The sequence below is a fragment of the Physeter macrocephalus genome, chromosome 2, assembly GCF_002837175.3.
Source record: "Physeter macrocephalus isolate SW-GA chromosome 2, ASM283717v5, whole genome shotgun sequence".
Lineage (NCBI taxonomy): Eukaryota > Metazoa > Chordata > Mammalia > Artiodactyla > Physeteridae > Physeter > Physeter macrocephalus.
In genome coordinates this window covers 45,766,767-45,838,855 of record NC_041215.1, presented here as the reverse complement: position 1 = coordinate 45,838,855, position 72,089 = coordinate 45,766,767, and positions in this window count along the sequence as shown.

The following is a 72,089-nucleotide window of genomic DNA, read 5'->3' as shown; positions in this document are numbered from 1 at the left end:
CCAATGTCTATTCAAGTTTAAATCTAAGTACTGAGTAAAAATGCTGAAACCCAGAAGACCTAACAAAAGGTTTGTTCTAGGCTTCAAGTCCTAGGAATTATTTTGAGCTCATTCTTTTGATGGAACCATAACCCACTTAGCTGGATTTTAAGCATCACCTATTTTTCCAATTAAGTTTCTAATGTTAATGATATTTCCAGAACACCCCAGGTCACATACAGCAAAGGATTTAAAAAAAAAAAAAAAAAGAAAGAAAGAAGTAAGAGGAACACTTCCACATTGCAAGATGGTGGCATGGACCCCTGCTTAATCAAATTCCAAGCTAGGGACTTCCCTGGTGGCGCAGTGGTTAAGAATCCACCTGCCAGTGCAGGGGACACGGGTTCAAGCCCTGGTCTGGGAAGATCCCACATGCCGCGGAGCAACTAAGCCTGTGTGCCACAACTACTGAGCCTGCGCTCTAGAGCCTGCAAGCCACAACTACTGAGCCTGCGTGCCACAACTACTGAAGCCCGCGCACCTAGAGCCCGTGCTCCACAACAAGAGAAGCCACTGCAATGAGAAGCATGCACACTGCAATGAAGAGTAGCCCCCACTCGCCGCAACTAGAGAAAGCCTGTGTGCAGCAATGAAGACCCAACACAGCCAAAGATAAATAAATAAATAAATTTATTAAAAAAAAAAAAATTCCCAGCTAATCATAAATACCAAGGTCATCTGAGCAAATTATTTGCTTTTGCATACCGAAACTGGTTTAAATTCCCAAGCCTCCATAACTTTAAAATCAATAAACATTTATTATTGTTCCTATTTGTACCTCTGAATAAATCACTGTGTAATTTTACCTCTTAATTCTCAAAGGTATAATATAAAAATATTGATTTTAATAGGTTTTTGTGCTACTAAAAGGATATGTGATTTATACATACACGACCCTTTGGCACGATGCCTAAGGCATTGATATCATGGCTACAAGTAATGCTTGAAAACTTTTCTTTTTAAAAATCTTTTATTGAAGTACAGCAGTCATACAGAAATGTGCACACAAATTATAAGTTTACAACTTGATGGATTTGTGCAAAGTGAACACATCTGTATATTCAGTCTCTGGATTAAGAAATAATAGAATATACCAGCCCCCTGAAAGCTTCCCTCTTCTCCTCTCCCAGTCAGTATCCCCTGAAAAAGATAACCACAATTTGTTTTCTAACACCATAAATTAATTTGGCCTGGGATTGAACTTTACATAAGTTGAATCCCACAATTGGAAAATTTCTGTGCCTGCTTTTAAATAAAAATGAGCAAGAAAACCATCAATGTTATCTTTAAGCAATTCATTCACATTTTTGCATTTAGTAATAATTTTTTCATTGCTGTGTAATATGCCTTTGTATGAATGTCACAATGACTTTATTTTCTCTTGATGACATTTGTTTCCAGGTTTTAGCTTTTATGAATAGTGGTTATGAACATTCTTAGGCATGACTTTTTGATGATGCATGCATGACACATGCATGCTTTCATAACTGTGAATTGCTGCTAGGTCAGAGTATGCCCGTGTCCAGCTTTAGCTGATACAGCCAAACTCTTTTCTAAAGTCAGTATCAGTTTATACTCCTAGTAGCATCTTGTTTACTACCTTAAGCACTTTGTCAACACTTGTTTTTTGCCATCTTTGTAGGTTTAGCCATTCTGGTGTACCTGGTCAAGGCTTCTTCTCATTTTTTCTATTAGGATGTTTGTCTTTTTTTATTTTTTTTGGCTGTGCTGTGCGGCTTGAGGGATCTTAGTTCCCTGACCAGGGATTGAATCTGTGCCCCCTGCAGTGGAAGCTTAGAGTCTTAACCACTGGACCGCCAGGGAAGTCCCAGGATGTTTGTCTTTTTAAAAAAATTGATTTGTACGTTTTTTTTAAAAATGTCTAGGTTTGAGTCTTTTATATATCTTACAAATATTTTCTCCAACTCTATGGCTTACCTTTTCTCTCTTTTAATGATTTTTTTGATGAACAGAAATTCTTAATTTTAATATACTGTAATATATCCACTTTTCCTTTACTAGTGGTTTTTTTGTTGTCCTGTTTAAGACATCTTTGCTTGACCCAAGGTGATGAAGATATTCTCTAATATTTTCTTTTAGGTGTGAGATAGATTTACTTCTTAAAAATAATTTTCTTGGGGGCTTCCCTGGTGGCGCAGTGGTTGAGAGTCTGCCTGCTGATGCAGGGGACACGGTTTCGTGCCCCGGTCCAGGAAGATCCCACATGCCGCGGAGCGGCTAGGACTGTGAGCCATGGTCGCTGAGCCTGCGTGTCCGGAGCCTGTGCTCCGCAACAGGAGAGGCCACAACAGTGAGAGGCCCACGTACCGCAAAAAAAAATAATAATAATAATTTTCTTATTAAGTACAGTAAAATAATACAGTTAACTGTCATTGCTATCTTTCATTTCTGTCCTTCTTAAGCAGTTGCAATTAACTTATGTATTTGCATTGTTATGCAATGCAGTGTTTCTTGAAACGTTTCTTGAAATGCTGCCTACAGGAGAACAGGGAAGCTGATCTCAAGTAGCTTCACATCTAAGAGGGAGACAATATGTGTAAGTAAATGACTATATAAAGATAGAAAGGGATAAAAGGAATGAAAGATACAGATAAGAAAACATGGGAGATATATATATATATATATATATATCCCGTGGGATAAGAATATATACATATTCTTTTTTTTAGGTGGGTGGCAAGGAAAGCTGTATGGAGGGATGGCATTTAAACCAAACCTGGCAGTATGGTTGGTATTTGGACATGATGAGATAGAGTAAAGGTATTTCAGAGAGCAAGCACAGAATGAACAAATAACTAGAATTAAAAAGATGTGGTTTATTTGTATATATGTGAAAAGGTAGGGGTAATTTAACCAGATAGTTTATATAAACTATGACTAAAAAAATTACCGACCTTGACTATTAAAAAGCAAATACAACAGAAACGATACATGTAAATGAATGTCATGTCTTACAAAGTAGTTGTATTAATTAGCACATTAAAGTTATGTTAACAGAAACCAAATCTAACCAGTTTAAGCTCAAAGAGCAATAGGGTTAAGTGGGCATTTCATGGAATCTAAGGGTAGGGGAGCAGCTAGGCTTTGGGAACCAGTACGAGCTAAAGGCTAGAGCACCATAGTAACCCAGGTAATTTTTTCTCTCCTGATTTATCAGTTCGGCCCCTCAGAGCCTACCGGTTTCATTTTGTCCTCTTGCTAAAGAATGGTGTCTTGGTTGGCTCGGACTGCTACAACAAATATACCGTAGACTGGGTGGCTTATAAACAACAGAAGTTTATTTCTCACAGTTCTGGAGGCTGGAATTCCAGATATGGGTGCTGGCATGGTTGAGTTCTGATGAGGACCCTCTTTCGGTTTTAGACTGCTGACTTCTCATTGTGTCCTCACTTGGCAGAAAGAGAAATGAGAAAGCTCTCTGGGGTGTTTTTTTTTTAATAAGGACACTAATCTCATTCATGGGGGCTAAACCCTTATGATCTAATTACCTCCCAAAGGCTCCACCTCCTAATATCATCACATACTGTATTGGGTTAGGATTTCAACATGTGAATTTGGTGGGGGGGGACAAACATTCTGTCCATAATAAATGACTTCCCTGCTTCGCAAGACAGATATTAGAAAATAGATTCTAAGAGGTCTGAAGTAGATCTCCTCCATTCAAGAAATCAGACAGAAGTACCTGGAATCTCAATTTCCCTAAAAAGAAGGGCTCATTGGCTCAGTTTAGGTCAAATGCCTGTTCCTGGTCCAATCAGTTATGACCAGGCAGGGCATAGGAGCCATGTGGTAGGAAGCATCGCATTGGCTACTGTGATTCCCTGGGGTCTTCCCATTATAACTAAAGGGATTTGAGGCCGGGGAGGGAGTTCACAGAAAAATGGAAAGTGGATTGTTTAATTAGTTCAGGAGGTGTCACCCCAGAAGACTGTGGTGATAGCTAGCAAGAGGGTAGAATACTGAGGATGATTTATTGAGCATGTATAGCAGGCCAAGTCCTTGTTTTGTTTTTTAACTTTTCTATTTTGCAATGATTATAGATTTACAGAATAGTTGTACAGATAGTACACAGAACTCCTGAATAATGTTCATCCAGCTTCTCCTAATAGTAACATCTTACATGACTATGGCACATTTACTAAAACTAAGAATGAACATTGTACACTATTATCTAAACTGTAGGCTTTACTCAGATTTCACCAGTGTTCCACTAATGTCCTTTTTCTGTTCTAGGATCCAATCCAGATACTAGACATTGCACTTAGTCGTCACGTTGTCATAGTCTTTTCCAGCCGATGACAGATTCTTAGTCTTCCCTTATTCTTTGTTATCTTGACACTTTTAAAGTGTACTGGTCAGGTATTTTTAGAATGTCCTTCAATTTGGGTTTAATCTGATGTTTTCTCATGATTAGATTGGGGTTATGGGTGGGAAGAATACTACAGAGCTGATATGTCCTTCTTTTTCACTTCATGTCATGTTATCAGGGGTACATGATATCAGCATAACTTACAACTGGGGTGTAAACCTTAATCACTTGGTTAAGGCAGTGTCTGCTAGGTTTCTTCACTGAAAAGTTACTATACATTTGTAAACAAATGTTAAAATCACCCTTGTAATTCATAAATATTTGGGGGGCAATACTTTGAGGGTAAGGAAATATCCGCTTACTCCATAAAGTTTCCCCCATCAGTTTGAGCATTCATCTACAGATCTTGCCTGCAGCAGGTGTTGCTGTGTCTAGTGGTGATGTTATATTCCCCTCATTCCTTCTCTATTTATCCGTTGGAATTCTTTTGTAAAGAACATTTCTTCTCCCAAATTTATTTACGGATTCAATCATTTGTGTAAATCATTTTGGGCTCATGGATATTTACTTTATTTTGGGGGGTCATAATCTAATACTAACTTTTTTGTTGTGCTGTTCCAGCTCTGGCCATTTAGAGCTCTTTCATGTTGGCTTTCGTGTCCTTTTGCCATGTAGCCATCCTTTATTATTTTTTTAAAAAGCACTTTCAGATGGTCAGATTTATCTGTATTTTCCCTGCTCCCATTCTAGTATCTTCCATTTCTTCAGGGAATCTTAGTTCCTTTTATTAGAAAATGGTATTTAGAAACTCAGATCTGAACGTTAGGTGTGCTGATGGCTACTAGGAAATATCTGTATGTATGTTAAATTATGTATACACATATTTCTATAGTTATTCTCATATCTATCTGCAAATATGTTAAAATAAACATGAATTCATACTGATATCTCTGACTCCAGTCCAGTAACACAAGGTTAGTTTTTGCCTTCCCCTCTTACGTATTTGTAATTTCATTCTCCAACAGTGAGGAAAGACCCACCAGGTGCTTTTTCTGTGATGTTGTATTAAATTGCTCAGCTATGCTATGAGGGTTATCTCAATCTGCAGACAAGTGATTGTCTGCAGGCACAAAGAAAGCAAATGGTGGAGCCAGTGGATTCAAAGTTATCTAAGTGTCATGCTTATGTATTGACTTATGGTTAAGCCTATATGCTTAATATGATAAAACTATCCTTGCACAAAGTATTTTTAAAGCTAGTCTTTTTTAATGTAGCAGCTTTTTTGAGATAAAATTCAAATCCTATAAAACTCACCAATTTAAACTGTACAATTCATTGCTTTTTAGTAAATTCACAGAATTCTGCAACCATCAACACTATCTAATTTTAGAACATTTTCATCACTCTCCCCCCAGAAAAATCCATAGCCATTCACACTAACTGTCCGTTACACCTTAACCTCCAGGCCATGGCAAACACTAATCTACTTTATGCCTCTATAGATTTACCATTTGGGGACATTTCAAATAAATGGAATCATACAATATGTGGTCTTTTGTGACTGGCTTTTTAACTTAGCATAACGTTTTCAATGTTCATACACATCATAGCAAGTGTCAGTACTTAATTTCTTTTTAAAAAATGTATTTTCTATTTTTAGGTTCACAGAAAGGTTGAATAGAAACTACAGAGAATTCTCATATGCCTCCTGCTGCGACACATGCACAACCTCTGTCACTATCAACATCCTACATCAGAGTGTTACATTTGTTACAATTTATGAAACTACATTGACATCATTATCATCCAAAGTCTATAGTTTACATTTGGGTTCACTCTTGGTGCTGTATACTTTACAGGTTTTGACAAATATATAATGACATGTATCCACCATCATAGTATTATACAGATAGTTTTACTGCCCTAAAAATCCTCTGTGCTCTGCCTATTCACCTCTCGTTCCCCCATATCTTGGCAACCACTGATCTTTTTACTGTCTCCTTAGTTTTGTCTTTTCCAGAATGTCTTATAGTTGGAATTAGGTAACATGAAGCCTTCTCAGATTGGTTTCTTTCATTCAGTAGTGTGTATTTGAGTTTCCTCCATATGTTTTCATGGCCTGATAGCTTATTGCTTTTTTGTGCTGAATAATATTTCATGTCTGGATGTACCACTCACCTTCTGAAGGACATTCTGGTTGCTTTCAAGCTTTATCAATTAAGAATAAAGCTGCCATAGAGCACCTAAATATATAAACCAAATATTAGTGAACATAAGGGGAGAAATTGACAATAATGCAATAATAGTAGGGAACTTTAACCTCCCACTTACATCTATGAACACATAATCCAGACATAAAATCAATAAGGAAACAGTGGCCTTAATGACATATTAGACCAGTTGGACAATAGATGTCTACAGGACATTCTATCCAAAAAGAGCAGAATATACATTCTTTTCAAGTGTACATAGAAAGTTCTCCAGGATAGATTACATTATGGGCCACAAAACAAGTCTCAACAAATTTAAGAGGGTAGAAATTATAATAAGCATTTTTTCCAACCACAAGGGTATGAAACCAGAAATCAATTACAGGAAGAAAAAGTGGGAAAAACACAAACATGTAGAGACTAAACAACACACTACTAAAAAACCAATGGATCAATGAAGAAACAAAAGAGGAAATCAGAAAGAACCTTGAGACAAATGAAAATAAAAACACAACTTTCCAAAATCTATGGAACACAGCAAAAGCAGTTCTATGAGGGAAGTTTATAGTGATACAGGCCCCCCTCACAAAACAGAAAATATCTCAAATAAGCAACCTAACCCACCATTTAAAGGAATTAGAAAAAGAACAACCAAAGCCCAAAGTCAGCAGAAGAAAGGAAATAATAAAGATCAGAGAGGAAATAAAATAGAGAACAACAACAACAAAAACCCAGTAGAGGGACTTCCCTGGCAGTCCAGAGGTTAAGACTTCATGCTTCCATGTCAGGGGACGCAGGTTTGATCCCTGGTCAGGGAACTAAGATTCCACGTGCCTCATGGTGCGGCCAAAGAAAAAAAAAAGAAAAGAAAAGAATAGAAAAGATCAATGAAACCAAGAGCTGGTTTTTTATTATTATTATTATTTTATAGTTGATTTACAATGTGTTAATTTCTGCCATACAGCAAAGTGATTCAGTTATACATATATATACATTCTTTTTCATATTCTTTTCCATTATGGTTTATCACAGGATATTGGATATAGTTCCCTGTGCTATAGAGTAGGACCTTGTTCTGTATCCATTCTATACATTATAGCTTGCATCTGCTAATCCCAAACTCCCAATCCATCCCTCCCCCACCCCCCTTCCCCTTGGCAACCACAAGTCTATTCTCTGTGTCTGTGAGTCTGTTTCTGTTTCTCAGATAAGTTCATTTGTGTCATATTTTAGATTCCACATATAAGTGATATCATATGGTATTTGTCTTTTGCTCTCTGACTTATTCACTTAGTATGATAATCTCTAGGTCTATTCACATTGCTGCAAATGGCATTATTTCATTCTTTTCCATGGCTCAGTAGTATTCTATTGTATATATATACCACATCTTCTTTATCAATTCATTTGTTGATGGACATTTAGGTTGTTTCCATGTCTTGGCTGTTGTGAATAGTGCTGCTATGAACATAGGGGTGCATGTATCTTTTTGAATTATAGTTTTGTCCAGATATATGCCCAGGAGTGGGATTGCTGGATCATATGGCAACTCTATTTTTAGTTTTTTGAGGAACCTCCATACTGTTTTCATAGTGGCTGCACCAATTTACATTTCCACCAACAATGTAGGAGGGTTCCCTTTTCTCCCCACCCTCTAAGAGCAGGTTTTTTGGAAAGATAAACAAAACTGATAAGCTGTTAGCTAAGCTCATTAAGAAAAAAGTGAAAGGACCCAATAAACAAAATAAAGAGCAGAAATTATAACCAATATTACAGAGATTCAAAAAACCATAAGAGAAAACTACAGACAGTTATATGCCAACAAGTTAGACAACCTAGAAGAAACAGATAAATTTCTAGAAACATACAATCTTCTATGACTGAATGAAAAAGAAATAGATAACCTGAACAGACTGATCACTAGTAGTGAAATTGAATTATTAATCAAAAACTCCCAGCAAACAAAAGTCCAGGACCCAACTGCTTCACAGGGGAATTCTAACAAACATATAAAGAAGACCTAATACTTATCCTTCTCAAACTGTTCCAAAAAGCTAATGAGGAGGGAACACACACAAATTCATTTTACAAGGCCACCATTACCCTGATACTAAAAGCAGACAAAGACCTACAAAAAAAGAGAACTACAAGCCAATATCACTGATGAACATAGATCAAAGCAGGGTAATAGCTCACATGGAACATCCACCAAGAAACCACATTCTGGGCCGTAACACACATAGAAATCATGCAATGTCTGCCAGTACCATACTGCTTTGATTACTGTAGCTTTGTAGGAGAGTGTGAAGTCAGGGAGCATGATACCTCCAGCTTTGTTCTTTTTTCTCAAGATTGCTTTGGCTGTTCGGAGTCTTATGTATTTCTATATAAATTTCAGCATTATTTGCAAGGAACACAACAATGACAAAGAGAGCCAGAATTCTGCCTTCATGGAGCATATACACTAATGGAAGAGACCACTGTATAAACAAGGAAATAAAAATAATTTTGGTGAGTGTTAAGTGCTCAGAAGAAAATCATAGAGCAGTGTAGGGGCATAGGGAATGGTGAGGCCTGGGAACTCAGTTTCAGGTAGGATGGTCAGCAAAGTACTCTCTGGGAGAGATATTAAGCAGAGATTGAAAGAGGGAAGGAATGCCCTCAGGAAGAGTTGGGGAAAGACAAGTCCATATAGAAATGCCCAAGTGGGTCGACTTGGCTTTCCTGAGGTACCATTAGAAAGTTGAAGCTGCTAGAGAATAGAGAATAAGAGGAAGAGCTGTGGGAGATGGGGTCAGAGAGGTGATTAGTATCTGTAATTACTTAGGGGGTTTCACCTAAATTTTATACATTCTCACAGTAATCTATATGAGTAACTGAAATCGCTGAACAATTGCATATTTTTGTTTGAGATTAGAGACTCATTTTGAAATCAACATATCCTTTCTATTCTTCATAAACCTGTGTGCCAGTCTCAACTTATTCTTTGCCTTGGGTACCTCACTTATTCTCCTGGAGTCTCAGAGGCAATTTTCTTTACCTTTATGCAGAACTTGATACTATTTGCTCCAAGTTCAAAATTCGTTGTAACCCACACATGAAAAAAAGTCTATTTCTAATCCCATAGTTGCTTACACAAAACTGACTGATAGAACTGGAAAGGTCCTCTATGTAGATTGATACATGTTGTGACTTCTTTCTTACACGATCATCTGCTGTTAAAATTAGTCTCATTACTTTAAATTTATACATAATAAAAGTGACACACTTTGCTCTCCCCAAAATAGCACCACATTGGGAATTGGAAGATAGGAGTTCCAGTTTACCCACCACCACAGACTAACTCTGTGGTCTTGAGTATCTCTTAATCTTCTTAGGACTAATTTCTAATAATCGATTAAAAGAAAATGTCAGGAATGATTTTAAAAGGATTAAATTGTCATTATCATACCCAGCACCAATTATAATATTTGGCACATGGTAGATAATCAATATTTTAATGAAAGAATGTATTCAATAATATTGCTTCTCAAGGGTGCAGTTAAATGCCTCATTAGACAATGTACTGAGTGATCATGACATTTTCTTCCCTAGAGTGTTTGAAGGAGGAAGGAAGGACCAAAATGGTGTGGTTGACTCAGCAAACATTAATTAAGCCTTCATATGTGCCAAGCTCTATACTAGGTACTGGAATTCCAGGAAGAGGTAAGAAGAATCTTTGCTCACAGGTATTTGTGTTTGGACCCATATACAGAAACCAACTACCTATTTATTGGTAAGTTTTCTGTTCTTCTTATATTCTGTAAAATGTTAGGACTATTCAGAATGATCTGAATTACTGGCCTTTGAATTCAGATAAACCGAATAACTCTATGATAAGTTGGGTTTAGTTTAAAGTATTTCTTTTTTTTTTCTTTTTTTTTTTTTAGTATTTCTCTTCTTAATTCAGTAAAGCTAGATTTGCAATGCATGAAGATCAGGATCTTCATTGGAATTATCTGAGATTTTTTTCTTTTAATAAATTTATTTATTTATTTATTTATTGGCTGCATTGGGTCTTCGTTGCTGTGCGTGGGCTTTCTCTATTTGCAGCAAGCAGGGGCTACTCTACGTTGTGGCACGCGGTTGTGGTGACTTCTCTTATTGCGGAGCACAGACTCTAGGTGCGTCAGCTTCAGTAGTTCTGCCACATGGGCTCACTAGTTGTCGCTCGCAGGCTCTGGAGCGCAGGCTCAGTAGTTGTGTTGCATGGGCTTAGTTGCTCCGCGACATGTGGGATCTTCCTGGACCAAGGCTTGAACCCGTGTCCCCTGCATTGGCAGGTGGATTCTTAACCACAGTGCCACCAGATAAGTCCCTATCTGAGATTTTAAACATCACCAATTCCTGAACCTCATCCTGAGAGATTCTGATTTAATTGATCTGATATAGGCCTGAGTCTCCAGTAGGATGATCATTGATGATCCTCAACGAGCCCCCGATGTTAAATGCAGCATATTCTACGTAGGTACTTGTGGGTTTTTTGGGGAGGGAAGGTCTCTATTTTAAATCAGATATTCAAAGGGGGCCGTGAAATCCTCTAGGAACGTTACAAGAACCACTGCCCAATAGTGAAAAAACACATGGAACACTGTATTTGGATAAGAAAGTGCCGGGTGCTTGGGAAGAAAGTGCTTGATGTCTCTCTAAAAACCAGTCTGATAAGAGTTTGGAGGGTGGTTCTTGACACTCCAGAAGAAATTTGAGAGTGCCTCCTACTTCTTCCCACTATGTTTCTAAGAATGACTCACGGCAGAGGAAGGTGAATATGAAAGGCTGCAATATATCCAAGCATCTTTCTTTTCTGGAAGTGAGTCATTACAGTTTCTTCTTACTGCACTTTCTGTTCCTTCAGAATTTAAAACTTTTTTTCACTTCCTGTGTTTTGAACGTTTGCCATACACTTATCGTTGTTTGACATTATAGTTACATGTATTTGTTTCTTTGCTTATTGTCTGTTTTACTCAGTAGACAAGCACCATGTAGCCTAGGCCGCTATCTTATTACACTTATTTTAGTTTTCACCGATGCTGCTTAGGACAGTGCCTGACATGTATTAGATGCTCATGAAATGTTTACCAAATGAACTGTGAATCCTTGTTCAGTGTCATTTGCTGCTCTCCACTTCCTCACTTGGCTCTGGGGAAATTATTGCAATGTCCTGTTACTGTTCCCACTCATGGATATTTCTGGCTGAGACAATTCCAACAGAAGGGATATTTCAGAATATGGAATAAGCAGATAAATATATATAGCAGCACAACTGGCATATAGTCATGGTTGATTCCAAGGCATATATAGTTAGGTCTGGCATGCTTCCTAAATGATTGATTGCTTGGTTAACTGAATGACAGAGAATGCTTGACTTTTTTCCCGGGAGTTTATGTATAATGGCTGGTGGGAAGCACAGGGAAGTTCAGTAGGAAAACCCAAAAATCATTGACATGGGAGTCCACATACCTGAGATCTAGATTTTGGTCTGCTGCTGTGAAACCTGGGAGCCGTCTATCTCTGAGTGAGTGAGTTGAACCAGCTGATTTATAAGATCCTTTCCATATTTAATTTTTTTGTGATTCCAGCCATGTTTGCTTCCCAAAGCAAGGAAAGATATAATAAATACTGGGGATTGACATAGAATTCACGTCTTTCGGAAACCTTTATAATAGTAACAAAGAGCAAAGGAATTTAGCTTACTGTGATTGGGCTCATTTATAAGCGGTGTATGAGAGTCTTTTATGATTTAGTCTTTAAACTACACAGTCCTTTTGATAGACTGAGTTTCTATTTTCTTATAATTCCTAAACTATGTCCAGCCCTCTCTGGGATGTTGTGCAAATTAACTCTTTTGTCTTGATACAGTTTGATTCATCCTCCTTGAAAGAGTGGAGCTAGGTGTTCTTTTGCCCTTTCATAGGTTGCCATGCTGCTCTGAGCTTACCCGTATTCTAACACGACCCACAGCACTTTCCGCAATATACTGTTTCCCACTGGAGAGACTAGGAGTGCCTAGGGGAATGCATAGTAAGTACTCAGCCCACAGTAGCTGTTCCTTCAATTTTGGTTAAATGAATGAATAACTGAATGGAGCATTTTTCTATGGTTACAGTTAAATAAATTAATAAATCAAAATTTCCCCTAATTTATTGATATTGGAATAAAGGTTGATTTTGTAATAACACTATTAACAGTGGGATTATTCTTTTATTTTTGAAACCTCACTCCCCATGATGATCAAAACTTGACACTGAGGTTCAAATGGCAGCTGAACCACATGGTACGATTTTATACTTCCACGTAAAAGCACATTACAGTGTCAGGTAAACATCTCACCAAATATCAAATAGAAGAAACCTTGAATATAACTTGGTAATTTTGGTGGTAAGGAAACATAAGCCCAATAATTACGGTAATTTGCCCAAAGTTCCTGATAGGGAATCCACAAATCTGAGACCATAACCCAGGCTTTCTCATTTCTGTCTTGTCTTTTTTTGTTTGTTTGTTTTTGCGGTACGCGGGCCTCTCACTGTTGTGGCCTCTCACATTGCGGAGCACAGGCTCCAGACGCGCAGGCTCAGCGGCCATGGCTCACGGGCCCAGCCGCTTTGCGGCATGTGAGATCTTCCCGGACCGGGGCACGAACCCGTGTCCCCTGCATCGGCAGGTGGATTCTCAACCACTGCGCCACCAGGGAAGCCCCCGTCTTGTCTTTTAACCCTACTGCACGCACAGTATCTACTGCCTGTGCTTGGATTCCAAACGAAATAGGAAATTCCTGTTGCTTTTCCTTGTTCTCTACAGACTGGCCGCATGTGGGGAATTTAACACGTTCAAGAGTGTCCTCTCCTTTATGTGCCTCACAGTATTTCAGTGCAGTTCCCTTGCTGCTCTAGGCTTCCCCCCTCACCACTTGCCCTCTTTGTACAGTCTCTGAATGGACCTGTAATTCAGGAACTGACAGGGAGTGTGAAAGGAGTGGAAAGGCAGCTGATGGAGTGGAGGAAGGAGGGGAGCAGGGGGTCTGCAAACCGGCTGGAGGCAGCCACAAGCTGGTGTCCTAAGCCCGCAGGTGTATATTCTCATGCACATGCTCAGATGACAATCATATTGTACAGTTGCAGAGCCCTCTGCAGTCATCTCATGAGAGACGTATTATAGGGTGCGAGGTAGCCTGGGTCTAAGTGTTGGAATTACTAGTGTAATGATTTATTGTAAGTAATCTACTGTAAAACAGTTGTGGCTTTTGACAGGCTATTTAACCTCTCTAAAGTTCAGTTTCTTGGTCTATAAAATGAAGTGGATGGGTTTCCTAGAGCTGCTGTAAAAAAGTACCAGAGACTGGGTGCGTTAAACAACAGACCTTTATTTTCTCGCAGTTCTGGGAGCTGGAAGTCCAAGATCAATGTGTTGGAAGGGTTGGTTTCTTCTTATGAGACCGCTCTCTTTAGCGTGCAGATGGCCGTCTTTTCCCCCTGCCCAGAGATAATTTTTCTGATGTGTGTGCGTGTCTGTGTCCAAATTTCTTCTTCCTACAGGGACACCAGCCATATTAGATTATAAACCACTCTAAAGACCTCATTTTAACTTAATTACCACTTTAAAGACCTTATAACTAAATATTACATTGTGAGGACTTCAACATATAAAATTTAGAGGGACCCAGTTCTGTCTGTAACAGAGAGGATATCTTATAACCTTCTTAAGGTTGAAGAGCCAATGAGTTTTTATATGCAGAGTGCTTTTCAAAATATAATTTTCTATATAAATGAAGAGCCTGGCATTTGGCAAAAGGAATGTTTAAATCCTTATTTTTAGAACTCACAAGCTGGATGGTTCTAGTGGCCATGTAAATGTTCACTTTCATGGATTTGTAACAGGGTGGTGATGTTTAAATATCTATATTAACACGCTTCTATATATTATGACATTTATTTTTTCTTTCTCAGTATTTTATACACCTCCTTTTTTTCCCCATCTTTCACCAGTCCAACCTGTCCCCTGATGTGGGTTGCATAAGGTTGACAGAGTAGGAGTGGGAAGTGTGTAGACACAGATGGGATCTCCCTGCATTTTGCAACCCTAGATGCAGAGAGTGAGTGAGTACACACAAGGTCTAGGCAGACAGCACCTTGACAACCCCACAGACATCTCTGTCCCCAGTGCGGCATGGAAACAGCCGCAGAGAGAGTTACACGACCTTCAGGGTGAAGTGGACAAACATGAGGGATGTTGCTGCGGAAACCTTGTGGTCTGAATACCAGGAACCAGACAGAATGAAAGGTCTCAGAATTGCTATGTGGACAGTGGACATCTAGGACTGTATCACAGCAGGAAACAGCTGGCACTCTCACAATAGGATAATTTGAGGAGGGATTGTTTACAAGAGGAGTGATTACAAAGGTGTGGGCACAGGGTAGAGTGCAGGAACCCGGGGCTCAGAGCTACGGAGCTGTTATCACTGCTGGGCCCGATGGGATGAAGAGAGGGCAGGATTCTAGAAACTAGAAGAAAAAAGAGCACAGAAAGAAGCCTGATTCCTTCTGGAAGCCAGAGGGAAGGAAACCTTGTTCATGTACTCCATTCAGTTTAGGCTCCACGACAGAGTAGAGTGGAGATGGGTCGAGAATGAATCTGGAGGGGGCAGATGGAAGATTTTGGGGAGTGCAACTCCAATTTCTTGGCACTACATGTGGCTCTAGAACTTTGCCATAATCCTGGGGAAAGGGAGGAGTGTGGACACAAACTGGTTAATGTTGAATTTCCACCGCTATGGCAGGATGGAAGCTCGAAATAGAAAGTAAGCTGAATTACAGAAAAAGACATATGTTACACTTCTTGTAAAACATAAGTTTTGGGGCTTCCCTGGTGGCGCAGTTGTTGAGAGTCCGCCTGCCGATGCAGGGGACGCGGTTTCGTGCCCCGGTCCGGGAGGATCCCACATGCCGCGGAGTGGCTGGGCCCGTGAGCCATGGCCGCTGGGCCTGTGCGTCCGGAGCCTGTGCTCCGCAATGTGAGAGGCCACAACAGTGAGAGGCCCGCATACCGCAAACAAACAAACAAAAAAACATAAGTTTTGGACCGAGAATTGTATTCATCACATATAATCCATAAGTCCAGTGTTATATATACCATATATATGTGTACGCACACACACACACAGAATACATGGGTTTTATCTCCACCAAATGACAATGGAAATAACATTTACATTGGGGTATAAAATAGACGAAAAAGTGCTGGCAAAGAGAAAGGAAGACTGAAATGAGTAAGAAATCAGTAGGAGTGCATTAAGTCAGAAATGTCAAGCAAGGAACGAGGAAATGGAATCTGACATGGCAGGAGCCACTGGTATTATGAGCAGGAGACTTCTTGATTGACAGCAGGCCTTTCCAGGCAGCAGCGGAGCAGCTCTTCATCCTTGTGCAGGAGGAGGCCAGGAGAGGGAACAGCACTCAGCCACCCAAGGAGAAGATGAGAAGGAGGGTCTGCGTCTGTCTGAGACAGAGAGAAGCCTCATTTTCCAATTTCTCGTTCTCCCTTCCAGTGTGCTTGTAGGCTGGCTGTGCCCTTATTGCTCACAGTAATCTCCTCTTTTAACCAAATTTGAGTGGGGCTCAGTTCCACGAGTGTCTATCATAAATTTTACAGTTGTTTTTTTGTAGCTTATTTAAGTTTTTGAAACTTAACCCCCGTTCTTCATCATACAGAAAATGAAATCTAAAAATTGAGACAGATTTATCTGACTGATTATTCAGTCACTTCATGTTGGAAACTGTCATAATCAGGATTCTTTTACCTTCTTCTTTCACCTGGGTTGAGGCTCTCAGGGCCTTAAGCTTTGATCACTGGTGGCATTAGTAAAGAGGGAACATCCACTGTTAGTATTCTGTTTCACATTGAACTTGCATCCTTTAAGTTATAACTAGTATTATCTGGTCCTAATGTTGTCCTCATTAACCCTGGTGATCTGTTGAGATGTCACATCCTCATCTAACCTGTTGTGGGACAGTCCCACCCTTTGTTTCAGGGTTCCCTCATCTCAGCCATGAGAGTGTTTCCTCCTCATCACTTCAACTTCACGTGCACTTTTATTCTTGAAAAGTATAAAAGCTCCAAATTATAGTCTATGCTATATGCAGTCTGCGATTATGAAAATAATATTATTCCGGGAAAGGAATGATCAAGAGAGAGAGGGAGAGAGAGAAAGAGAGAGAGATTGATTCTTTCCAACTAAGGGTATTTTTCAACAAACATGATTTTTGATTCAGAGTGACCTAGGTTCAAATTCTATCTGTGTTGGCTACTTATCGATTGTACAGTGGTGGGCAGTTTAGTTAAAATTGCCCAACGTGTTTCCATAATTGCAAAGTTAGGAGAGAATGTCTATCTCATGGGGTTTTGAGAGGATAAAAGGACCTGGAACACTGTAAGCCCTTGGTAAATGTTACCTCTCTTCTACCTCATTCCATTAGTGATGTAGGTTTATTGTGGGCAAAGTGAGAGGAAGGGACTGATGGTGAATTAAAATGTGGAAATTTTTTTTTCTGTTACTCTCTATCCTCCTTTGTGCATCCTTCTTTCTTGTCTTGGAAATCTCCACAGCCCAGTAGGTAAGGGAGACAATCTGGGGAGGGTTGCAGAGGGATCTTTGTGACTCTTCTTCCAAAAGCAGACCAGGTACAATGGATAATATCTTTGATAAATTTTAGTGCTTTGTAAAATTAAACTTTATTATGTATAAAAGTTTTATACATCATAAAGGAGACATTGTGAGTCGATGAGAAAGAGAACGATCATTTTATAAATCTTATTTGGGCAATCGTTTAGCTACTTGGAGAAAAATTCAACTTGGATTCTCATTGAACAGCATAAACCAAAATATCAGGATTAATAAGGTAACTGAACAATGTCAAACTTAATAGACTTAAAAGAAATAAAAGGTAATTATTTTCCAATTTCTAGATAAGGGAGGAATAATTCATAAAGAAAAGGAATAATAGTTTTTTTTTTTTTTTTTTCGGTATGCAGGCCTCTCACTGTTGTGGCCTCTCCCGTTGCGGAGCACAGGCTCCGGACGCACAGGCACAGCGGCCATGGCTCACGGGCCCAGCCGCTCCGCGACCTGTGGGATCCTCGCGGACCGGGGCACGAACCCGTGTCCCCTGCATCGGCAGGCGGACTCTCAACCACTGCGCCACCAGGGAAGCCCAGAATAATAGTTTTGACTATAGAAAAATATAAAATTTCTCAAAATCAGTATTATGAACAAGTTTAAAACTAGAGAAACTAAGTTATTTAACTAGGTATATGACAAATTATTAATAACTTTAATATTTAAAGCAGTTATATAAATTGATAGGACTCCAACATGTACGAAAGACATGGGCAGATAATTTATTTAAAAGGTACAAATGATTAATATATGCTTAAAAATGTATAATGTTACTAAATGCTCAAAAATTAAAGGTAAAATGAGGTAACATTTTCATCTATTGAGTCATAAAATATGAGAACACCCAGTGTTGCTGAGGGTCACTTCTCGTATAACACTGGTGAAAGCTTCCATTGGTATGCCACTTTGGAGAGTAATTTGACAATATTATGAAAAACCTTATAAATGCTTAGATTGTTTAACCAAGAAACCCAATCCCAGGGCATATATGATAACACAATATTTTGCAATTTAAAAAAGCTTTATTATAATAATAGCTTTAATTCATTAATTGCTTACCATGTGACAGGCTTTTCTTACATCGTGTAATTCACTTTTCAGCAAAGCTCCTAAGGAGCTGAGCCAGGATTTGAACTTACATCTGTCTGCTTCAAATTCTGCTTGGACTCTTCGTTACTCTTTTATTCTACTCATAGATATCTTTCATGATATAATTGGAAATACTTTAAATCTATTAATAATGTAATATTGTTAATTTTCTTATTAATTAATTCTAATTAATTTTCATAGTAAAATAAACTATGGTGGGCCCACTCTATATATTGCCATGCAGCTAGAGATGGCATGGAAACTGCATTTTCGTATAGTTGATGTACAATATCGTGTAAGTTTCAGGTGTACAGCACAGCAATTCAGCTATACATATATACTATATATATATATAACATATGTGTGTATACATATATATATATATATATATTCTTTTTCAGATTCTTTTCCCTTATAGGTGGAAAGTGCTTATTCTTAATCATTTCAAGTGAAAATAGTGTAAAACAGATTTGTATATTTCTAAGATTGTAACTATTTAAAGAAGATAGATACAAGGATTGTAACTATTTAAAGAAGATAGATACAAGGAAGGAATGAATACAAGTTAATAGTAGTTGCTTCGATTTGTGAGACTGTACTGGTCCATTTTGTCTCTGAACTTTTGGGGCTTTTCACATTTTTGCAGTCAGAATCGATTATCTTATGCTCAGGAAAAAGTCAATTTGAGTTAAAAAGTTTGTGGAAGCTTTTATGCTCTCAGGACATAATTGGGAATGTATTGTCTTCATTAGGTTAAATTCTTAGCTGTTCACCAACAGAAAAATGCTATAAAGATTGACAAATCCAATGAGAAGAGGCAATGGTTCTGAGGTTAGGTTATTATTAAAATGTGTAATTAGACAAAATTTGTTAGTGTCATGTAAATAAACAAGAATATCTGTATCAGTATTATAGAATGAAAACATATGACTTAGCTCTTGAAAATACAGGTAAGGGATTGAGAACCAAGTTATAAATCTAACAGTTAAGTTTCCAACGTAATCAGAAAACAGTTTGTCTTAGTAATTACTTGCCCTCTGAGTATATATGATGTCTAGGAAATTAAATATCTCAACAAATTGATTGAGAGTTTCCTTTGTAGACTTACACGGCAAAACAAGGATAAATATTTTTTAGGTGCTATCATTAAAACCTGCTTAACCTGATTTTTTTTGAAAAAAAAAGTAGAGTAAAGTTCTGTCTTTTTTGAGCTCCATGTATTAGCTTTGGAAAATAGCTTTACCATAACACATGTAGAACAAAAAGAGTGATTTTATAATTATTTTTAACCCGTATCCCCTGCACTGGCAGGCTTATTCTTAACCACTGCGCCACCAGGGAAGTCCCAACAATATGTATTATATACCAAAGACTCAGAAATATATGTGCACTAAAGTAATCTATTAACTTAATCATTTAAAGCATATTATAAAGCATATTTTGTTTTATTCTTACATCTTTCTTTCCTTTTGTTTATTTGAGGGTTTTTTGTTTGTTTTCTTTTTGCTTCTTGAGTTAAGCACTTGATGCATATATTTTATTTTTTAATATTTATTTACTTTTAGACTGCGTCAGGTCTTAGTTGCAGCACGTGGTATCTTTCATTGCTGCACCCCGGCTCTTCTTCGCGGTGCGTGGGCTTCTCTCTAGTTGTGGTGTGAGGGCTCCAGAGCAGGTGGGCTCAGTAGTTGCAGCACATGGGTTTAGTTGCCCTGCAGCATGGGGGAATCTTAGTTCCCTGGCCAGGGGTTGAACTGGTATCCCCTGCATTGCAAGACCAATTCTTAACTGCTGGACCGCCAGGGAAGTCCTGATGCATATATTTTAAATCTTTATTGTTTTTCAATAAATGCCTTAAGGTTATAAATTTCCTTCTAAAAAACTCTTGAGTTGTATCCCACAAGCTCTAAAATGATGTGATTCATTACCACATAGTTCTAAATATTTTGACTTTTGCATTGGGATTTCATGCTTAATCCAGAAATTGCTGAAGATATTTTAAGAAGTATCGTATGACACTGTGTGTTCCCAAAGGACCATAGCTAATTCATCTCTTAGATATAACATGGCATGGCATACAATGGTTATTCCATAAAATCTGGTTTATTAAGTGAATTGAATTTTTTTTCAAAATCACTCAGACTGTGGCAGAAATGAAGCTAAAACATGTATCTCTTAACTTTCTTAGGTTTATTGAGGTATGATTTATATACAGTAATATTCATCCTGTTTATGAACTTGATGAGTGTATACAGACGTGTAACCACCACTACAATTAAGATTTAGAAGAGTTACATCCCCCCAAAATTCCTTTGCGCCTTCTTCCACCTCAAGGCAACCAGTGAACTCTCTTCTTGTCACTATAATTTTGCCCTTCTAGAATATCGTATGAATAGAAGCATATAGTATATAGCCTTTTGTGTGTGCCTTCTTTCACTTACTGCATTTGTGATCCCTTCATGTTGTGGTGCTTAATAGTAGATTATTCCTTTTTATTGGTGAGTAGTATTCCTCTGAATGGCTATCTTATAGTTTGTCATCCATTCACCAGTTGATGGACGTTTAGCTTATTTCCCTTTAGGTTGTTAGCAATTTTATGAACTGCTAGGTTATTTTAGCAAGTTTATGAGTTGCTTAATTATGAACAAGGCTGCTATAAACATTTGTGTATAAGTTTTGTGAGGACGTAAGCTTTCATTTCTCTTAGACACATACCTAGGAGTGATATTGCTGGCTGTTCTGATAATTGTATGTTGTTGGTGGCGGTTAGAGGAGGTAGAGGAGGACAATGTAGTTTCTCTGCTGTCCTGGTGCAAAAGAGAGTTTCCTGGCCCTTCCCAGCAGAGACAGCACACATCTAATGGCATTAATATAGGATTCTGGGGCTGGCTGTCCTCCAGGGGTAGAGGATTTTTTCTTCTACATTCTTCTGTCAGGCATGGGTCTTCACCTCCGCTTTTCTCACAGCAGCTTCAGGATTTTGCTATTTGTGAGAGGATGGTCTGGGCCAGGTGCCTGGGGTTCATGCTTTCCCCGTAGCAGCAGCTGTTCCCCTCCTGCTGGCCTGCACCCCCCAGGGGGACTCTCTCAGGGTGTCCACTGTGCCCTCATATTTGTCCTGAGCACCTGCTGGAGTTTATGGGAAAGAACCTGGAGTAAGTATTAACTCCTCTTGTGTCTGGGGCTGCCAGGATGCTTCTATCCTGTCATACTACCCACACTTAGCCCTTTACTGGTTCTTTAAAGGGTCAGTTGATTTTTTCTTACTCAATTGCATGGCGGCCAGTGCCTTTTCTCCCATGTTCTGTTACCTGTGAGCTAGTCCACTGGTGCTTGATTTAATTCAATTTCTTTCAAATATAAAATTCAATTAAAAGCAATTCCACACCGTTTAATTTCCTGTACAATAATTACTGTGGATTTCCTATTGGGGCATACATGGAAGAGAAGTTAGATGATAGAAGAGGAGCAAAGTCTGAATCCAAAGCAATGTGCTTCTCAAACTAGTCTCCCACATGCCCATAAAACAATGGGGTTTTGCTACAAAATTTCACTAGGTTGATATGTTCCCAAATACTCAGAAGATAGTTAAGTTTGTGAGTAGAATTTTCTGAATTCTAAGTTTTTACCTCATAATTTGTTATTATGGTAAAACTTTGGCAACTGCTGCTGATTGTTTGCTCAGTGGCTCATGCAGCTGGGTAAACAATGAGCATGAAAATGGCAAATTGGACAGCCAATCAAGCTCTTTCATCACATCATAAAGTAATTGGGTTCATCTTATATGGTTTTAACTTAATAAAATGTTTTCCTGAAAATTTTTGTGTGTTTTGGGAATGTGGAGACCTGTATCATTTTAGAGATTAAAAAAATTTGCATTGCCTACAGGAACTCAGAATAGTCTTGTGGAGAAATACTGCAAAGCAAAGGAGAGGATGTAGCCAAAAATTAGGGTCAGCAAAAGATCTTTGATTCCAATTGCATGTTATTTCTGTTACTGTGCAAATTTTTACTGCATGTTATTTCAAGTCATTTGAAAAGCCAAGATTTCAACCAAATCTATTTGAAGACCTACAGGGAAGACATGTCGATCCTAAATTACAAACCTTGTACCTAATTGTGAGGGGGTGGGGTGTCACATTTTAATTCATGCTAACTTTTATCTTGGAGAGGGTGTGGGAAGGCTTCCAGACTGATTTGAAAACAGCTGAAACATATCCAGAAGAATTTTCAACTTCTGTAAAATTCAGTGAGTGAAATACATAATTCTGCAAGACATCGGGTCTGTACGTATTAGAGTTGAAGGCATTCTGGGACATAAGATCCCTCTCCAAATCTGGAGTTGATTTATATATTACTTTTATGTTTAAACATATACAATATAAATATAAATTTGTTGGTACCCATATTATTTTATAATAATATTTTCTGCTAGAAAATGTGTTTCTAGTTTATAAAATGGAGCTAAATATATCAATTTTGTGGCATTCCATGAAGAGTGCTATGATTTCCAAGCAATTCCTCACCTGTCTAATGACCTCTAATGACCTCACCTGTTTGAGTTGGCTTTAGGGAGTTTTCACATGACTTACTTTGGATGTTGGGGTATAGTCTTGAATTTGGCCCTGAGAAGTGATCCTGCTTAATTTCTTCGTCTGTGAAATGGGAGTGATAATAGTGCCTCGTTCATAGGATTATTATGAGGATTAAACTTAACTTGTATACTTCTTGTTTCAATGCCTGACCATAGTAAGCCTTCATTTAGAGTTTAGCTGTTATTAATATCTGAAGCACAGAAGTGGTCATGGGCTTGTTTTGCAGGCCCTGTAAAAAAAGCTATGCATCATTGTAGATATACCTCCATTTAAACTGGAGGAAACAAGAGTTATAATATTCCATGGCTTATTAACTTACAGCATCTATCGTGAGGACCAACTGAGATAATGCTCATTTTTCTATGTTGCAACTTTAAAATACCTTACACACATATTATTTTTGGGTTGCAAAATTAACATCCATTCACACCAAGAAAGAAACTGACTTTGTTATTTTATACACTCATTACTGTAAGAGAAACTGTCAAGTTTTATTTTATATATATATTTTTTACTGTTTTATTCTTCTAGGTTTCATTTTTTTTTAAATAATAGCTTTTCTAACCTTGAATAAGGTTAGTAAGAGATCTCTTTTCATAATGTCTTTCACATCTGACAAGAATGTGTAGTAATGCGGGGTTTTAGGTCAGTTAAGATTGTATAGCAAACTCGGTCATTATGTAGCATCCCACACCCCAGAATTCCAAAATGGTCCTTCAGGGAGGCAAGCCTCCCTGCCCAGGGTGTGAGCCTGACTCTGCCGAGGGTTTTCTGTTATCATCTTTCTCTGTAGAACCAGAAGAGGGAGCACTGGTCTCTTTCTCTCTCTAAACAATCACAGTAGCTTTTAAACATATGGGGGGCCTTTCATGATTAAAGTTTTTTTTTAAAGATAGAGTTTGAATAAAGATGTAAAATTCAAAGTATGAATGTCCATTAATTATCTTAATAATTCTGGCAAGTTTAACCGGATTCAAAGTGGAAATGTTCTTTTAAAGACTACACATTTTCATGGAGTGAATCTAGGTGCTACTGAATAACTTTACCACAACATAATTTAGAATATATTAGTTGTTGGAAGTAGAGGGGAGGAGGAGGCTGACAATGAATGAAATCATTTAATAAATATTTATTGAGTACTTGCTATGTTTTGGATCATGAGCTAAATTATGATGCTACTTAGATGAATCAGACTCAGTCTGAAGAGGCAGGCAGAGAGGAGGAGTTTGGGAAAAGTCACTTGAAGAAAATATTGTCTAATTTCTAAGTAAGAGGCTTAAAATAGAATGTTTGTTGAATGAATAAAAGAGAGACAATAGTAAATATATTAATAATACAAAATTTAACATTTTAACATGGTACTCTAGAGTTATGGTGCTTCCACATGCATTACTGATTTAATTAGACTTAGTAGAGGTTTAAAGTTTCACAAAGTAAGTTGCAAGCTAGGTCTCTGATTGCAAACTGTAGACCTTTACCATTGCTTTATTCTTACTATATAAGGTTTTTACAATTTGTCTTTTAAAAGTAAAAAATAGGGACTTCCCTGGTGGCACAGTGGTTAAAAATCCACCTGCCAATGCAGGGGACACAGGTTTGAGCCCTGGTCCAGGAAGATCCCACAGACCACGGAGCAACTAAGCCCATCCGCCACAACTACTGAGCCTGTGCTCTAGAGCCCACGAGCCACAACTACTGAGCCCATGCACCGCAACTACTGAAGCTCGCACGCCTAGAGTCCGTGCTCTGCAACAAGAGAAGCCACCACAATGAGAAGCTCGCACGCCGCAATGAAGGATAGCCCACGCTCGCCGCAACTAGAGAAAGCCCACATACAGCAACGAAGACCCAATGCAGCCAAAAATAAATAAATTTATAATAAATAAATAAATAAATAAAAGTAAGGAGTATCTGCTTGCAAATTCATTCTTATAAAATGAACATATTGCTTTAGTGTTGGACAGTAATCTCTTTCAGAAGTTATTTTCCCAATTAGTGGAAACTATTAAGTACTTATGTTTAGAAGATCGTGAAGGTTGACCAGGGGAAATATATCATTTCCTATAATAAAAAAGCCTAACAAGTTTCCTTGAGGTCATTAGACAGATCTTAGTTGAAGGGAGTACAGGGTCATAACATTCAGAAAATTTCATATACTGAGAAGAAATGGTCCAAGAAATTTTAGTAGTAAGTCTGATAGTTCATATGGGATAATATACCATGTATATCTGTGTTCAAAAATTTTTTTTAAATTGGTTAGATTAGGAAGTTTACCTAATATGCAGATCTAAGTTCTGGACCAGAAGAAAGTTACCTAAACAGTTAACTTTGAATTCATTAAACTTTCTGAATAAAGCAAGCTTTGGGATATTAAAGAAGTAAAGTAAATTGATATTATGATGCATTTTGGAGACAATAAATAGGCACCTGGGTCTTTCAGACTTACTCTTACCAAGGATGGATAAGAACTCAAGATGGATCAAATGCAACTAAAGCGTGTGAGGTTATGAGAATTTGTTGTTGGACTAGAAAAACTACAGCTGACCCAGCTTTATGTTATTTTTTTTAATGCTTTAGTGAATAATATATTATTTATTTATTTATTTATTTATTATTTTTGGCTGCGTTGGGTCTTTGTTGCTGCGCATGGGCTTTCTCTAGTTGCAGCAAGCAGGGGCTACCCTTTATTGCTGTGCATGGGCTTCTCACTGCGGTGGGTTCTCTTGTTGTGGAGCACGGACTCTAGGTTAGTGGGCTTCAATAGTTGTGGCATACGAGCTCAGTCGTTGTGGCTCGTGGGCTCTAGAGCACAGGCTCAGTAGTTGTGGCGCACGGGCTTAGTTGCTCCGCGGCATGACCCAGCTTTATGTTAGATACAGGTTATTTCAATTTTACTTGAGACAGGACATGGACTTTCTTTTTCTTTTTTTTTTTTTTTGGTGTAAAACAACCATTTTATTATCTCTCTCAGTTCTGTTGGCTGCCTGGGCTCAGTTGGGAGGTTCTTACTCAGGGTTTCCTTTTATTTTCTTAACATCTTCACCCATTTGTCCCACCCCCCGCCCCACCTCTGGCCACCTCTGGCAACCACCAATCTGTTCTGTGTCTGTGAATTTGGTCTTTTTAGATTCTGCATAATGAGATCATACAGTATTTGTCTTTTACTGTCTGACTTATTTCACCTGGTATAATGCCCTCAAGGGCCATCTGTCTTGTCATAAATAGCAGGAGTTCCTTCCTTTTTATGGCTAAATTTTATATCTCTGTGTGTGTATCTATCTATCTATCTATCTCACATCTTCTTTATCCATTCAACTATCGACAGACACTTACATTGTTTCCATGTCTCAGCTATTGTAAATAGTGCTGCGGTGAACACGGGTACACAGATATCTCTTTGAGACAGTGATTTTCATTTCCCTCCAATATATGCCCAGAAGTGGAATTGCTGGATCATATGGTAATTCTGTTTTTAATTTTTGAGAAATACTCATACTGTTTTCCATAGGGGCTGTACTCATTTACATTTCCAGACCCTACCAATTTTTAACATACTTCAAACAATTAAAGATTTTCTAAATGGGTATGGGTTATAACATACATGTGTATAATCACATAAGCTAATGTTCAGTAATCCCTGGGTTTCTGGATTATGGCCTTCTCATATGCTTCTGCCCCTCTCCAAGGGGTAATATAATTCTTGCTTTATTTTTCTGTCCTGTCCCCCAGCTGCAATGGGTTTTCACCAGGACCCTAACATTATGGTTTTTATGCTCTTCCTCCTGCAGATTAGGCTTTTGTTTTGTAGGGAGATGGAGGTGATGGGTAGAGCCAGGATTCTGGCAGCAGCTACTGTTTCCTCGTATAGCCAGCCTCCTAAGGAAAATTTTCTCAGGATTCTCCCTGATCTTCCCTGTGAGTGCCTGGTGGGGTTCATGGAGTCAAATCCTCCAAGAGGGTATGAAGGCCCCTGTAGCTGAGATCCTTAGGGACTTGACATTACTCATGCTAGCTCACCCTTATCCTCTAGCAATTTGTTAAAAAATTAGCTGCATCTTCTTTCCAGCTAAGACGGTATCTAGTGTTGTCTGCCCCAGGTAAGCAAATACTTGGTCCTATTTCTCCCCAAAAGCACCCATGTCTCCCCAGACTTAAGGTTATTTGGTGGCCCTGCAACCTCAGTTCTTTAATGGGTTCAAGAAAAGTCATCAATTGACAGTTTGTACAGCTTTATCCTTGCTACAAAGTTGAAGCAACACACTTCCGCTCTCTTTCCATCTCTGAGCTGAAAATCCTTATCTGGATTTTAATCATCATCTGTGCTGTTTTCTTGTCTTTATTCCCCACTACCATGTTTCTCAGAATTTACTCTGCATAAAAATCAGCTGAGAAGCACATTAATAATACATATTTCTGTGTCCCATCTCTAGAAATTGTGATTCAGTAGTCTGAGGTAGACAAAAGGAACTTGAATGTTGAAAATGTTCCTCAGGGGGTCCCCATGCTAATAAAGACTTTGAAAGGCAGTATCCTCTCAAAGATAAACTTTCTCTGATTGTGTCCAGGTTGATGCCTTATATATGTTAGCCTCTCAATAAATATGTAAAATATGCATTGAATGTAAACTAGTTAGATAGGAGCAGAGGTGGGAAGAAACTTGTCTTGAATATCCTATCTTTTTCACATGTTTATGAAACCTAGCCGTAATTCAAGGTTCAATTGAAGTTCCAAATCTTACCACCATCTTCTTGGAGTATATATAACATTGGAGGAGTTTGGGGGCAGTGAATCAATAAAACTGCTCTTAGCTCCAAGTTTTGTCAGTAACTAGTTGTGTGATTTGGCTAAGGCACTTAAGCTTTTCTGCAATTCATTTTTGTTTTTGTTTTTTTTTTTTAATTTGATTAACAAGATACAAGAATGAAGATGACTTGGATCATAAACATGAGCAATATAAAAATCCCTTGGAGAGGTGTTTATTTTTACCCATAATGTATGAATACTTGTATATACACACATACACACATTATACATATATACCTACCTGTATATATATATACATATAAACCTGTATATATACACATACCTGCGTACACGTATGCACATACAGCACCTATGTATATATATATATAAATTGCAGATCCCAGTCCCTCCAACCTTGGAGATGTTGAATCAGTAATCTGAGGTATTGTTTTGTAACCTTCCCTAGATGATTCTAGTGACCAGTCATGACTGGAAACCACTGGACTAGATGCGTTCTAAATTCTCAAGTCCAAACAGCTATCTCCCCCTCAATGGGACTTCCTCTGACGGTCATATACCACCAGAGAGTTGTGACTAAAAATATAATGTATTACATTTCAGTTTTTATTTGTATTATCAAATTTAAAACTCCTGATACATTAGAATATACTTGATGATAGATACTGTGTGTTATCCTTTTCTCTTGAATAGACTTTCTAGTACAGTTTATAGAATCCTGCAAGCAAATTAGTAAATTTTTGTTGATTGATTGATTGAAAGTAGCCAGAAGTCTGAAGTCAGAGAGGAAAGGGTGGGAGACACAGAGAGATGGGTAGGAAGACACAGCTGTCTTGGGCTTAGCTGTGTGAATAGAATATCTTGGCAGAAGGGTTTTAAATAGATTGGATAGGTGACAAAGGAGAACTGGCAGAGAAGAAGATGGCGGTAGTCAGGGTAACTAAGCAGTTGATGACACCTTGGTTGGGAGTTTGCAAAATGTGGAGGAGGAAATGACGCGTGAGCATGTGAGGGAAGAGCATACAAGAGGAAGGGAGAACTAATGAGGGGAGGCAGCTGCATGTCTAAGGGCTAAGGATAGTTTTCAGACAGAGAGAAAGTCTAAAGTTGAGGAAGGGACAAATATGTGCAACACAATGGCTTCAGAAAGCTTTAATTCTTGGAGATAAAAAGTCGAGTTTTACACGGAGGGCAGCTGCCCTGGAGATCAGCAGCCATCTTCGTGAAAGTGAGAGATGAACTCCTGTGATTTGGGAATCAATGGCATAGCCCAATCCTATCCTATTCTCACTGATAAAAAACCTTAATAGAATTTATATGGGATGTTATTTGATTAATCCTGATGCATGTCAATTTCAGTTAATAGTAAAATATAACCCCAGATGTCTAAATGGATTTACCTGTTGAGTGAATTTGTATAATTCTTTGATTGTTAATTATGAAGAACACTTGCTCAGAATGAAAAGGTGAAGTTTTAAATTTTGACTTAGTTATGAGAAGTAAATTCTGTTCTCATTAGGATAGTAAATGTTTACTATCAAGGAAGAAGGTGGGATTTTGATTTACTTCATTGATTCTGTTAGTGGAATAACTTCCAGGAAAGAAGTGTATCCCATTAGATATTTAAAAATATTTGTGACCTAATCCTGAGGTCTCACTGCAAGGACGGGAGTGAGCAAAGATCAATGATTTTGACTGTTCTTGTCCAGAAACTATCATTGTGTCCATGTTTCCTTGCAAAGGAGAATCAGTGTTCAATTGTTATGCCAAAGAAGTGATCCCCCTTTTGAAAGGTATATTGTGTCATATACTTGCAGCCCAAAGATGACTGATCCTCTGAAGAGAAGGTAGTCATCAAAGAAAACACAGCCACAGACTTAGAGAGTACCTGTCTGAGAGGCAGAGCGCTGCAGTATTACAAAGCTGAGTGCAACAAAATACTCAAGGGAAGGCAAACCTTAGCAACCATCCACTGATAAAGGTGGTGACTTTATTTTTTAAAATTTTTTCTTTTGTAAAATTAATTAATGATATTATTATTATTTTTTGTCTGTGTTGAGTCTTCAGTGTTGCGCACGGGCTTTTCTCTAGTTGCATCAAGCGGGGGCTACTCTTCGTTGTGGTGCGCAGGCTTCTCATTGCAGTGGCTTCTCTTGTTGCGGAGCACGGGCTCTAGGTGTGCGGGCTTCAGTAGTTGTGGCACGCGGTCTCAGTAGTTGTGGCTCGTGGGCTCTAGAGCGCAGGCTCAGTAGTTGTGGCTCATGGGCTTAGTTGCTCCGCAGCATGTGAGATCTTCCCGGACCAGGGGATCGAACCTGTGTCCCCTGCATTGGCAGGCGGATTCTGAGCCGCTGCGCCACCAGGGAAGCCCCAAAGGTGGTGACTTTAAATAGGTGCAGGAGCAGAGTTGTGGGACCCTTAAGACAGAAGTACATGTCCCAGCATAGAAAATATGGAGCCTGGAGAGAGATGCTGTTCGGGCCAGACCACTCCCTTAGCCTCCCGGTTCCAGGTTTATCACGAGTTCTATGTGAGATAAATAGGTTGTCAGAACCTCCTACGTATCCTTTCTAGTTTGTTGTATTTTAACATATATCTAGGTAGCATTACCAAGTATGGAATTATTTGATCTCAGTAAATCCTTTTGTCATCTTCACAAAGTTCTGAATAAAAGCGCCTCTCCAGGTGCCATTATATGTAGATACTGAAACTGGGAATAACATACCGAATACTCATGGTCAAGGATGTAGTGCTGAAGTCAGTACTGTAGAATAGACCTTGCTGTGTTGTTTGGCTGCCTAACAACCATCAACCACTCTTAATTTTCCTGTGACTTTTGGGGGAATTTCTTCTTTCTATTTGTGGGCAATTTAAGTATGTCAGTCATGTGTCCTGCCCTGTCCTAACTGAAAGCCAGACTAGCTGATTGCTCTTACCTAGAACTTTTGGCTGACTGAGTCAAGAAATAGGTTATTTGGAACTCCTTCATTCCAGCATTTGGGCCCAGGAGTCGGTTGAGTCACTGAGCTGTCTTGGTTTGTGATTCTGCCTGTTCTGTCTCGGAGGCTAGTTTCCTTTCCTTCCTCCCTCCCTTCCTTCCTTCCTTTTCAAATAAAACTGTAATATATTTAAGTGTACAGTGTGATTTGATATACGTGTGCATTGTGAAATGATTCCCGCAGTTGAGTTAATTAGCACATCCATCACCTCACATAGTGACTTTTTTTTTTTTTGGTGAGAATGCATAAGATCTACTCTCTTAGAAAATTTCAAGTATACTGTACAGTATTACTAACTATAGCCACCTATAGTCACCATGCTATATAACAGATCCTCAGAACTTACTCATCTTGTAACTTAAAGTTTGTATCCTTTTATCAACCTCAAAGCCTTTTTCAGTTTCCAGTTTCAACACCTGGTATCCCTTCAATAAATTATATTTTTATCAAAATTTATCTTTGATGTTTGAACTCTCTGCAAATATAGTGCAAATTCTTTTAGTAAACACAGTGAGGAAAACCAGATAACTAGCCCCAGAATTCTCAAGAGGAGAATAATTTATCTTAGGTGGTACTTCATATTATAAAAGGTTAACAGGTTAAAAAAAAAAAGGAGGTAAATATTAGAGACAGTTTTGTTACTTGTGGGTCCTCTGGGTACTCCCTGCTGGTAATGTTAGTTCGTTCAGGGTCAGCTTGTGTTTGGCCCATCCTTCTACTGTCAGCTTGTGGGATCAAGTGCTGCAAATATTATCTGGGCAGATTCAATGAGCATTAGTTTACCTTTAGTCGCATAGGTCATATAGACAAAGATGGAGCCAAGGTAGGTAAAACAAGAAGGAGCAGTCAGGCCCCATAGGCACACAGGCTGCAGAGCTCATGCAACAGGAAATATAGACTCAAGATATGAGAGTGGCTATTAAAAAGGGCAGGCACCCAGGTGCACAGGTGATATAGAATGTACTCAAGAGTCTAAGGCAGAGCATCCGAGCACCATGTGTTACACATCTAGGGAAAGGTACAGAGGCTGGAGTGTCATTTCCTCCATGTGAATCCACATTCCTCTACTTATTAGTGCTGTGACCAGGCAGGTTATATCAATATAACCTCTCATCTCTCTGTGCCTCTGTTTCTTCATGCATAAAATAGGGACAATTGTAATACCTACCTTACAAGTGTTTACTAGGATTAAATGAGTTAATACAGATACAGTGCTTAGAATAGTGCTTGGTGCATATTAAGTGTTTAATAAGTATCAGCTGTTAAAAGGCATTGGTAAATATGATTGGGGTGCAACTGTGATCTTCTCTTCAGGCACTTGACCCTGAGTGCAGGTAGAAGGAGCAAAGAGCACATAGGTGAAATCAGCAGTGAGTGGGTGAGGATCCAGGAATGCTCGCCTCCCAAATTCAAGACTGAATTTGGAGACAAATAAATGTGGCATAGTATACCCAGAAGGAAAACTTGCTTAAGCCCACTTCAAAAAGACCTAGATATAATTCTCATTCTTTCCCTCCCCTTTTTCTATTAAAAAAATTCTGCTCCGCTATAGAGGCAGGCAAATCTTTAACCTTTGTTCCCTCATCCATAAAATAGGCACTTTCTCTGTGCAAAATGAAATTATCTGTATGAAAGCATTCTGCACAGTTATAGAAAGTTTGTATTATTCAGGATCCTTTCAGTTTCAAGTGATGGAAACTCAACTCAAACTAGCTAAGAAGTTAAGTGGAGTTAATTAGCTGATGAAACTGGACAGGATATTGGGTATTTCATGGACTGAAGGACAAGCTGTAGGAACCTGGTCCTTAGAGACTGGAACTAGGTATTCAAAGTGACCGGGATTTTTTTTTTTTTTTTTTTTTCTCTTAGACTACTTTGTGGCACAACTCTAGAGGGCACTGTTCACATGGTATTGCAGGGGAGTGGCACTCCATCAGGAAGAAGGGCAAGTGAGGGGTGAATGGTTCCCTTTGGAGATGTGACATGCTCTCTTCTCTCCTTGACTTTGCTTCTCTTTGCACCTTATTCTCTTCCGCACCAGGTAGGTTTCCTGCCAAAGGCTGGGAAATATGGCCACATGCAACTGTAGCTTGTATCCTTCCAACACTGTAACAGAAAGAAAACAAAATCTTCCCTTCAGTTTCAGTAGAAAGTTGCCAAGGAGGACTCTGATTGGCCTGGACTGGGTCACGTGCCTATTCTTGATCCACTGTGGCCTCGAGGATGGAGTCTTCTGATCGTAGGAGCACAGGTCAGGTGCTCACACTTACGAGTATGCACGGAGGCGGATGGGTGTGTGGAGGGAAGGTTTGTGATTGAAAGCCCAAAGAAGGGAAATATGAAAGGCAAGCTAGAGTTACCACAGTCCAACATAAACAAAAGCTTTATTATTTTATGATGTGTGAGGTTCTTCCCCACCCTTCCACCCTGCATTAATGTGAAGAGTGTGTTGAGCAGTAGTAGTAGTTATATGCCTATGTGATACATATTAAGCCTAGATTTTCCTGTTGGGAAAACAGACTTCTTGCTGAATTAAGATATCTCACTACAGCTGTACTATATTTCTTCACCATTACCCTTTTGGAGCACTCTGATACTGACATGAATGAGAAATTATTTTCCATATACTATCATTGTGTGAAAATGATTTTTACCAGTTCTGAAAAGAGCTGGTAACTACCTCTGTTACTATAAGGGCAGTAGGTGAAAGCAGGAATTCAACGGGCTCATTCACATAGTTAAGTCTCCTGAGTGTGCTCACAAGTACCAAGAAGTCAGCATGACTTCGGGAAGACAGCGTGTGTTTATCAGATATTCTTGCCCAGGCGCATAAACAAATTGTACTGGGACTATGGAAATGATATGTAGATATGTTTCTGGAAATTTAAACAGGAGTAGTATTCAGTAAGCAAAAGACTTGGGTTGGGAATTGGTAACCCTTTGAGGGTCACTACAAAGATGAATAATAATGTATATAAAAACCAAAGGTGAACTTTGGTAGTCAATTCAAGTTTAATATAACAATAGAGAGTGCCTCCTCTTTTCCCCCAAGTTTCTTTACTCATTCTTTCTAAATTTCTGTCTATTTTAAAGACCATTCTTTCCAGTCTATATACAACCTTATTTATTGATAGAGTTTTAGTCTTCATTTTCTTCACATCCAGAATTTTTGTTGCTAATATGATCCCCGCCTTATACAGAATAAGGAAGCTAATGCACAGAGAGGTTAAGTAACTTGACCAAGCTTGCAAACCTCCTTAGTGGTAGAGCCAGAATATGGACCAAGACAGGCTGGCTCTAGAGCACATGCTGTTTATTATTCCACTTTGGTGCATTTTCACTAAATTTAAGGTAAATGTTTGAAATCTGGTGTATTGTTAGATTCTCTTGCAGGAGAGTTTTTGTGTCATCAGGATCATTGTATTCAGCCATTTGTTAAACATAGCAACGAGATTATAATTTTTTTGAACATAGATGTGCTCTGAATACAGGGATAATCTGAGTGCTAGAACCGTCTCATCTTCTTACTAGCTGTGTGAATACAGGTACACTCAGATTCTTCACTTTCAACAAAGGGAACATACTAACTGCTTGACACTCTTCGAAAATTATTGGGAGAAAATGAGACAGGAAGTGTGAATCGAGGAAGCATGAAGAAAATTGCCACCATGAAAATGAAGCAAACTGAAACCAACACCTCTTTATACAGAGTACTAAGGCTGGTGTTACTATTTAATAAAAATACAAGAAGCAGCAGCAAAAGTTTGAAATTAAATCCACAGACCTAAGGTGAAAATTATATTGAGTTCCAACTTTAGTTCGTTATGGCAAAGTTAAGGGCATGCATTTATTTCCTTAATTTTCCTATAACTAGTGTAATGTAGCAATTAAGAGAATGTGGTCCAGAGTCAGATTTCCTGGGTAACAATTCTGGCTTGGCCTCTTAACAATTATACACTGTTTTGAACACACTATATTTTATAGATTCCAAGAAACTCAATACTGTACATTTTCACATCTCAGAAATTGAGATGACTCATACAAAGAACAGTATTTTATGGTCACCATTGGCCTCGTGGCAGCTGAGACATAGCTGGCATTGCCTGAGCACAGACACATACTTGGTCATTGCTGTTCACGTTGTCGTCTCTTCACCAGAGTTATGGGCACTGGTGTTATTGCACATGCTGAGTTAATTTGCCGTTTAAGTTGTTTTCAGAAAGATTACACAATGCACTTGGCTTTAAGACAAAAAGTTACTGTATACACGAAAAGAGAGCAGGGGGCTTACATTTGGTAGTTGTGAAGCAAATATTCATCATTAAAGGAATGATCATCTTGCCAGGTTTTCTTCCAAAGAAAAAAATCAAGTGCTTTATGATATACAAAAGAGGAAGGTACCCACATGTAGCTGAAACTGTGTTTATTTGTTGCTGAGGTGCAGCCAAAGGATTACCTGTCACACACCAAGTCATGCAGCTGAACTGCACACAGGAGAGATTCCAAATATCTTGGAATACTGGGAAAAAACTGCAAAGCGGTTTTTGGTGGTATGATACAAGAGTGCTTTCAACAAGTATAAAAGACACATTCCAAGTGACAAGAAAACATTACATCATAGTTTATTTGGCAGCATTTTCCCTATTTTTTATTTGCATATTAAAAAAGTCGTAATGGGCTGATGGCCTCCTTGAGATGATGAAATATAGAATCTATCTCATAGGCCGTGTGAGGATTCAGTGAAATAACATAGGCAAAGGGTTATTGCTGTGTTTGACACACGATGTGTGTGATACACAGTGGCCATTTTATTAGCATCATCAAATGACAAAGGTCTTCCATTTTCACATCTGCTCTCTAATAGATTAATGGGGATTGGAAACAATTCAAGAGGGATACATTCCATTCGAAAATAAAATGTGGTTTTGTGATCTTGGGAAGACTGGGGAAAATTTAAAAGGTGATGTTGGGAATCCTGCCAGGTGCTTCGCAAGTCAAAATGATGAGTGAAGCAGAAGACTTTACAGCATGCCTGGCACCGGATGGCTTTTCTTGTCTTTGGAGGTTACTCCAGTGCTACCTAAAGAAATTGCTACCCAGCATCCTGATAGACACAGCTTCAGCTGTGTTTTCTGAGCCAAGAAAATTGGAGACATTTCTATGTACCACCTTGGTGTTTTTATTCAAAAAGTGTAGTGTTAATTTCAGTGTACCATTTCACACAAAAAATATTCATAGCTTTAGAATTTGTGATTTTAGCAGCTCTTTGGAACTGCAAGCACATTATAAGACTTTTATTGAAAAGTCCTCAAGTAAACGAATGTGGGCCTCAGCTCGGTGAATTTACACAATGTTCAAGTACACAGCTGAATTCAACCTCTGAATTATAATTTTCATCTCACTCAAGCTCTTGCATTCCTCAAAACATAAAAGGAAGACTTTATAAAGTCATGAGTGACACTAATTGGGCTGTGATTTTTTTTCAGGATCCATTTCCTGGTTAGAAAAATCAACATTTTGAGAGACTTTTTCCCAAAGTGTCTCTTAGATTGTGTTCAGGCATCTTTTTTAAAAGTTAATGCTTTTTTTTTTTAACATTAACTTCTGAAGTCTGAAATATTTATTTGAATATATTTGACTTTTATTAATCAAGATAACTAAATATAGAAAAAAGGATTAAGTACAAACACACCAACTTTCTCTCACACACATGTTTAAGTTACTTTTTGTGAAAGACAAGCAAAGATGATGTGTACTTGATCTTTACAACTTATATTATTTTGAGAGTGCAAGATGATAACATATGATATTTGAGGTCTTAGGAGTGAAAATATCTCTTATGGCCAGGGAATTATTGACAATTCAGTTCAAAAATAATTCTGGGCTTATTCATTTGGCCAAATTATTTTGTCTTGTTTTTGCATTCTAATTGTGATTGCTGCACTCCAGTTTCTTGTTTTGGCCCTGAAAACTATCTAGAAATGCTTTGGCTATTGAGTACCATAATAACTGTGTCATGAGATAATTGCTCTAGCAGTCAAGTTACCAATCATGATACAGTGCCTCTGGACAAGTGGACTTTGTGCATGTGATTGAAAGTTAATTTGGTGTGTTCATTTATTGATATTTTTTTTTTAAAGAAGATGTTGGGGATAGGAGTTTATTAATTTATTAATTTATTTTTGCTGTGTTGGGTCTTCATTTCTGTGTGAGGGCTTTCTCTAGTTGTGGCTAGCGGGGGTCACTCTTCATCACGGTGTGCGGGCCTCTCACTATCGCGGCCTCTCTTGTTGCGGAGCACAGGCTCCAGATGCGCAGGCTCAGTAGTTGTGGCTCACGGGCCTAGTTGCTCCGCGGCATGTGGGATCCTCCCAGACCAGGGCTCGAACCCGTGTCCCCTGCATTAGCAGGCAGACTCCCAACCACTGCGCCACCAGGGAAGCCCCATTTATTGATATTTTTAACAAAGTTATCCTTTAAAGTGGGAGGAGAGAAAAATGCTGCTCTGAGACTTCTTTGCTGGCTTAAATTTGTTTCTCCATGTCCAAGTAAGAACAGCCTTTTTTAGTAACGTATGTACTCAGGAAGAATCTTCCACTTTTCACATTCAGCTTGTTTTCCCCAAAGGGTCAGATAGATGAAAGAGGAATGGACATGATCGCTGAATATGGTTTAGATCTTCGAATTTATAGGGTTGACCAAGATGGAAGAACTTACTTTTTTTTTCATTTTTTACTTTTTCTGTATTTCGTTTAAGCAAAAAAATGGTACAAAACTCTAATCCATGATGGTAAAACTTTCTCCAAAATGTTGCCTTTCACTAATAAATATTTGATATGAAGTACTTTGACTAGTGTTAGCTAAATCACAGAATGGAAGGGAATTTTAAGAAAACAACAATTCAAGTGTTTTATGGTCTCTCTGTGTTTGATAGTCTACTCTATTTTTGGAAGTCCCTTTTAAGCTCTGGGAACGTAAAACAATTACCTTTCAAACCACTGAAGTGCAATCTGAATATAGTTAACACCTCATCTGGCTTCCAGGGTGTAAATCAACCTTGTCTACAGGCCATCAGGAACATTTAATTATCTTTATTTGTGAATCATCAACTTTCCAAAATTTGACTAACTGTGATAAAAGCAATGTAATAAAAATTCTTGAATGCAATTAGGAAGCAAGGTATTATTTTCATGATTTTATTATAATATGCAATATGCTTTTCCTTGATCCTCAAGTTGATTGGTTTCTTCATTAATTCCTCTTTAGAAAAGCACTGTAATAATATAAGGAAATAGTACCCACCCACCTACTGTCACTTCAAATGCACACGCATTGACAGGAAATTTAGGGGCCCCAAAATATTCCCCATCAGCCCATAGGTCTTCTGCTGGGAAGGAGACAGCAGTGGGCACAGAAGAGCACATCTGGAAGGGGATAGAGTCTCAAAGACTCTGCACATGAATGTCCCACCAAGATAATTTTCTACTGGAATGCTTGAACAATACATGGATTTGACCTTAGAATAAAGATATGGTTAGGCCTCTCTATTAACTGAAATCAAAAATCTTTTTCTTTCTTTTCCTCCCTCCTCGTGCTTTCCCTTCTTCCTCTTTCTTTTCTCTGTTCATTCCTCATCTGTCTCTTTCTACTTCTGGTCTTCTTTCCTATGTTGGTCTTCTACTACCCCTCTTCACCCATCCCCTCTCCATCACTCTCCCTTTGAGAGCACAGATAATCTCTGACACATTAGTGTAGACATAATCCTAATTCTCCATCTCTAGCCCTGATCTCTTTTCACTTCCAATCCACTATTACCTGCTGCCCACTGGACACTGGCAGCTATGGTCATTTAAATCCTGTAGATTACCCTTGTTTTATGTTGAACTCATCTTCCCCTCATTCCTCAACCCAGCTCTTGATCCTCTCTTTCCTATTTCAGTGAATATCCTCACCAACCTTTCAGTTATCTAGGCCTCAATCCTTGCAGTAATCTTGGTCTTCTTCTTTGCCTTTTCTTCCTATGTCCAATTAGACATGAGTCCTCCCGACTCTACTTTTGTTACATCTTTAAATCTGTCTTTTCATTTCTATTTCTAACATTAAGTAGTAGACCCTTGTCATCATTCATCTAAATTGGTTTTTACTTCCTTTCTCTGGTCCTTACCAATCCATCCTTCACACCATGTCAAGATATCTATGATACCACAGGATTCCAACATACCACAATGAGCATTTCATCTCCTTATCAAAAACCTTACATTAGGACCTGGAATTGTAAGCCAATCAGAGAGATGAAAATCAAGTTCAGTACATATAATACTAGATATCAGTATGGATTAGGAGCGATTTATACTATAAGATATCAAATGTAATTCAGACAGTATGGTACTTGAGCAAGAATAGACAAATAGACTTTGAATAGATGAAAAAAACTGCAAAGCAATGAAGTCTGGTATGATGAAAGAACTCTTTGAATAACTGTAGACATAACAGAGATTCCAGAAATGAACTCACACATATATAGCTCCTTGATTAATGAGAAAGGTAATGCTAGAGTGCAGTGGGAAAGGATGGTCTTTTCAATAAGTGGTGCTGGGTTAATTGTATATTCATATAGAAAAAAATGAAATGTTGACCCCTGTCTCATATATGTAAAAAACAATGGGGCATGGAGCTAAATGTGGAAGCTAAAATAACCAAAGGGACACACACACAAAATCATTAGCTAAAAAGGAAAGTACTAGTTAATCAGACTGCATTAAAATTAAGAAGCATAAAGAAGTGAAAATGCTTGCCACAGAGTAGAAGATGTTGGCAGTACATCTGACAAAGGAGTAGTATAGAATACATAACAAACTCCTACAAAATAGTAAGACAAAAGCAAGTAGCCTAATAGAGAAATGCACAAAAGACTTTAACAGGTACTTAACAAAAGAGGATCTATACATGGCCAATAAACATATGAAGAGGTGCTAAATCTTATTAGACACTAAGAACTGCAAACTGAAACCTCAATGAAATACCACTACATATCCACCAGGATGGCTAACATTTTTAAACCCGTACAATACCAGTGCTGGGAGGGATGTGGAACAGGTAGAACTTTTATAATCCCTGGCAGAAATGCAGAATTTATATAATTGCTTTGAAAGACTGTTTGGTAGTTATCAACTAAAGCTGAGTGTATGCATACCCTCTGATCCAGCAATTCCACTTGTAGATAAATACCCAGCAGAAATGGGTAATGAGTGCATTTCAAGATGTGTACAAAATTATTTATAGCAGCACTATTCATAACAGTCCCAAACTGGAAGACCATCTCCATGTCCATCAATAGTGGAGTAATAAATACATTTTGTTTCACTCCTTGATATGCATACATTCTACCGACACTTTTTGGAAACCGTTGGCTTCCATAATATACATTCTTTGTAGTCACTTTGCATCTCCCTGAACTCCTATGCATGGTGAGCCCAGTGGAATTCCTTGCTCTTAGGGCATCACGAACACTGTATGCAAACGGGGTGGTAAGGAACACTAGACACACATATTTTGTCAGTCTCCTCTGCTTACACACATGCTCCATTGTTCTGTTGGACTTACTGACAAAACACAAGTTCAAAGATAAAATTATTAAGAATTTAACAGTAGAGCAATAAACTAGGCATGGCCCTTCTGAATGAGGGGCATTCCCATGAAACCAGCCCTTCATGTTAATCATACTTCAATACAAAGTTTATTAAAAGCAAAGTGAACAAATAAATACCCTTTGCTGGCTTCTTCACTGATGAGCAAATAAAGTTAAAATTCCTTAGGCTAAAATAAAGTTAAAAAAAATTTTGTCTCAACTCTAGATTTCTCGTCCCCTCAGTCCCCTCCCCACGAACCAATTTATCCTTCTCTAATACTGATCCATTTCAAAACCTGAGATTCGTCTTACACCACTTTTTCAACTCCTGACAGCAGGTTTGGTTGCCTTACTTTCACAAATGCATCCACCTTCACCTAGAAATTGATTACTCTAATGTAAGCCTCATGGTTCCTGAGCTCCTACACTAGGCACCTAATCTAGTAAGCAGCAAAATGCTATAAGCAAAATGAAAGCCAACACCAAACAGCCTGGTGTGGAGGGGAGGGGAGCTTCCAGTCACCCTTCCTCCATGACCCTCCACAGTCATTCTCCAACCAGCAGTCAGATTACCCTTTACAAAATGTTCATCACTCCCTCTCAGTTCCTAAAGGGGCTTCCCGCTCTATGGAGAATGAAATCCAGACTTCTTACTCTGAACAATGAGGTCCTCCCTGCACACCTCTCTGTCCTCATCTCTCTCTCCTCCTCACTCATTTTGCCCCAGCTTTCCTGACCCTCTTAGGATTGATTCATGGCTTTTACATTTGGTAATTTCTCCATCTAGAATGCACATCTTTGTGTGGCTATTCCCTTTCTGTTAGGATTCAGATCAAAAGTATTTTCCTCGGAGAAGCCTTTGCCTCCCATTAAATATAAAGCAGCTTTCTCCCACCAGTCTGCATCGTTGTTATCATAGCATCAGACTGACATATGTGTTTGATGTCTAATGTCTGGATCTTCTCTCTAGAATGTAAGCTCTAGGCTGTCTTGTTCATGGTTGTATCCCCGGATCCAAGAACAATGCCTGGTACATATGCTTAAATGTATTACATCTCATTACTTGCTTTTGGAAGAGCGATTGAAGGCTCTCATTCCCCAGGTTGGTTTGGCTTTGTTCTTTATTTTTCCCCACTGATACTCCTCAGCCAGCCAGCAGGATTTTATTTCAGTGAGGGGATGTTAAGAGGCATGTGTGGCAGGAAACCAGGGCTCAAGGTAGTTGGTGGGAAGATAGAGAGGAGATATGCTTATTCTGGAGAGAATTTTTTTCTTTTTTCTGGGAAAGAGAGAAGTATGTTTAAAGTAGGTTTTGGAAACTTCTGCTGTCCTGCCTTCTAGCTCTCTCTACCTTCTCAGAAAACCATCAGTAAAGTCTACATGGCTCAATTGTAGGTTTTGGGGGAGGGGAGGATTGTTCACCATGTGCTGATACGGGGGTCGTATACAAGGCAAGGTAGGGAGCCTCAGGAGCCTGGCCTCCTTCAGGTTACACCTGTTCTTCAACTAACATGGACTGCTAAGTTTGGTAAGAAAAATATTTTATGCTTTCTTTGGCTATTGCTTTTGTTTGTCACATTGTTGCCAAACATCCCTCTCTAGGCATCCTCATATGGAAAAGACCTCGTGGGTAAGAGCAAGGGTACTGGAGTCTGACTTCTTTCAAAGCTTGGCTCTGCCCCTTTCTAACTCTGTGAACTTTGGCAGGTTGACTAGCTTCTCTGTAAAATGGTTGTAATACCACCACTTTTCTCATCATCTGCTGCGGTGGTCAAATAAGATAACACATTTACACAGTGGCAGGCAACGTATGCATACAACAAAGGTTAGTTTTGATTCTCCCTTCTTTGGGAGGCAAACACCTTGAGAACAGGGTAGCTGTGATGGGATTACATCTGTCATGATTTCACGTCTCATGGAGGAGCCCTATAAGTCGTTGTATGTGGCCAATTTCAACAAACACTTGTATGACACCTAGACTTTTAACATTCAAACTTGAAATAGTCTTGTTCTCTTTTATAACATCTGTTTAAAAGGACCAGTATCCTATTGTCATTTGTTTGAGTTTTATTCTTTTCCCATGCCTCTCCTCAAAAAGAATGTCTTGGAACACCTAACAAATCAAACAATAGACACATAAAATCTCAAATGAATTAAGATGACTTTGTCTTGAGAATATTAATGATACAAAAATAGCTTTGGGAATAAAATCTTCCACCTTTCCCTTCTTTTCTCCCTAGGAAAAACCACAACTCATTATCATTTACTGCTTAGTATGTGAGGTCTTTCTTTAGTGCCTTATCTCTCTAAGGCTCCATCACAGCAGGGTGAAGACATCTTCTACTTAGTATTCCCTACAATTCCTAACTCTATACATTCAGCCCTTTGTATCTATGGGCTCCATATCCATACGTTTAGCCAACTGCAGATTGAAAATACTAAAAAAAAATTTTCCAGAAAGTTCCCAAAAGCAAAACGTGAATTTGCTCCTTGCCCAGCAACTATTTACACAACACTTAACTTGCAGTAAACTATTTACACAGCATTTATATTGTATTAGGTATAATAAGTAACTTAAAGATGATCTAAAGTATGGGGGGGGATGTACATAGGTTATTCAAATACTACAGCATTTTATACATGGGACTTGAACATTCTTGGAGTTTGGTATCCACAGGGGTCTTGGAACCAGTCCCCCACAGGTACCCAGGGAGAACTGTAGTTTGTACGTGGTGCGTGCTCAAGAAGGGGCTGAGCTGAATTTCATGGCGTTGAAGAGCTAGGAGATCCCAATACCTCAATGTATTGTCATTTAAACACCTTGCACAGACCTCAAAAAAACTTCTGATTATCTTCTGGTTCTCTGAGGAAGAAGGCCCATTAATGAAGACCCCTTGCCTAGTCAATAGGTGTCTGCCTGAGGTCTCCTAGTGGCTGGAGAAAACCTTGCTCACTGTCCTCCCACCAAAGCAACAGGAGGTTTGCCTCTGTGAGTCTCTAAAGAGTCTCATTGTGCATGGACCCCCAGTGAGCTTTCTCCCGTCTCACCAGCTTCAGAGCTGGTGGGTGTTCATGGAATGCCTCTCCGGAGAGAGCTTCGGGATCTTGGACTTTTGGCTCTGCCTTATTCACCCATTCATTCTTCCATCCACTCACATGTTCCCCACTTTTTACTGAATGCCTCCTATGTGCAAGACTCTCTTCTAGATGCTGCAGGTAGAGCAGTGAATAAGACACACCAGATGTCCGCTTTCTCTGTAGAGCTTACATTGCAGTGCAGGGAATGGTGGTGGAGACAAATGATGACTAGATAAATAAGTCAACAAAAGTTCCAGTGGGCTTAGGTTTCATGAAAGCCTTAAATGGAGAAGATTTTAAGGATGTGTCAGTGGCAAACTAGCTTAGGCAAGAAAGAAATACATTAGCTCATTTGACCAAAAACACTACTGGGGAGGGCTCAAAAAATTGAAGGAGGACTTCCCCAGTGGCGCAGTGGATAATAATCTGCCTGCCAATGCAGGGGACACAGGTTCAAGCCCTGGTCCAGGAAGATCCCACATGCCGCAGAGCAACTAAGACCATGTGCCACAACTACTGAGCCCACGTGCTGCAACTACTGAAGCCTGCGCGCCTAGAGCCCGTGCTCCACAACAAGAGAAGCCACTGCAATGAGAAGCCCGTGCACTGCAACGAAGAGTAGCCCCCGCTCGCCCCAACTAGAGAAAGCCCGCATGCAGAAACGAAGACCCAGGACAGCCGAAAATTAAAAAATTTTAAAAAAATTGAAGGAAGAGCTGCACCCACAGAGGTCTCAAGCACTGGGATTTCCCCTGCTGTCAGCTAGGAACCTGCTGAAAACCTGGAAGATTGACTGAAGACCCCAGGTTCACATCTTCTCATTTTAGAAATCTCACTTGATAGAGAACTTCTTTCTCTTAGTACCTGTGCAGCAAATCCAGGAAAGGATTCTGATTAGCTTCCCTTGGGTAGCTAATCAGAGATGTGCCCATCTCTGCGTTAATCAGTGTGTTGAGGGAAATGGATTTTGTAATTGATCAAGTCTGGATCATAGGCTGAATCCAATGACGCTGAGGTGGAATTTGTTAACAGAAGGCAGGGCTCACAAAAGGTGAAGGGCAATCAAACAATAGATTTCATAGTCTCCTAGAGTTCTCTTTGCTGGGTCAGAAGATCTAGCAGCCAGGGTACTAATGGGACAGACCACCGAATAGTATCTTATCAACAGCCTTCTAAAATTCTTGGAATTCTCAGAACCAACCTTAAGGCATAATTCCAACTTGGGGATGGATTTGCACGTCATGTATCTATAAGGGACCAGGACAAAGAAGATGCTGAGCAGGGCAAGAAAGACCTGGGATCCCTGTTCTTATTTCTACTCTGTGACCTTGTACAAGTTATATATCTTGGGCCCTGAGTCCTCTCATTTGTGAAGGCTTTTTGCATGGATGAAGAACTGTAAGTTAAAAAAAAAAAGATTATGCAAATGCGATGTATTAAGTTTCCTTACCCTGGTCCCCAATCACCAGGCTTAACCTTTCTGAGGCATAACCTTCAGCATCTCTAGGATCATGGGACTGCAACTCCCAAGGATAAGTTTAGTGCTAAGTGTAGATCTAGACACAGAAAACCAGTCAGTTGGGAATCTTGGGATCCAGAGTGTAAAATAAAGGTGAATTCCCCTATGCCAGCCAGGAAGGAGAAGAATTAGCAGAGCGTTGAGACTACCAAAAGTCAGGATGGGGGCAGCTCCCCTGAACCCCAGGTTGCCTGGGATCTTCTGTAAGCAGATCTTCTGTAAGCTTCTTAAACCCTTTCTCTCTCCATTTCTTGTTTGTAGGGCTTGGTTCTCTGGAGGTTTAAAGATAGCTATTGATTTTATAGGATCTTATTTTTATGATTACAGTGTTTCTGCCTATCACTGTCATTATCAAATCTTCAAGAATAAAAAAATAACTGCCATTCATTCATTCATTCATTCAATAAAACTAAATTAGAAACAGTATGTGTAGACTGGAACCAGAATGCCAGGGTTAAGTGCCAGTTTACCACTAAACACCTGTGTGACCTTAGGCAAGTTACTTATCCTTTCTGTGCCTCAGTCTTTTTCTCTGTAGAATGAGAATCATAATATCTAGCTCACAGGGTTATTTTGAGAGACAAAAGTGTTTGTTTTTTTAACATCTTTATTGGAGTATAATTGCTTTACAATGGTGTGTTAGTTTCTGCTTTATAACAAAGTGAATCAGCCATACATATACATTTATCCCCATATCTCCTCCCTCTTACATCTCCCTCCCTCCCACCCTCCTTATCCCACCCCTCTAGGTGGTCACAAAGCATGGAGCTGATCTCCCTGTGCTATGTGGCTGCTTCCCACTAGCTATCGGTTTTACATTTGGTAGGAGAGACAAAAGTTTTTTAATAGTAGGTTGTAAGCCCTCAATACATGCTAGCTATTAATAGGGCAACAATTACAATGTGACAGGTATTGTGCTATATTTATATCATCTGAGTTATTCCTCACAGTGGCTCATGATAGCGTTATTACTATCCCCATTTTACAGATGACATATCTAAGAGGTGGAGCTCTCTGACCAAGGTGTTATACATCTAGGATACAGTGGATCCAAGGTTGAAATCCTTGTTCATCTGACAAGAGCCCTTGTTTTCAATGACACCTTACCACTACCTCCTTGCTTGTGGAGTCCCTGCCTTCAGTTCTGGGCACCCAGATGCTCCCTTATAGAACCATGTGTCTGGAGCAGATTGATTCTCCTGGAGTTTCCAGATTTGATTTCAGTCTTATCACAAGCCCGGGGTTTTTCCCGGAGCTAACTCACATCGTGGTTTCACAGTACAGAGCTGAGGTACAGAGGCTGTGTTGAGGCATTTTTTTTCCTCCTTGTCATTTAAGGTCAGGATTGGGTACAGCATGTTGAAATATATATATTGTTCACAGCCTTTTTCTGTTCACTGAACTTTCCAATTAGTGTCCACTTAAATGGATGCCGGGGAGAATTTCTTACAAGTCATGGTGTCATGTTGAATTGTGGTGATTATGAAGGCTACAGTGACAGGAAAGGCTTAAGATATTTTTTTTTCTCTCCTCATGTTCCTTGGTTAAAAACTGGCTGTGAAAAATAACCCTTAAGTTAAGAATTTCCTGATAGAAAAGGACAATAAGCCTCTTTTTCTTTTTTTGCCATGTTGTTTTTTAAAAGTCCTTCTAATTTAAATGTTCCATTTCCTTGAGTTTTGTTTTAAAGATTATAGTTGTATATAGCGCCCTCGGGGTAATGTTTTATTGATTATCAAATGTCTCCAGTGCATTTCTGCTCTCCGTCTATTTAAGTAGAGAACAAAATAGTGTGGGTTTTCTGTCTTTCATTCCAAATGTCATTTGCTGTGAGCTATTTTCTTGTACTCGGTTGCTTTCTTTTCCTTTTGTTTATCGTCTTTTGCATACACTTTCACTTTTTACAAAATTGGTTATAATATGGGATTATGCTGTGTTCCAGGGGTGAATTTGAACATTAGGACTGATATTTTATTTTGTGACAGAAAGATTAGGGTATTTTTTTTTCTCTTTTATTCTCATTCAAAAAAGAAAAGAAAAGAAAAGAAATGCTCCAGTCAATGAATAATTTAAGTCCTTGAATTCTGAAGAACATATTTGAGTATTTTATGGTACAGGCATCTTTATTTTATGTTTCCTTCCCCAAGGCAGGAGAGGTACAAGGCATTATAATATGAACTCAATCAGTCATGTCCTTTCCCCGAGCTCTGTGGTGATGAGAGTCTCATCTCTAAGAGGATTTAATTCATGGACCGGAAGAGAATTCAAGGAAGCTGCTGTCACCCTTATTTAATCTCCATTGCATTTTATGTTAGTCTAGGAGTACAGACTTGCAGTTTCCCTTGCGCTAAAACCAAAAAGGTGGGTTTTCCTATGAAAATACAGCTGTCTCTGGAGTTTGCTCAAGGATGGCCAGGTTTCGATCAGAGGAGTAGAACAGGTTCTCTGTGTAGTTCCCTCCTGGCTCTACTAACAGCTCAGTGGGAGGTATGAGGGGAGAGGGGTGTTTCTAATCGTGCTTTGGTTCTGTTCTCCGGCTCAATTTTATCCAGATCTATTATGGCATTTTTGGCTATCTCAATTTAAAAAAGGGAGCCTGCAAACATTAAAGAAAAGTGTTGATTTTGCTTATCAGCAATTCAGAATATATTGGTAGCAGAGGACAATTTATGCTGAATTGTATCTGCTCCCAAGTTTCAAGGCCATTTCAGGGTGTGGCAAGTCACTAGTATAGCTAGTTTGCCTTTTAGAACTGAATTGGGCTTCTTTGTAAGTTGGTTATTTGGAATTCAGGAGTATAATAATCTATACAAAGCATTATTAAGAATATTGACATAATTCCTAGGCTAGCCCTCCAACATCTATGGAGCTTACAATGCGATTGTAGCGTGATATAATTGTACTGATGAAACCAGCAATCATTTACACTTGGAAATGTGTTCGGAGTTTCAGTTACCTCCATTGTGGCCCTGGTTTTAGGAGCTAATATTTTTCCTCCATCCCCACCAACTCCATCGCTTCCTTGGCTTACCACATAGAGACATGTACGTCTTCATCTCATGCCTTGGAACTCCTACGTTTAATCTTTCTCAGTTCTTTCAGATGTTCAGTGTGCCATCTTTCTATCAAGTCAAGACCCTCATTTTTGCTAGCCCCTCTACTAAAAATCTCCCCCATTCATTCACCTCTTCACTGACTCCTATTTCTCCTTCAGTGTGGGTGTCACCTCTTTGCAAGAGTTCCTCCTTCTCATGCTTCACTTTGTCTTAAGCCTACCCATATTCAAACTGCCCAGGACTTCTGAGAGTATATATAGGTAACCCAAAGAAGAGAAGATGGCCAGCTGAGCGTCCATACTTACACGGAAAGACAACTGCTATTTCCACTGGCCCTTGCTTGTACTTGTCCCTGATGAGCACTGGCCCTCCAGATATGTCAGAAGATGCTCTTCTACTCTCCTGACAATGACGGCGAGATTCCTCCAGGGACTTCCATGTGTCTTTGAAGAAGATGCCACCACCAGCACCAGTGCTAAGTTCAGTCACAGCTGTCCCATTCTTGGCTCCCAGGGTTTCAGATCTTCGTGCTCAGCCTTTCAGTTCACCTGCATAGTTCCCTCCCAGGGAAACAGGAGGCCCCACAAACACTGGATCCTGACTGATTCTCGTCCTACACCCCACAGATCCAGGCTACCCTTTTTTCTTCTTTGCCAGCGATTCACACCTAACACTTGAGCAGTATATTAGTTTCCCAGTGCTGCTATAACAAATGAGTGCAAAATGAGTTGCTTAAAAAAGAGAAATGGGGCTTCCCTGGTGGCGCAGTGGTTGAGAATCCGCCTGCCAATGCAGGGGACACGGGTTCGTGCCCCGGTCCGGGAAGATCCCACATGCCGCGGAGCGGCTGGGCCCGTGAGCCACGGCCGCTGAGCCTGCGCGTCCGGAGCCTGTGCTCCGCAACGGGAGAGGCCACAACAGTGAGAGGCCCGCGTACCACATAAAAAAATAAAAAAAATAAAAAAAGAGAAATGTACTCTCTCACAGTTGTGAAAGATGGAAGTCTGAAACCAAGGTGTTGGCAGTGCTATGCTCCTGGTTAAGGCTCTAGAGAGGAATGCTTCCTTGCCTCTGGTAGGTTCTGGTTGTTGCTGGCTATCCTTGGCCTTTCTTGGCTTATAGATACTTTATTCTAGTCTCTGCCTCCATCTTCACATTGCTTTCTGCCCTGTGTGTCTGTGTCTTTGTGTCCAAATTTCCCTCTTCTTATAAAGACACTAGTCATATGGAATTTAGGGCATATCTTAATCCATTATGACCTCATCTTAACTTGATTACATCTGCAAAGACCTTATTTCCAAATAAGGTCACATTTACAGGCTCTTAGTGGACATGAATCTGGGGGGTTAGTATTCAACTCAGAAAAACAGTTTTCTCTTAAATGTTCAAAATCCAAACAGTCTTATTATGCCTCTTTCCTCACAATATGGGGATCATTTCCCACACTCCTAAAGAAGGTTACTCCTAGTAGTTCTAAGGTGACTCATCCTCATAAAGAAGATTCCCCAACAGAGCTGGGAGGTAAGAAGGAAACTAGGGTGCAAAATTTAAGGAGGTGCTCATTCTCTGTGTCTTTCAAGTACAGGGTTGTACTTACACGACCCTGAGAGTGGGTGCCTCCTTAAATTTTGGTGTCTCTTATTGCCTCACCCAAGTTTCAACCCTGTACCCAAGGTAATATAAGGACTACACCCATGAAAATGGCAGGTGGGATGAGCAACATTCCTGGCCCCTTTGTCAACAGAAAGAGAAGAAAAATCTACAGTTTCATCTGTGGTACCACACCCTGAGACATAACGATAACAAATGATGGAATAGTTCCTTAGCACTGAGCAAGGTCTGTATCTCATTTATTCCTCATACCTCTAAGAAAGTATTACCATTGTTCCCATTCCATAGATGCAAAAACAGATAATTGCAGTTCTCTTTTCATCTCATAACACTTTGGCTGCCACAGTTCCTGCCACAGCAAGTGTTCAAAATATGTTTGAACCAGAAAGCCTGGAATTTTTTGAAGAAATTGTTTGTTCATCTGACAACTAATCAGAGTGGTTGTTTTGTGTATGAGTTCACTCAGGCTGCTATAACAACATACCATAGACTAGATGACTTAAATAACAGAAATGTCCTTTCTCATAGTCTGGAAGCTGGGAAGTCCAAGATTAAGGTGCTGACCAGTTCAGTTTCTGGTGAGAGCTTTCTTCCTGGCTTGCATACAGCTGCCTTCTCACTGTGTCCTCCTATGGCCTTTCCTTGTTGCATGCACAGAGAGAGAACAAGGTGTCTCTTCTTATAAGGACACTAACCCTGTTGGGTCAGGTCCCCACCCTTATCTCATTTAACTTTAGTTACTTCTTTACTCCAAATACAGCAACTCTGGGGAATAGGGCTTCCACATGTGAATTCTGGGGGGGACACAAACATTGAGTACATAGTACTCTGTGTCCAGTACTGTTATGGACAGTAGCATGCAGAGATGAATTAGACATCACCCTGTCCTTAAAAAGCTTAGGGCCCAGTGTAGCAGGTCTCAACTCATCAGTGTGGAAGAGGGAAGGACTGTTAGAGTTACCTGTGGAGCTTCTCCCAAACTAACAGACAACCATTCTAGGAACCCTTAGATTTCTCACCTTACAATTTGATTACCCTGAGAAGTACTTTATTTTCTGAGCCCCGAATGATCCTAGTGCCCAAATGATGAAAATGCTGTTATGCAAAACTCGTTCTTGCTCAATAATTGAGCTGTGCCTAAGGGTCATGTAACAACTTTGAATTATGATTTTTCCTTAATAAAAATAAATAAATAAAGAGATTTTAGGACATCCTCCCTCTGAAATCCCTCTGCGTTAATTAGACTTAATTGTGTAAAGTGATTTGATGATTAATTTTTAAAACCTAATAAACTATTACTGTTCTAATAAATAATACTATTTAATATATGCTAATGAGGGCTCACATTTATAAACTATTCAATTTTTAACACCACCTCTATAATTTATTACAAAATCTGATGAAAAATACTGCTTACAAGAAGCTCCACACTTGGATCATGGTAGTCTATATCCCTGATTCACTTTTTTGTTGGAAAAGAACTGGTAAGTATATTATATTCAATAAATCACACACAGAGAGAGAGGAAGTGGAACTTATTTCACATGTCGGAGAATCTTTTCAGGTCTAGGTGGAGTTGGGGGGAACGGTCTTCTTGAGTTACCACTTAACTTCCTAGAATCACAAACTATTGCTTAGACTGTAACTTTTCTACATCACAATGTGTCAGTGGCTAGCACACTGCCTGGCACAGAGGAGATGAGTAACAAATATGTGTTGAATGAATGAATAAACAGATTGAGGATCTGCTACTTAACCCTCTTCTTTCTCTGTCCTGGTATTTCTCCAGTGTTGTTGGCTATGAAGTTGGTTGCTCTCCCATCAGGAGAAGTAGAAGGAAATTGTTCAATGGCTTTAGAAAGTGCGTTAAATATGATTCCTTTCATCATATGGGGAGATCTAAAATGTGTGTTAATAAATACATAATATACACACTATAACTTAGATTGAAAATTAAATTTCTTCATGTAGAGTTAATTTTTATTACACTGTAGACTGGTTATCTGTTCATAATAAAGTTCTAAAATGCTGTCCCAGCATGTTTTCCCACAAAGATAACTTTTCCCCTAACTACTGGACAGAAATGAAACAATTTGGCAGAAAATAATATGCAAGAGAACAGCAAGACTTTTCTCTTTTGGGGGAATGGGGAGAGCATAGATGATAACTGGTTTAGATATTAATATAATGCAATTTGCAAAGAAAAAACAATTTTATTTCCTTCCAAAATGTGGTTTTATTACTTGGCAAATTCAACCTGTATTTAATCAGATCGCTAAATATTTCTTCTTATAAGGTGTTAGAAAGATAATAATGTCCTTAAGAAATTTTCTTCAGGCAGTAAGTATTTGCAGGCAAACATATGTAGTTGCATCATACCTTTTAATAATGAGATAGGATTTTCCTCCACCCACCCCCAAGATACTAGAAATATTTAAAATAGGGCCATAAGATGGACTTTCCCTTAGACTTAACACCTACTGATGAGAGGACGGGCCAGAAACTAGAAAGGCAAAATTGTTTTGCCAATCAGTGATGTTTCAATTTCAGCTTAAGTTGTTTGGTACAAAAAATGCCTCAGTTACTGCTAGTGATTGATGGGGGTTGTTTCTCAAGTGCTAAACTGTAAAACTATTTTATATAGCTGAAAGATATGGTAATTTTTTCCCACTGATTTGGGAAAAAGAGAAGTTAAAAAAAATAAAATCTGAACTTGCAGAGTTATTTCTGTGGAAATGAAGAAAACAACTTAGGATATTAAGTATTAAAAAATTCACGCCCTGAATCTTGAAGCAATGATAAAAATGTATTCATATTCCTAGGTGGTGTGTTTTTTCTTTCTCTCTCTCTTTTTTTTTTTTTTTCTATAATGAGATGCACCGAGTTTATTTGGGTTAGGTAAAACTCTCCACTTTCAAATGTAAGCTGGAAGGAAGCTCATCTTCTATGTTAATGTTAAAAAAGCGAGCAAATGCAATTCTGTGTTTTGAGAGACCTCTCAGGGCCACTGTGACCGGTTTAAAGAAGAGGAGGATATAGGTGATGATTTGACTGGGGGTGGCCCTAGCTTGCTGGGGAGGCGATAGGGATCATTACTCCTTTGTCAAACTGGACAGAATCACATCCTGTTCCCTGTTTCCTGACCTTCTGTGCATTCCCAGGATGCAATGTAGAACTCAGGAAAGCACTTGAACTATTTCAGTATCTAGTATTGTGTACCTTAAAAGAGCTCTACCCTTAAAGACTTTCTTTGGAGGAAGCGTTGAAGGGTTTACAGTGTTGAAATCTGTGAACATGCAAGCATTTCAAGAACACTCTCTAAGTCTTTTTTTGAGCCTAGGCTCTAGGTAGGGCCTAAACAGCAAGGAAGGTTGTCCCTCACTTCCCTTTAGTACATACCGAATGCCTATGGTGAACCCAGTGTGGTGTGATGTGCTAGGAAATGAGATTACTAAGACTTGGTCTCTCATCTTCCAGGGAAGGATGGGGCAGGAATTGATCTGTGATATGTATAAAGCAGGAATAAGACCCTAGAGAGAGTTGGGGCTTGAGAAAGTGAAAGATGCCTGCCAAATCCTTCAAATTCATTTGTTTACCAGTATTGCGCTGGCCAAACAAACAAGTCAGTGGCATGATTTTTGACCCCTGGGATGACCCTTTGCAACCTTTGACAGAGGGGCATGGGCTGAACAGTCAAGCCACTAACTCTAATACAGTACAATGTGGTGTGTGTTACAATAAATACAAGTATAAGATTAACTGCTGTGGAAGCAGGGAAGAGACAATGGTTAGTTCTTCCTGGGGATATTTCACATGATCTCAGAAAAAAATGACATATGAACTTTTTTTCTGTTTTGAAACTAGTATTTATTGTGGGCTGACTGTGTTGACACTAGGCACACACTGTCACATATGATCGAAAGGAGGTTATTCAAGAGGCAGGAAAGCCCAAGTAAAAGCTGGGGGATTTCAATGTGTGGAGAACGACATTCTTGGAGGCATGTTGCAGAAGTTTTTTATATCATTTGAGGCAGCGCTTGGTCACTCAGCAGCTTCAGGAGGTTACGTGGGGAGAAAGTATACAGGAAGAAGACAGTGAGCAGAGGACAGGACTTTGGGGAGTGGTCACAGGGCTGAGGAAAGGAATCCATTTAAGATGACTCAGAAAGAACAATCAGCAAGGATAGAAGGGAAACCAGGAGACAGTTTGGCTAAGCTAGCTTCCATAGAAAGGCTGCAAAGAGAGAGATGACCGTAAGTCCCTCAGCTTTTCTAACCCTCTCCGTCTAAGTACTGGACATGAGAGTAAAAATGCCATCTTGTATTTTCCAGGGTCGGTATGGTGGCTCTGATCCATGAATCATCAAGAACCCAACATCCTTGCCTCACTGCCCTACTGTCCTTAGGGTGTTGCCCTCATCCTTATCGTCCAAGGTAGTGGTATGATGTTCCTGGCAGGAGGATGGGGGAAGGAAGGAAAAAGAAACAAAGGGAATATGTCAGCTGACTCTTAAGGTAGGTTCCTGCAAAGTTATGGTAGATTCCTATACCAAAATTATATGTAATCATATCTTATTGATCAGAAGTTAGTCACATGGCCTTACATTCCTGTAAGGAAGACTGAGAAATGTAATATTTATTCAGAGAAACCATGTATCCAGTAAAAACTTAAATTACTATTAAAGAAAAGCAGTGGTCTCTTCTACACCCAAACAATGATATTGGGGAGATCAGGATTTCACTGAAGTTCAAACATTTATAGAAAAGAGTAAGAGTATAAGGAAATTTTAGCATTTTGTAAATAAAAGACAAAAAAGCACAGTTACACTATTATCCCAAATTGTAAGAATTTGAGTTCCCTATCCACTTTACTGTAAAGCTTCCTAATATTTCCAGGAGTTTCTCTCCCTAAATATCTCTGAGGGTCCTCGGGTAGTATAAAAATATTCATGAACCATTTCTTACCATCTCTCATGCTTTTCCTACTAGGGGAGCAGAAACTGATGTTCTTGAGGATGAACACCATGATGACCACCCTTTCTGGTCCTCCATTACCACCATCAGGGGATCCAGAAATCTACCTTGATGGCTCTGTATTCCTTCCTTTCATGGATGCCAGTTGATTTATTGCAACAACAATATCTTCATGAGTGGAAAAATCTCTTTCAATTCAGAGCCTCTCACTCTGCCGTGGCCCATGAAATACACTCATATTACCAAAATTAATTGTGCTAGTAGTAATTGAATTTTCAGTGGTGTATGTGGGCGGAATTAGTACTCTCACCTCACCCATAGCTTTGATAGACAGACATATTCATGCTTCCAAACTCCTTCTATCTTCTATGGCAGGGGTCCCCAACCCCCCTGGGCTGCACAGCAGGAGGTGAGTGGCAGGTGAACGAGCAAAGCTTCATCTGTATTTACAGCCACTCCCCATCACTTGCATTATCTCCTGAGCTCTGCCTCCTGTCAGATCAGCGGAGGCATTAGATTCTCATAGGAGCGCGAACCCTACTGTGAACCTTGCATGTGGGAGATGTACGTTGCATGCTCCTTATGAGAATCTAATGCCTGTTGATCTGAGGTAGAGGTGAGGCGGTGATGCTAGCTCTGGGGAGCGGCTGCAAATACAGATTATCATTAGCAGAGAGGTTTGCCTGACCAGAGACCATAATAAATCAATTGCTTGCAGACTCATATCAAAACCCTATCAGCGAGTAGCAAGTGAAAACAAGCTCAGGGCTCCCACTGATTCTGCATTATGGTGAGTTGTATAATTATTTCATTATATATTACAATGTAATAATAATAGAAATAAAGTGCACAATAAATGTGATGTGCTTGAATCATCCCTAAACCATATCTCCACTCCCCCACCCCTGCCTCCATCCATGGAAAAATTGTCTTCCATGAAACCGGTTCCTGGTGCCAAAAAGGTTGGGGACTGCTGTTCTGTGGTAAGCTCCCTCCCCGGCATCCTATTACTCTTAGTTAGAATTTGCCTTGGGCCAGACCCTTATCAGCTCAATGACTTATTTTAATATCTTTGAATGTCAATGGAGAGGAGTCATGGACTCATGGATTCAGCCCCCTTTTTCTCATAAACCTGACTTGTCCTTTATTCATTTGTTTTGGCTGCAAATACAGATTATCATTAGCAGAGAGGTTTGACTGCACAGAGACCATAATAAATCAATTGCTTGCAGACTCATATTAAAGCCCTATCAAGTGAGCGGCAAGTGAAAACAAGCTCAGGGCTCCCACTGATTCTGCATTATGGTGAGTTGTATAATTATTTCATTATATATTACAATGTAATAATAATAGAAATAAAGTGCACAATAAATGTGATGTGCTTGAATCATCCCTAAACCATATCTCCACTCCCCCACCCCTGCCTCCATCCATGGAAAAATTGTCTTCCATGAAACCGGTTCCTGGTGCCAAAAAGGTTGGGGACTGCTGTTCTGTGGTAAGCTCCCTCCCCGGCATCCTATTACTCTTAGTTAGAATTTGCCTTGGGCCAGACCCTTATCAGCTCAATGACTTATTTTAATATCTTTGAATGTCAATGGAGAGGAGTCATGGACTCATGGATTCAGCCCCCTTTTTCTCATAAACCTGACTTGTCCTTTATTCATTTGTTTTCACAAATAGTTACAAAGAAGAAGGCAAGTTGCTAGCCTGGCAGCATCCAACTATAAAATGAATGCACGTGAGTCTATTGGGAAAGGCATGATAGAACTTCATGGGTGAGCAGAGTCTAAGCCCTGGGTTCAGTCTGTGCCCTATGACACTAGAGGTAGAAAGAGAATTCCACAGGAGTTAGAGCAAGGGACGGGGAAAGAGCAGGCAGCAGGAAGTGGTGTGGCCAGGGAAGGAAAGGTCTGTGACAGGGGCGATGAGACGTGATGGATACAGACAACGGACTAGAGACGTATCCCTGTTGGGTGGTGATTATGCATCACAAAAAAAGGGATAGCATTCATGAACGTGACCAGGGTCACCAGAAATGAGAGAATAAGACTGACAGGAAAATTGGGAGGACTCCTAGGTGATTTTCTTCCTTGGTTTTCCCCAAGGTCAGTAATATGTATGAACATTTTGAAACTGTTTCCACAAGTATGTTTTGTGGAATGCTTATAATTTATAATTAGTTAAATTTTAATATGAGTTCTAAAGAAATGACAGTTTCCCTGTGGTTTTAAAAAAACTATGCTGTTAATCAACTACTTTTGAATATATTTACCTGTATTCTGAAGGGATGTTAGAAATTCTCCCCACCCCCAATTATTTTCTTCTGTAAGTGTACATTGTGTTTGTCTTGGGTCTTTAGAGTTTTAACCTTTCGATAGGGGTTAGTTAGCAAAGAAATTAATTACATTACATTCTGGAATAAAGGGATTGCATATGATTTCATTACTACATCCACACTTGGTAGAACGGTGGACATCAGAACCTACCGGCCTATTTTGTGGATAGAGAGGAGGGAGAAGGAATAGAGTATTAGCAGCAAAACAGGGTGCCCCAAAACTTGATTCCTGACAACTTGTTATCATTGGCAAGATCACTACCACTCATGAGAGCTTCCTCATCAGGTCCGCAGAGCACAGCAACAGGGAATCCAGTATTGCCTTACATGGTATGTCTTGGTCCAGACAGGTAGAGAAGGGGAGAGCTGGCTTCAAGAAGGGGAACTAAGGATGCAGGTATCAAAACTATAGTCTCTGAGGTGAGCTGGTAAGAGCAAGGCAGGAGCCAGTCCTTGAAGGATACTAAAGGAGAGATTCAAGTGTACAAAATAAAGGGGAAAGGATCTTGATCATTACAACTGAATGATAAAGTCAGGGGTTGAAAGAACCATGAACTGAACTCATCTGTAAACTTCTCCATCAGTTTTAGAGGACTCGTCATCAAGTAGAGGGAACTGGAGTGCATTGCGGATCCTAAGCCTTAGGGGATTCCATTTTGCAGGACTGCAGCCACTCCATATTCACTTCTACTGGACTAAGCACCCTCAGACTGAAAACAGAGAACATACTCTCTAGTGCCTCTTCTCTCACTACATGGTTGTGCAGCTGTGATGGAAAAAAAAAAGACTAATTAGTATAATAATAAGTAATATTTGACTACAAGACTATGCTAAATGTTTCATATACTTTACCTCATTTAATTCTTAAATCCTAAAACCATTTACATATTAGGAAACTGAAATAGAGGAACTGGGATTTGGGTTTTTCGTGAAGGCTCTTACCACTTGAGGTTTCTATACATAAAAATATCCTGTGCACCCACTGAAAAATCAGGCAACCAGTTTCTTACCCTACCTTCCTCAAAATCATGCAATTAAAAACTTATTTGACATTTTTGAGACTTTCTTTCATGTTGATTTTAGCTCATTAATAATTTTCAAGAGGAAGTTCCCTTGTATGGCTGTGATTTTGGACATCTCCAGTGGGGAATGTTTGTGGAGGGAATGATACAGTATCGTAAATAACTATATAGCTCTCTGCTTCCAAGAGACCTTGGTTTAGATCTAGTTTTTCATCATATCAGTTATGTGTCCTCAGGAAAGAATCATCTTCTCTTAAGTTGTATTTTTCTCATCTGTAAAATAGGGAATAATAAATAAAATAGGGATATTCTGAGTATTAAATGAGATCATGTGCATAAGGAGACATGGTCCCTGATATATGCAGCTTAAAGTCTAGTAGGGGTGATAAACAGCAAACCAATAAAACCAAAGCAGAAATGGAAGCCACTCATATAACATATATTAACAAATTATAATGATTTGTGAAAAAACAATGACTTTATTTGAGATGCAAAGGTGGCAAGGGATATGATTCAAATTGTACTCATACTTTATCTTAAATACAATATCAAGTCTTTGAAGGCTTTTAAGAAAAAGAATATCATGTGATTTTCACTTTAAATTGATCATTTTGGCTGCTCTGTGGAGGATGGATGGAGGGAGGAGGGCAAAAAAGGGCAAAAGCAGGGAGACCAGGTAAGCAATTAGAGTGAAAAGAGAGATGTAGGTGGATTCAAGTAATATTTTGGAAGTTGAATTGATTGGATTTTATAACGGACTAGATATAGGAGTTAAGGACAAGTGATAAGATATTAACGATGATTCTCAGATTTCTGGCTTTACCAATTGAGGTTTGAAAGACTAGCGATGGAACAGATTTGGTGTGGGAGAAGGATGATCAAGAGTTCAATTTTGGTGCTGTTGAATTTTAGGAACATTTGAGATATTTAAGCAGATGTATAGAATAGGCAGCGGGCTATCGTGTCTGAGATCTGTACTGGACATATACATTCAGGAAGCACCAGAATTTGTATATGGTTTCATAGCCATGAGAAAGGATGAGAGAAGAAATGTGTAGAGAAGCAAGTGGAAAAAATGAGCCTAAAGATATCCCATATTAGAAGGTAGAGGAACTATTAAAAAAAAAAACTTGAGTGACAAGAATAGAAAGAAAGAAAATGAAGATCTATTATCTATATGGCACAATTTTATACTTCAATAGAAAGTTTAATTTTCTACTATTTCTTACCTAGTTTTATCTTATTTGTCTAATAAAGTGAACATTTCTAGATAGAGATTGTGATTCTTCTTTCTCTGATGCTTTATGTTGCAAAAGTCCAATAAATATTTTTGATTGATTTGAGAAAAAGAGATGATAAAATAAAGATTCTAACTTACATCAGAATACTGGAAGTCATCCTACCTTCCATATCAAATCTTTATAGTCTTTTAATAGACCATTAGCCCATCTCTCTGCGTAAGAGAGAAGGAAATTTTTCATAGCAAAACCATTTTCTTCCTTGTCTGCTTAAATAAGATATCTTATTTGTTAGTAGATTAAGGCCATTCAGTTGCAATAAAGACTCTAAATCAGAGGTTGACAAAATAGGCAAGTATCTGATTATGATTCTGGACCTATTCAATGGCTAATCAAAACTATAATCTTTACTTGATTACATTTAAGAGTGGTAACACTTCAGGTTTGTATCAGTTAATCATGAAACCAAAAAATCTATTAAAATACTTCATAGCCTTTGTACCAGCTGCCCACTAGTACAGTAATTACTGAAAGGCAAAAAGAAGAGTAGGGAGGAAGATTATTTCTAAGAGGATTTTAGTTTTAATACTGAGTTAAATTATGGCTACATGATTGTCTAGCCAGAGATCTACAGGAAAAATGAGAGATTTAGTAGAAGATAACTACTGAAGTTTAAAAGTAAGAAATATAGGCAGTCATGTTTATCACCTGACTGTGGTGATGCTCTCCCCTCTGGTTTTTCATATTGCTCTGGGTTGGTTCAAGTAAACTTCAAGGCATGTGTGTTTTTCCTTTGATTTCTAACATTATAGTAAAAGTAGTCAGTAGATAATGTTGTGTTTCTTAATATTTATTAATATTTTAATGTAAGAATGTAAAGCAAATATGTCCTATAATACTGTTTTCTGGATAATTATGGTTGACATGGAAAAATAAGAAGCAATATATGAATACTGAGAAAAAATGCAAACAATACCAAGAAATATAAAGTGAAAGTAAAAGCCTTCATCCCTCAAACCCAGCCTTTCTATTGAAGGCTTTTTTGGACAGTGCTTGTGTAGCTTTCAAAAGCATATATGTATATATTTCATTCATTCATTCATTCATTCAATGAATACTATCAAAACATTTATTATGTGTTGATACATGCATAAATATATATGTACGCATATAATGCAATGTATTATATGTATGACATACATATATGTGTATACATAATGTATTGCATATATAGTACATGCATATATGTATATGTAATATATCTATGAGATATAAAGATGTGTGTGTATGTGTGTGTGCATTCCAAAAACTACTAAAAATGATTTTCAGTTACTGAGATTATCTGCACACCAAAGATTTTTCTGTGTAGATAAGCTTATGCATTTTTTCCTCTATTTCAAATATTTTTCTTACCTTCTTTTCTTTTTCCTTTCCATCCTTCCTTCCTTCATTTCCATATTTGCAAATGATTCATGATATAATAGACATCATTGTTTTCTAAGTAATTTCCTAATTATGCCTCTACTTTTCATCTTAAGTGTGATTTTAAACTATTTTTTATAATATTAATGGTATCATAGTGGTTTTGGAGCCAAGATACCTGTGTTCAAGCCTCAGTTTAACAACTTATTAGCTGATGACTTTGAACAAGTTTTTCTGAGTCTTTGTGACTCAGTTTCCTTGTCTATAAAATGGAGATAATAATAGTGCTGATCCCAGAGGATTGTTGTGAAGATTAAGTGAGCACCTAGAAAATGACTAGAACAAAGTGTTCAGTATGTCAATACGTTAGCTAGTGGTATTTTCCTTCCAGTCTCACGTGCTAAAGATCTTTTATGTTGTTGCTTGAAACGATGTAATATGGGTTTGAATTTATTAGTTGCTGTAGTGAATCTCTGCTTCCTTTTTATCTGCTCTGCATTTTTGCTTTTGGAAGAATTCTACCTTAAACAAAGCCAGTTGTCCTACTTATAAATTCATCTAATCATTACTTTGCCTAAACTAAAACCCCCTTAATATTTTTACTTTTAGATTTTTATCGAGGTAACATTGGTTTATAACATTATATAAGTTTCATGTGTACAGCATTATATTTCTGTTTCTGTACGCACTACAGCATGCTCAACCACCAAAAATTTAGTTTCCGGCTGTCACCATACAGTTGATCCCCTTTACCCATTTCACCCCCTCCCTGCCCCTTCTCCTCTGGTAACCACCAGTCTGTTCTCTGTATCTATGGGTTTGTTTTTGTTTGGTTTGTTCATTTATTTTGTTTTAGTTTGTTTTTATATTCCACATATGAGTGAAATCATATGGAATTTGTCTTTCTCTGTCTGAAATCTTATTTCACTTAGCATAATACCGTCAAAGTCCATTCATGTTGCAAATGGCAAGATTTCATCTTTTTTATGACTGACTAGTATTCCTGTGTGTGTGTGTGTGTGTGTGTGTTTGTGTGTGTGTGTTTGTGTGTGTGTGTGTGTGTGTGTGTGTGTGTGTGTTTTGGCATCAGCTTTACATTCCAGCACCATTTTATGTCTTATACTTATTTTGCTTTCTTCTTTCTTACACACTTAATTTATATTATTTTAATAAAATATGCATGTTCTTATAAAGCAAATTTAATGAGTTTTGAACAGGATGAGTTTATCAATTAATTACAGATTAATAAAAATAAATTAAACAATTTAATTTAAAAATTAGGGATAAAGTAAATTAAGACAAGCGATTAGGTTATAAATGACTTTGCAATTGGCAAGAGGGTTTTTATCATTATTAAAAAGCAACAAACACCCCATGAAAGATAATATCCTGTGGGGAGAGAACTTTGTTAAACTGGAAAATACGTCTTCATTTTGTTCATTTGTGGTTCAAACCTGTTCGAATGTGAATGTGGAGAGGAAGGAAAGGCAATGCCAAAGGAATAAATGAATAAATAGGTGGATAGTATTAATATAAGAAAGAGATAAAGATATTCAAGATAGTTTTAGCTGCCCACTGGATGGTCCTCGATGCATTCTGAAATCACTTGCATATCCCCAAGGGACTAGCTGACATCAGAATTAGGCATCCTAGGTAACACTTTCCAGGTCGATAGGAAAGGTGTTGAAAAGTTTTGTCAGAACCACATAATAGCTGAATCCCTCCCCTGTCTGTGATTGTGTCTCATCACACTAGACTTTAGGTTTCTGAATTCTCACGGAGGTGACTCTCGCAGTCATCTGAAGAACCCCATTATTCACTTTTTAATTACTTACCCAAATACTACCTCCCAGAATAGGGGCTCCATCTGAAGACTGCAGCCTGGGCACATCCATGGATACTATGTTAGCCTCGTAGCCTGTGTAGGACAGATGAGGCTGGTTATGAGGATTTAGAACAGAGCTCAGGATAGTCTTTCTGCCTGAGTCAGCAGATAGGTCAGTCCTTCAGGCCCCAAGAGAAGGCTCAGCCAGGCAGGTGGTAAATGGCCAGGGAGATTTCTGCAGGGCTGTATTTCTTTGGGACTGGGAGGCAGATGACCTTTAGATTCCTGAGAAAGTTCCTCATAAGTAGTATATTATGACTTTACTGCACCAAATTCCCCTTTTCCTCCTGAGCACTCAGCTAGAAACTCCTCCTTTACTGAACTCATAAAATTTTCACTAATGGATGGAACTAATTGTCCCCTAGTTTCCAACCCAGGTTCTGATGCCTCTACTTTTTCCTATTACAGGTGGGATTGGGGCCAAATCATTATAGATGGTGCCAAGGTGTCCAGTCACATACTTGAGGGGTCAGGGAGTGTCTCTTTTCCCTTCTGAAACATACAAATCAATTTATATCTTAAAACCACACTTAAAAAGGGGTTTGTTTTGAAGTGCTACAGAAAGCCACGATGTTTCCTTTAAACACTGTTTCCTCTCAGTTTTATAAACTCTCTGGTATGAAGCTCTGGTATAATTAAGAAATAATACTGGTTTTATGGTCTTGGAGTCCCTAGTATAGAAAACCATTTCCTTGGATTTGTTCATTTGTTAGGGTTTTTTTTTCCCCTCCTAATTTTAAAGTAGGAAAGAAGGGAAAATCAAGAATATCAGCATTTAAGCACACGATTGCTCAAATTTTGAATTTGGCATGAGGTCGAGCAGTGTCTTCAGGTAAGGGGGATGAAGGGGGAAGGGCAATATAAACATAATCTGAATTGCTTGGGGGAACTTTAAAAAATGTAATATCCATTTTTTCTATCCCTTATCATTTGAGAAGGAGAAATGAGGAAAAGAATAGTAGTGGTGAGCAAGTACTTCTTGTCTTCTGGTTAGGAAGCATTTGACACTTTGAGATAAGATATTTGCTGATTTGTAAATGTTGTTTGTGTTGGGCTCATTTGTGTTCAGATGCATTCATGCTTTACTTAATATCACTGGACGCAGGGGTGGGAGGGGGGAGCAATCCCTGCAGGCTGTGCTTCCCAGGCTCTTGTGTCAGCTGATTCCCACTTGGGTTTGGCCAATGAGAGGCACTGACGGGAGGTCAGAGGAAGGGTGAAGGGCAAAGGCCAGGGTATTTCTCCCCATCTCTCTGACTCAGCCAACATGGCTTTCTCAGTGACTGAGTCTCTTCCACCCCTCTCGTTCTCAATGGATACATCTCCCATGGTTTTAAGTTCCTCCAGGTAATGCTGGCTGTAGGGCCTCAGTAACCTTCCTCCTCTAGGCCCCTTGCTGCTAATCATCAGGTTGCCTCACCATCAGGTTGCCTCACCATCACCTCCCTGTTTGTCTTTCAGCTCTTTCATCACCTGGGAACCAATTCCCTGTATTGCTTCCACTGTTTTCAATACTTAACGTCATTTTAAAATTTTCCTGTTTTAAGCTCAATGATATGCCATTATCGCACTTAACTTTTGCATAAAATAAACTGAAAAGTGTAACTAGACCTTCTGTATTAGTTAATATCCATTCAATCACAAGATGGAGAAAACCAACCAAAACTTCCTTAAGGCAAAATCGTACATTTAATGGTTCTCATAACTAAAAGACCAAGGATTGTAGGCTGATTTGGAGGTCTCACGGTGTTACCAGACTTCATCTCGCTGGGTTGATTTCTTGTTTGTTTTGTTCCCTCTGGATTGACATCATTCTCAGTCTTAGTCTCACTTGATCATAATACAAATTCCAAAAAGAGAAAAAATTTACTTTCCCAACAGCTAGCACCCTCCTGGAGGTGGCCAGTCTCAGTGCTGGGTCAGGTCCTCTGGCTCTGCCCACTTCATTGATGAAACCTCTACCAGTCCCAGATTTGCTCCACTTTCTGTCCAGCCCATAGAGCCAGGCTCCATCCTGTCCTGGTCCAGTTTTTCTGCTTCTTGACTTCATCAGAATGATGCTTCTCTTTGAAGGTGTTGACAGAGCTTGTCATGTGATTTGTGAAGTTCAAACAAAGCCTTAGGAAATGAAAAGAACTGTGATTCCTAATGGTCACTAATGGTTTGTAATGGATACATAACTCATCAGGCAATGAAGTAAGTGAATAACCATTTTGTTTTGAAATGTAAATAGAGGCTTTGGTAATTATCCATCCCTAGTAGGAATCAAAGGTGTATTTAAACCTCAGTGTAATATGAATTTACCAAAAGAAAGTCCACAAATCTGGAAGCAGAAAAACCAGGCAATAAGACTGGTGACATTTTAGGGGGGCTTTAAATAGCACTCTTTGCTTCCTCTCTTGAGTTTTGAATAAATTTATGTAAATAGGCAAAAGATTCAGAAAGACAGAGAATGAAATATTATTTTTATTATTGGAAAGGCTGGAATGGTCTTTCCAAAACAGACATACTCACTGAGGACTATTGCTTTATACTTTTGAGTCCCCAAATAGGGAATGAGATGGACCTTCAGAACTGCTTCTAGAAAATAGGTCTTGGTCTGACCCCTTCATGGTTGCCCCCTGAAACAAGAACAGAGAAGAATGCTAGTTACCCCAGAGATAGGAGAAAGGTGAGCATACCCAACTGCTTTTCAGTTCCACTAATGAGATATCTATCAATCTGCCATTCAGGAATGAGTAGAAATTATCAGGTGGGTAGATGCTTATATTTTCTGGGTTCAGGCTGAAATGCTGAGGCACAAATGAAAGGATCCCTCTCCAAACACCTGTGAAATTTGTGTAAAATTTTTTGATCTAAGAAAGTTTTACCATTGGATAAAGGCTTCATAAATGTAATACATTAAAATGTGAAACATGCAGCAAACGATTCCCAAAAAATCAGCATAATGACTATCACTTAAGTGGGAATTCAATACCAAATCCGTAGTGGACTTAGCACAAAAATGATTGTGGATAATAGACCAAGCCATTAATATTATTGTCTGGTGATTGTAAGAAGCACAAACAACCCTTTTTTGCAACTTTATTCTAGAAGCATTGTATATCAATCAAAAGAAATTATTTTCACATTAAATGTTACTGTTCTCCCACAAGGAATTTTTTTTTAACATCTTTATTGGAGTATAACTATTTTACAATGGTGTGTTAGTTTCTGCTTTACAACAAAGTGAATCAGTTATACATATACATATGTTCCCATATCTCTTCCCTCTTGCGTCTCCCACCCTTCCTATCCCACCCCTCTAGGTGGTCACAAAGCACAGAGCTGACCTCCCTTCCCACAGGGAATTTAATGTGATTTTACATGACTAATGAAAGTGAAACCTGTATTTATGAAATAGAGGGACAAGGCTATTGGTTGGGTAAGTACAACAAAAACCAGAGAGGAAGAATCCTTAGGATCCTGCTTTCTTCCACTGGAATAATGAACAGAGATTAAGTCATTACCCCTTCAACTAAGACATTTTAATTTCTTCTCAGATTTCTGAAATGTATTTTAATCCCTAGGAATGATTGCCATAAAATTAAATATGTTGGGTGGAGAAGTAAGGTGTATTTTGCAGTGAGCATGCCACATTTTCAACATGGCTCAGATCTCATTGCTTACAAAGGCTTGTCTACATTTAAGAATAGCTCTAGTTTGTGTTAGTCTTTCTGTTGTTGGCAGTCTTTTTAGAATAACTTTTTATTTTGAAATAACCTCAAACTTAGAGAAATTTTTAAAACAATATAGAGAACTGCTGTATAACGTTTACCCATATGCTTTGATTGTTAACTTTGTTTTATAAATTTATTTTATTTATTTATTTTTGGCTGCGCTCAGTCTTTGTTGCTGTGCGCGGGTCTTTTTCTCATTGTGGCGAGCGGAGGCTTCTCACTGTGGTGGCTTCTCTTGTTGCGGAGCACGGGCTCTAGGTGTGCGGGCTTCAGCATTTGTGGCAGGGGGGCTCAGTAGTTGTGGCTCGCGGGCTCTAGAGTGCAGGCTCAGTAGTTGTGGCATGCGGGCTTAGTTGCTCCGCACATGTGGGATCTTCCTGGACCAAGCCTCGAACGTGTGTCCCCTGCATTGGCAGGTGGATTCTTAACCACTGCGCCACCAGGGAAACCCTGATTTTTAGTATTTTGTTGAATTTGTTTTATCATTCCCTCTCTCTCTCTCTCTTCCCCATCTCTTCATATTTCTTTACATATACCTATATTTCTATGTAAATTTTTCTGTGCCATTTGAAATTTGCAAAATATGATGCCTCTTTATCCTAAATATTTTAGTGCACATTCCTTAAGAACAAGAACATTCTCTTACATACCCATAGTGCAATTATCAAAATTGGAAAATTAACTTTGATACAATATTATTATCTAATCTATGGATCTTATTCAAATTTTGCTAATTGTCCAACTACTGTCCTTTACATTGTTAGGCTTTTTGTTCTGACTCTCCCAGACTTTAGACAAAGTGTAGGTACAGAAAGCAAGAGGCACCACTTAGTGAGACATCGATAGCCTTTCCTATGTTTGAATTGCTTGTTCTCTTGTGTAAATATAAACTTTGACCTGCAAAGGAAGTCTCCTAAGGCTTGCTTTCAGAGATGCTTTCCTAGCACCTCTTCTAAGTCACAGCTAATGTTAAATAGCAGACCAAGACCTCCAGTTTCCTTAAAGACTTTCCACCAATTTCTGACCTCCCCCATGCATGGTCCTGCAAGTACTTCCTAGCAATCACTCCATCCTTGTGTGAGGATTCTGCCATTATTCTTTTCTAATCATCTCTGGTTCCCCGGTGGTATCAGTCCTTCAACCTGCAACATCTTACTGCCGATGTTGGTCCTTAGATTTTGTTGCTTCCTATTAGTGATGTTGAGAGATTTCACTGGGATGTGTGATCTCACAGAATTTGGATAAAACCTGATGTTGTGATGTCCTCTAATTCTCTTTCCAATATACAGTAAGTTTCCACAGTCTTTTGTCTTCCCAGTCAATCCTCCATCTCCTCCAAGGCATTGCCATCCCATTAGAGCTCTAAGCCAGTCCTTTGGGCCCAAGGCTCCTAATTCACTCTAAGCTTTCACCATCTCAATTTATCTTACCAGGATGAGGCTGGTCTCTTTCATCTTCTCAGGCTTGTGATGCTGATCATGGGGGAATGGCCTGTGTGTCTGCACTTTGTAGAAAATACATAAAAACTCATGTGTACACACACACATATATGCCATGTGAAGAGACTTAACTGAGACTCATATTGCTAGCATCAGAACCTATCATAGTTCATGTGAGGCAGGAGTTGGAGTCAAGATCAGACAGCTGGTCTAACCTTCTTGCAGATAGCCACCCCCAATCTCATGATACATATATAAAATTAAGCTATCATTTGACAGCAAGCTAGAGTGAGTCGGCTGTTAGCAGGACAGGCAGAAGATTAGCTTGTGAGTCACAGAGCTTGGAAAACTAGGTCCTCAATGCTTCTCTGTTGAATAAATGATAGATAGGATAAAAAGCACTTAATTTAAATATCCTAGGGCTAGCTCCAAGAAATTAGAGCATCTCAAACAAAATGCCTGCCTGAAACTTTAGTAAGATTCTTATGAATGACCCTTGTTAGGTTAGCAAAAGTCCAAGAGATAAACAGAGAGTAAAGCTTTCAATACTCATGAGAACACAAATTACAGTATTTTTATTAAAGTCATATAATTATAACTATTAAAAAAACTGGATACATATTGACCACTAATTACCTATATTCACATGCTTAGAAAGGGATTTTTAATTGAGTACTACAACTTGGCCTAGATAAACACCCTCATTTCCATATACTTATTTTAAATTGCTACTTAAATTCCGCTCAGTCTGGTTTTCTTCCTAGAAGTCAGAGGTCTTACCTGTCATTCTTTTTCTCCCCCCACAAGGGTAACTAGTTACACTTATTTTTATTTCTTAATTTTTGTATTATGTAAGTTTCAAGTGTATAACATCATAATTTGACATCTGTATGCACTATGAAATGATCACCATCACAAATGTAGTTTCCATCCATCACCATACAATTGACTCTTTCACCCATTTCACCCCCCGCCAACCCCTATCCCCTCTGGTAACCACTAGTCTGTTCCCTCTATCTATGAGTTTGTTATTGTTTTATTTTGTTTGTTTCTTTGTTTTGTTTTTTTTAGATTCCACCTATGAGTGAAATAATATAATATTTGTCTTTCTGCATTTGACTTACTTCACTTAGCATACTACCTTTAAGGTCCATCCACGTTGTCACAAATGGCAGGATTTCATTCTCTTTTATGGCTGAGTAATATTCTGTTGTGTGTACCACATCTTCCTTATCCTTTCATCCATCAGTGGACACTTACGTTGTTTCCATATCTTGGCTATTATCAATAAAACTGAAACGAACATAGGGGTGTATATATCTTTACGAATTAGTGTTTTGTGTTTTTCAGATTTCTTTTTCAATACCCAGAAGTGGAATAGCTGAGTCATGTGGTTTCCCTGTCATTCTTGTAGTAGGCAGCAATGCTACAGAGCTTTCTACATGAATGACTGTGCTATCGGTTTGGCCTTATCTATATCACTGTGTCTGGCCTATTTGGTGCTTCTCATGCTTCTGACTACTGGATTTCTTAGAAATTTTCTCTCTATAACTCTCCACTTGACTTTACAGAAGGAATCACAGATCTCCTGATGTGGACTTTCTGGTTCTCTTTGATTGATTGATTTGATTTTTTTTTTTTTAATTAGTAAGATTTATTTATTTATTTATTTATCTGGCTGCACCAGATCTTAGTTGCAGCAGTGGGCTCCTTAGTTGTGGCATGCGAATTCTTAGTTGCATGATGCATGTGGGATCTAGTTCCCTGACCAGGGATCGAACCCGGGCGCCCTGCATTGGGAGCACGTAGTCTTAACCACTGCACCACCAGGGAAGTCCCCAAGATTTATTTTTTAGAGTGATTCTAGGTTCACAAAAAATTGAGGGGAAAGTAGAGAGAGTTCCAACACCCCCCTACCATCCCCACCACCAATATTCCAGATTAGTGTGGTGCATTTATTACAATCCATGAAACAGCATGTATACAACATTATCAAACAAAGCCCATAGTTTACATTAGGGTTCATTCTTGCTGTTGTTCATTCTATGGATGTTGACAAGTGTGTAATACATATACCTACTATTTGAGTATCCTACAGAGTAGTTTCACTTCCCTAAAAATTCCCTGTTCCCCACCTATTCATCCTTCCCTACCCCTACCCCCTGGCAATTACTCAACTTTTTACTCTTTCCATAGTTTTGCCTTTTCTAGAATGTCTTATAATTGAAATCATACAGTATGTAGTACTTTCAGATTGCGTTCTTTCACTCAGTAGTATACATTTAAGGTTCTGCCATGTCTTTTCATGCCTTGATAGCTCATTTTTTAGTGCTGAATAACAGTCCACTGTCTGAGTGTACCACAGTTTCTTTATCCATTCACCTACTGAGGGACACTTTGGTTGCTTCCAAGTTCTGGCAATTATGAATAAAGCTGCTATAAACGTTCCTGTTCAGGTTTTTGTGGATATAATTTTTCAACCCAATTTGGGTAGATACCAAGGAGCACAATTGCTGGATTGTATGTTAAGAATAGGTTTGGTTTGGTAAGAAACTGCCAAACTTTCTTACAAAGTGGCTGTATCATTTTGCATTCCCACTAACGATGAATGAGAGTTCCTGTTACTTCATATCCTCACTAGCATTTGGTGTTGTCTGCGGCTTGGATTTTAGCTATTGTTATTTTAATGTGCAATTCCTTAATGAAGTATTATGTTGAACATTTTTTCATATGTTTATTTGTCATCTGTACTTCATCTTGGTTGAGGTGACTGTTCAGAACTTTTGCCCATTGTTAAACTGGGTTGTTCATTTTCTTATAGTTGAGTTTTGAGTTTATTGTATATTTTGAATAACATTTCTTTATCAAATATGTCTTTTGCAAATTTTTTTCCCCAATCTATGTTGTGTCTTCTCATTCTCTTAACAGTGTCTTTCACAAAATGGAAGTTTTTAATTTTAATGACGTCCAACTTGACAATTTTTTCTTTCATGGATTAAGACTTTTGTGTACTATCTAAAAAGTCTTTGCCAAACCTAAGGTCATCTAGATTTTCTTCTATGTTATTTTCTGGGAGTTTTATAGTTTTGTGATTTACATTTAAGGCTGTGATCCATTTTGAGTTAATTTTTGTGAAGGGTGAATGGTGTAACGTTTATATCTGTTTTTTTTCTTTTTTGGTATGTGGATGTCCAGTTGTTCCACCAGTATTTATTGAAAAGACTATCCTTTCTCCATTGAATTGCTTTTGATCCTTTGTCAAAGATCAGTTGACTATATTTGCATGGTCTATTTTTGGGCTGTTTATGCTGTTCCATTGATCTGTTTATTTATTCTTTTACCAGTACCCCACTGTCTTTGATTACCGTAGCTTTACAGTAAATTTTGAAGTTGGGTAGTATAGTGCCTCAGCTTTGTTCTTTTCCTTCAATATTGTGTTGACTATTCTGGGTCTTTTGTCTCTCAATGTAAACTTTAGAATCAGGGAGCGCCCTAGTGGCCTAGTGGTTAGGATCCCAGGCTTTCACTGCCAGGGCCCAGGTTCAATCCCTGGTCGGGAAACTGAGATCCCACAAGCCACACAGTGAGGCCAAAAAAAAAAGAAAAAAAAACACTTTAGAATCAGTTTGTCAATCAATCCCAAAATAACTGTTTGGGATATTTATTGAGGTTACATTGAACGCTTATATCAATTTGGGAAGAACTGATATCCTAACAATATTGAAACTTCCTTTCCATGAACATAGAATATATCTCTATTTTTAAAGTTCTTCTTTGATTTATTTTATTAGAGTTTGGTAGTTTTCCTCATCTAGATCTTATATATATATTTTGTTAAATTTATACCCTAGATCTTGTATATATATTTTGTTAAATTTATACCTAAGTATTTTTTTTCTCTCTCTTCAATGTAAATGATATTGTAATTTTAATTTCAAATTTCAATTGTTCATTGCTGGTATATAGGAAAGCAATTAATTTGCATATTAACTTGGTATCCTGAAACCTTGCTAGAATTGCTTATTAGTTTCTGGAGAGTTTTTGGTTGTTGTTGTTCTTTGAAATTTTCTACATAGATAATCATGTCATCTGCAAACAAAGACAATTTTATTTCCTTCTTCCAAATCTATATACCTTTTATTTCCCTTTCTTGTCTTACTGCTTCAGCTTGGATTTCCAATACAATGTTGAATAGGAGTGGTGTGGGGACAGCCTTGCCTTGGTTCTGACCTTAGTAGGAAAGCATCTAATTTCTTATCATGTACAATGAGATGTTAGCTGTTATTTTTTGTAGATATTCTTTATCAGGTCAGGGAAGTTCCCCTCTTTTTATAGTTTGCTGAGAGTTTTTTTCATGAATAGATGTTAGATTTTGTCAAATGGTTTCTCTGCATCTATTGACAAGATCATGTGATTTTTCTGCTTTAAC